The sequence below is a fragment of the Gigantopelta aegis genome, chromosome 10 (genome assembly GCF_016097555.1).
Source record: "Gigantopelta aegis isolate Gae_Host chromosome 10, Gae_host_genome, whole genome shotgun sequence".
NCBI lineage: Eukaryota > Metazoa > Mollusca > Gastropoda > Neomphalida > Peltospiridae > Gigantopelta > Gigantopelta aegis.
In genome coordinates, this window is record NC_054708.1 from 29,016,333 (window position 1) to 29,088,421 (window position 72,089).

A 72,089-nucleotide genomic window follows, 5' to 3' on the forward strand; every position below is an offset into this window, starting at 1 on the left:
TTTTAATGTAAACAACAAACTTGTGACAAAATGCTTTGCTGTCCTTCCACAAAAAGATAACAACTTTATTCATACTGAGTTTAATTCCGAAAATTAGATAAGGTCAGTACTTGTCAAATTTTGTAAGGAATATCTCACAGATTTAGAAACGTACATTATACATCAAAATGCAATCGGATTCGGCACTTTTATATTATAAATAAAGAATGCATTTGGAGGTAATCGGTAATAGTTCACTACAAATGTACATTCAGATTTATCACATTTTGTTTTTTACTTTGTTATTAAAATGATTTTGACATTCTTGCTGGTCATAGAGTCTCTAACTTAATTTTTGTCTTTGTAATGTTTCAACTGTTTATTTCTGCATTCCTTTGCATGCTTGCCATACAACATCATAGGATTACCAGGGTTGAAATTAACAGTAGCATGCTTGCCTGTGGCGACCTTTATTGGCTAAAAGCGACTAAGAATTTTAGTCCGTTGGGTGATTATCGATTTTAGGGTCTTGCTAGTATGGTACCAGTTAAAAAAAGAAACACACTGAAGCTCAACTGAATGTGACGAAACACACCACATCTGTGCTGGTGCGAACTATTCTGGCAGCAGAAGGCATAGAATATGCTCTATATTTTGACAGTGCCACAATGCAGACTCAGTTTCTGTGACTTTGGGCTGGGTCTTGCTAAAAATAGAGCTCAAAACGAATTGAAGACATTGCATGTACTTCTAAAATCTGGAAGTCGTCAGCTTATTGGAATGGACTGGATATGCCATAATTATCTAGTAGAGCTACTATCTGATAATTATTGTTATTCAATGTTATGGCAAAAAGAAACATATGTAATTAGCTTATATATTATTCTGGGACAAAATCAAAATCTGTCTTGTATGTAGTTCCAACTGACACTAACGTTTTACTAAGGCAGAAAATATTAATTTTAGGCTATTGTCCATTTGCATTAAAAGGGAACCGATGACGTAAGTTCATAATGAGTAAAGATAAAATTCATAGAAAAACATATTAATTTATTAAATGTTAAACCCATGCCATCTCAAATAAACAAAAATTGAATTGGGGGGGGGGGGGGGGGGGGGGGGGGCGTAAATTAAAAAATATATATTTACAAATTGCCTTGGATGTTCCATCAATTGCTGTAAACCTATATCAGAAAAGATTTAACCTATGCAGTTTGATGGTAATCTAAACAACAAAACCGTAATACATGATCAGAGCCATATCTCGGCACAAAGCAGTCGAATGGGCATTTGGCAAAATAGTGGATGATTCCATGGATCTCTGTCTAGTATCTTGTCTATAGGAGGACAGCCACTCCTGAGGAAATCCTTTACTGGAGATTTTACCCCTCTTGCATCGCTACAAAGAGGACTGCCACTTCCAGACTAGTTTAATTACTGAAGCATGAACGGTTCTACATTTAGTCTCTTTGTACTGCTTTATTTTTTACTTGAGAGACAATGCAAGTCAAGCTGCGTACGTTGTCTGTTCTAGCATTTTGTCTTCACCCCTGTATTAAAAATTAGATTTAATCTGTATAATTTTATGGTAGTATATGTAAAAAAAAACCCACATTTTTATTTATACCGGATTTCTTTTTAAAAAAAATTGTATTTGAGTTGATATGGGTTTAAAACTTAACAACATATTTTTATATAAATTTTAACTTTAATCATTATGAAGTTACATACCAATTCATCAGTTTCCTTTTGAAGCAAACAGACTATTTACAGTGAGCACATGGTTATTATTAAAAAAAAGAACATTCTAGTTTTTATTTGAGCTGTGCAGTTAAATTTCAATGTGATAATTGGAGGGTTAGTTGAATTTGAGAAGGACCAGTAAGATTTTTCTTCAACTGGCCCTGCTGGCAGTCATGGTTTTCATGTTAATTTTCAACCCTGGTGACACCAGTAAATCTCATCAGAACACATTTTGCAGAAAATTATTAGCATTGGCTTATTTCAATAAATAAATAAATAAAGCAGGAATGTGCAAGTCTTATGGATGTTATTATGTAAAGAGACAATTATTGACCACATTTTGCGTAATACCAGGTTTTATGGACTGAAGAAATTTCTTCAGTCCATAAAACTTGATATACTGCCCTCAATGATGATCAATAATTGATAAGTATATTGGTATATCTAATTAATAACACAATAAAAATGTGACGGATATTATATATAACAGACACAGTCATTTTGCTCCATTCCACTGAATCCGCCCTCTTGTGAGCCGATAGTTTCATAGTACTTAATGTGTCACTTCAGGTCCGAGACATGTCGATTTTTGCGGAATGATGAAAGGCATGCATGCATCACAATGTTTTGCAATAATATCTATCCCAGTGAGCTAGAAATAAATATACATTATTTTCCAATACAAAATAAACCACCATTTTCAAACAGTATAAGAATTGAATTGTATACAACGTACCGTACACTGGTGACAATTTAATAGTATAACACTGACACACAGCATTTCCTTCCATTTTGTTAAATCTCATTTGATTAAAATAGACATGTAAACACAATTTTAATAATTTAATGCTCAAATTGTTCTTACCTGCCATTGTTTTTAAGGCTTCAGAAGAATGATTTGATGGTACATCATCATCTAATGCATCCTCTGTGTCATTAGGAAGAGGCACCAGACTTGCAGTCTGTAAAGTCTCTTCAGCATTAACCCCTAAAAATAATAAAACAGAATTTACAAAAGTCAAACCTTCATTATTGGTTAACAGGATAAATATTTGGTTTACAGGGATGATTATAGGCAAGGCTTTTGGACTGCTATGCATATTCAAGGAAGTAGCACTATAGTTCAGAAACCTACTCACTGAAATGATAAAATGACTGTTTACTTAGTTAATTGGTCTAGTCTTTCAGCTGCCTCCACCTGTGACTTCTGTTTGACAGGTGTGTATTTGGTAGATTACCAGACAATTCAATTGTTTGGCAGCAACGCGCCACCATCTGGGACACACACAAAATATGTATGGGCATTATAGGGTATTGTGATAAATTTTGTTTACCAATCTTATGTGTCATGACATGTCCTACTATTACTCTTCGTTTAATGGTATGAAGAATATGTAAGCACTTGTGTTCTTAGAAGGTGTCACAATATTGCTGAAGAAAATTAAAATGTTCTCCAACAAATAACATGTAACCCCTAAAATGTAAATGGACATTATCAACCGACAAGGTTTATTACTGTAAATAATTCTGTAATACTACTGATTAAGTAGACTGTCCCCATCTAAAATGACACTTACAATGAACATGCTTAGAACGAACTACTGCATATAGTGAACTGATTTTAAGGTCCCATTTTATCTCCCTATATATTATCAATAAATTCTAATGTATAGAATGAACTATGTATAACAAATTAACTTTTAAAATGAAACAAATATCTTGTCCGAAATTGTTAATTCAAGTATAAATTAGTATGTATACAACGAATCGAACATAATTGCATTGTTATACTTAAAGCCATAACTGCAATTAAGGGATTAAGCAGTTACCGGTAGTAAGCAATTCACAGCATGTTCTTTCTTCGCTGCTATTGTTTCGTTTGTGATAACCCCAATATACAACAAATAAAATCAGCTGGTTGATCAGGGGTGATCGGCACTGGTTTCGTATGTTATCATCCTGATCTGTCGGATAATGAAGGAATTATCATTGTTGAAGAGCTGACGATATTGTTGGAGAAATTATTGTAGAGATGACCATAACAAAACTATTCTCCATTCAGACCACAAAGTCGAAAAAACATTTTTAGTAGGTGCCTTTTTAACCAAGCACCACTGCATGACCATTGAAGCTGTGAGTGCACTGGATATTTTTTATTCAAAGCAAAAACATAATATATTATATGTCTATGTGTTTAATTCCAAAGCCAACATCATGACAGCTTTGCAAGTTATAAGGCTGCTGCTAAGAACGCATACAAAAGTAAGTTATTTAGCAAAAAATGTTTTGTAAAAGGGAAAAAATCCAATATGGCCAACACTTGAATTGAAAATGACCGATTTATGCAAATGTGTACAACAAATGACTGCTATAACAAACTAAATATCATGTTCTCTTCAAGTTCATTATAAGAGTATTTTACAACGAAATGTTCCAGACAAAAGAAAATTATCACTTGGTTATCATGAATGGTTGCATGTTTTAATTGTGCAAATGTATTAAGTGTACTATTATTTTGCTTCTGTTTTTTTCTTTGAAATTATATTGTCTAGACATTTATGTTGTTTTACATGTCAGGCTGATCAAAATGAAGCTCATTGCCTTAAATTACTGTGTTTGTTTTTTGCACATACAGGAGTAGTTCACAGGTGCTGACGCCACTTCCCTTCAATGTTGGTGTACTGGAGGTGAACAAAAAGAAAAACAAATGGCTTTTCCCAGTTAGCAGGAATAATCATGGGTTTTTTTTATTACTTCTAAAATTACGCGTTTTTCCATTTGTTAAACTGTCAGTATGTGTTGGTAGTCTGGGTGTGCACCATATGATGCAACTGTCTGGTAGGGATGCCACCCTCTGAACACAAAAATAATTTGTACTGACACTATTAACATCAAAGGGTATTGTGATACATTTTTTACCAATCCAATTATTATTAATTTATTTTTTTAATTATTATTATTTTTTCTATTTGTTTATTTTACGTTCTTCTTTTATTTCTTCTTTTCTTTTTGTGGTAACAATTTAATACTGTACGTCATAACATATTATATATATTATATTATTTGTATTCTTGTATAGTGTGTATCCTATAACATTAATGTAAGGTAGTGATATGAGGGCCCCCAACCCTACCATTACCGTACTTCTTTTCTGGGGATAATAAACTTTGAAAAAAAATATTGCTGAAAAAAGAAAATGGTAATGGATGTTATCAAGCAATGGTTCATTACCATAAATAATTCTGTAATACTATTGGTAAAGTAGCTAGACTGTCTCATCTAAAATCATGTAGTTCCAAAGAAAATAAAATTATCACATGCAGGGCATAAAACTTGGCACGGACGATTTTGACGTTCGTCTGTCGGTTATGCAAAACCAATATCAACATAAACGACAGATCGTTTGTGCAAAATCTTCTTTATTTTTTAAATAAGCCTATATTGCTGGTGTAAGAAAGATAGTGTATTCGTTTGAAATCAGCATCGCAGTCGACACAAAGTCGGCAGTTACATAGTTGCATGTTCCCTTTGATCATCACGTGTACAAAATCATATGCTGTTCGGAAATTACGAGTTCCATCCCACCACCCCCAAACAAAATAAACATATATCCTACTTTTTTTTAAATTTCTTAAATATGTTTTAAATGTAAAATACTACACACATTCAGGATTTCCCATGACTTAATTATTTCAAATTTCATTTGGCAGTCGGAAGAAAAAGAAACTGCAGTGCATAAAATTTTGCATGTACAATTTTGTCATTCGTCTGTAGGTTATGCAAAACCGATATGAACATAAATGACAGATTGTTCATGCAAAAGCCGAAATCATTCATCAAAAAATCCAAACGAACGTGTGTTGGCTAATATCATCAATGTTTTGGAAGACTGCGTGCAGTGGAAAATCCCTGACCTAGCACTATGTAGGAAGCTGTGGGGAGGGGGAGGGATGTGCTCCCCCCACTTTGTAGCAGCAGCGATGGTTTTTATATATGTATACATGCATTTATATATGTGTGTGTGTCCCCCTTTTTTGGCACCGTGATCTGCCTAGATGTACATCATATGTGCTTGATGGTAATGTTCTGACCATCTACTTTTGTTATAAAATGCTACCTGCATTGTAGGTTTTTAAAAAAATATTATATTATATACTGATGCAAACAAAATATGTTTTAAAAATCATAGACGGATGTCATGAAAATCCATCTCACAGCTATTCCAAGCCAATCGGAATAAGTCAGCCGACTGCGTATTCTCCACGGATTTCTACATTTGTGAGAAAGAAAAAAATCGGAGTAAATGGGTAACAAATCTGCAACGAATGCAGAAAAAGGCTAATTTTAAATCTTATTTTCATCAATACCATATGATTGGGATCATGTTGATATATTTTTTGAAAATACATTCAATACATTACCGTGCAAAACAAAAATGTATTGAATTTTTTAAACAGGATTTTGGCCTGATAAAACATGGGAAGATTCGTATATGCATTGTGGGGGAGACGATTTTTAAAAAATATAAATCAAATCAGTTTATTCATAAATACATGAACAGTATTTTGTCATATATTGCCAAATATTGATCATGTATATTTTTATAAAATATATTAAGCAGACATTGCACATTTTCACTTTGTAATTTTACGAGTGTTTAAAATCAACAAATTCAAATAAAATATTGTTTTGCATGGAAAGTGGGGAAAGTTAATTTGTTTTGTTTAACAACACCACTAGAGCACATTTAGTGTTTTCCCTAGCTTGTTTTAGCACGGTGTGGCACCATGACTCAATAGTCTAGCACCATCTTGCCTTAATCAGCACCATGCTGCCCTGAGATTAAACAAGCCTTTTTCAGTAATTAATTATAAAATTGCCATCATAAAACACCAAAAAAGGTATTATTAATTAATACCTCTGCGTGTGCTGTAACCTCACCGTGGTGCAGGGGTGTAACATTCTCTTTGAGAATGGCCAATACAGCACAAAATGGAAGTTTTGAGTAAAATTCAGTATCCGTAAAATTCTGTGATATTTGTGTTTTTGCACAGTTCTTTACACTGTTTTTGTTTAAGTCTTGAATTTTTATATTGATGTTGATCATCACTTTATTTATTTGCATTACCATAGTTTGACACCCAATGGCCGATGTATTTTTCGTGCTGGGGTGTCGTTAAACATTCATTCATTCATTCATTATTAATTAATAAAATATGCCTTTTATTAAAGCAAGCAGATAAATTACATTAATGTTTATTTTAATTAATTTTTGTGTATTTTTAATGAAAAACAAGTGCCCCGAAAATGGTGAAAATGCCCCAAAAGTGTTTGGTCTACCATGCCTTTCCTAATTTCTAGGGAAATCACTAACATTGATTTATTAATCATCACTATTGGATGCCAAACATTTGGTAATTTTGACATACAATCTTAGAGAGTAAATGGGCACATGTGCAGGGGGAGGTTATTGGAGGTCGAAACCCCTCCCTGTCCCAACAAATTTTAACCCCATTTCGTTCTGTTAATGCAAACTGAAATATATATTTAGTTAAATAGTTTTTTATATTATCAAGGCATTTATGTTGTTTTTCAAGTCCGGTTAATCAAAGGGAAGCACCTTGTCATAAATTACCACGTTTGTTTACACTGTGCATACAGGAGTTGGTAGCAGCCGATGTCACTTCATCCCAAGCTAGATTACTGAATGCGACAAAAACAAAACAAAATGGCTGCCCCCAGTTGGCAGGAATAATCACGTTTTTTTATTAACTCTAAAATTATGTTTTTCATTTCTTAAAATGTCAGTAAGTGTTGGTGGTCTGGGTAGGCATCTTTCCAAAACATAAGGCTCATGTCTGAGTTTACTTCCCCTTTAATACAATGTCAAAAGCTATTTGTTATATATATATATATATATATATATATATATATACACATACAGTCAAACTTCAATCACTCCAGCTTCGATCTCTCGAAAACTTCGATCTCTCGATCTGAAGCGACGGTCCCGGCCAAGTTGCTATACAAACTAGTAACAACGACCTTCGAAAACTCAAACTTTGAAAACCTAATTCTTTGGTCCCACCATAAAGATTTAATAGAGTATGCACCTCTAAAACTTAACGCGTGTGGATTGATCAAACTGTTGTTGCCGATAGTATTTTAAAGACGAATGTATTGTCAATCATGTCAAACAAGCGAAGCGCATCTGTCTCGGGTGGTCTTGGCTGTCGAGGATTAGGGTGATAATTACAGAATAACAGATCGCTGACTAAGCGGAATGAAATGATCCTATGTTTCGTAGTTGGTGTTCGTCCATGGTGGCGAGCCTCGCTATGTAATACTTAATTACAGACACAGTCTGGTTAACTTCAAAGAGCATTTGTAATATATCATGTTTCAGCCAATGGTTGATCACAGCTGTGGCTAAATAAAACTGATTTGATTTGATTTGATTTAAAAAAGCTTTTCTGTTTATATATCAGTTAATGTTTATCAATTACCAGTCATTTAGTTATGATCGAGCAAATATGGGGAAGGACCCAGTAATGTGGGGTTTGCCAAATCGGTTTTAAAAAGTTTTGCTTTCTTGTCATCCAAGCAATCTTGGAAGGTGGGTGGCCAGATTGGAGAAAGAAAGTTGAGGTGCGAAGCATAAATAATTTTGTGTAAAACAAATGTACTTATAGTGTTATTCGGCATTCAGTGTTTTATTTGTTAGTTATGTTCCGCCATGTTTTGACATCTGTAAAATACGTCAACGTTACTTTTTGTTATTTATATAGGTAAATGCCTTCTTTTTTCATTTTTTTTTTCTGTCAATAAATACATGTAGCCTATATGCCCAAGCATATATTTTAAATTCATCTGGGTAATCCTTTTTGTTTTATTTACTTACTTCTACAATATACACAAAATGAATGTACGACAGGCGTCGAAGATGCCAACAGCTGGGGTTGAGTGGGATGAGATGGGGTGGCATGGGGTGAGGTGACTGATATATTAATTCGCCTTTGAATTGGGGATGCATAGTTTTTAGAGTTCAGAGGTAGGCAGCGTAGTGCACGCTTCTTACAATATTAAGCGAAATAAACCAGCTGCAATGCTGCAACCAGCTGCAATGCAGTTTAAAATTTGAACTCTTATACAGTGGACTCTGTCTAAACCGGATTCTGTGTAATCCGGATCTCTGCGTAAACCGGTCCATTTCTACAGCCCCGTCCAGCTACCGTTTATCTCTTAGGTATAAATCTCATTCTAGTCCGTACTCTGTCTACTCCGGACTCCGGATCAAAAATCAAGAACGAAAGAACCGTTCATGCATTAATTACCTTTGTCTACACCGGATTGGGATTTGACTGAACGACGGGCTGCTTAATTAGTTGAACAATGATCGTCACTTGCCGAGTAATTAGGACGCCGTCGCAAGATCAAATACAAAATGTAATCGCACTCGTGTGAAGTTTACTCTTATTGCGGTAGGCCGTTAGATCTGGATTTTGTATTCAAATAATTTCGTCCGTACGAATAAATAATGTTTTAGGAAATAAAACGAAATTTAACCTAGTACAAATATTAGAACGACCAGAAACACGTTTAATGTGCAGCCACTAATATTTTATACAGACAAATATATTTGATATGTAATTACAATCGTTAAAAAGTCTCTGTTAGTGGATAACATTTTAGAAATTGCAGCAAACTCAGGAAAGTCCCTTTAGGTATATTTTTTATGTTTGTGAAATAATCGATTGCAAGTATGGCTTGTATGACTGTGTTTCCCAATCATCCATGGGTTCAAATGTCAAATGTCATTGTTGATCGCGAGTTGTCGATAATTCAAGAACCATAACTCTGGATTAACTCTTTCTAAACCGGTCCTCTATGACAATCGGACTATTTCGACGGTACGAAGTGAGTCCGGTTTAGACAGAGTCCACTGTATATTAATTTCGAAAACTATTTCCTCGTCCCCTTCAAGATCGAGTTATCAAAGTTTGACTGTACATATAGATACATACACATACAGTGAAACCTCTCTAAACCAGACCCTCTGTAAACCGGAATTCCCTCAAAACAGAACATTTTTCATGGTCCTTTTTTAAAAGTCAGTAAAGAACTGAACCTCTCTAAACCAGACACCTCTTAAAACCGATGGTGGTCACGATGGTGTCCAGTTTAGAGGGGTTTTACTGTATATACACACACACATATACATACACTGATATTGGTATATTTAAACTGTGATACAACTTTTGCTATTTTTTGGGGGGTGGTGGTGATGATGATGGGGAAGGGAAGTGATTTCTCATTACGCATATAAATTAAATATTATATACCAATTTATAAGTACTTAACAAAGCAGGCATTTGTTTAATGTTTAACTTTATTCATTTGTTTAATGTTTCATCCATTCATTACCTTCGTTTCATACACAATAGCCAAAAAATGTTTTATAGTTTAATACAGTTAAATATTGTACTAGATAACTTTATTTTAAACTCATGAATATTTTAGCAAATTTTTCTCAACAAATTAGCAAAAGTAATCAATACGACTAATCCACCCATCTATTGTGTAAAGTGACAAATGAACAGACACTATCTCAGCAGTGCTCATCTGTGACAACCAAATATTCAGTCGGGCTACTTAATTCTATGATACTAGCTGCCTATCGGACGACTGACTTTTTTTTACACTAAAAGGCGAGTTGTGTCGCATAATAATGTGCAGGTTCCTAAAAGAACAAAAACACTTATTATTAAATTCATATCATTATAATTGTACATGTTCTTCAAGCATACATGTACTTAATTTATTTATGTAAGCTACTTTAAATGTTGAAAAATCCAATTTAAAATTGGTGTCAAATATGTTTTATAATAGGGCCTACTGCGTGCGTGTATATGTGTGTGTGTGTGTATATGTATGTGTGTGTATGTGTGCGTGTGTGTATGTATGTGTGTGTATATGTGTGTGCATGTGTATGTGTGTGTGTGTGTGTGTATATATGTGTGTGTGTATGTGTGTGTGTGTGTACATGTGTGTGTATATGTGTGCGTGTGTATATGTGTGTGTGTATGTGTGTATAAAGGGAATACATGTGTTTTCTCGTTATTTAAACATCAAAGCTGTTAATTAATACCTTAATTGGTAGTTGTCAACTGCACAACAGTGACACTGGAGCATGCACACATGTAATTAGCTCTGTGTACGCAATCAAGTTATCGGCCGAGTGGATATTCAAAGTATATATATATACACACACACACATATACATGTATATATATATATATACACAGTATATATATATATATATATATATACACACACACACATACACAGTATACATATATACATACACATACAGTGGTCAGTCTTAGTCAAGAAAAAAAGTCATCACATTGGTTTTAAAAAAATCACCACTTTCAGAATTTTGTAGCCACTTTAAAAAACATTTGTCGAGTCAGAAAAAAGAAAATTTGCTTGAGCAGGGAGGGGTTTCAAACCCCAAAACCCTCCCAAAATGAGCAATGCAGCCAAGTCAGTTCTGATGTAAACAAGAAAGAAAAGAAAGACATGTTTTATTTAACGATGCACTCAACATATTTTATTTACAGTTATATGGCGTCAGACATATGGTTAAGGACCACACAGATATTGAGAGAGGAAACCTATTGTCGCCACTTCATGGACTACTCTTTTCGTTTAGCAGCAAGGGATCTTTGATATGCACCATCCCACAGACGGGGTAGTACATACCACAGCCTTTGAAATGCCAGTCGTGGTGCACTGGCTGGAATGAGAAATAGCCCCATGGGCCCACCGATGGGGTTCAGATTCAGGCATTTTCATTTAATTTGGTCAAAAGCCAGCCTGCCTGGCCCCCAACAAAAATGGGAGCCCACACGCCTATGCCAGGAGTTTAATGTTTGGTTCCGAGAAATCTAAGGAGTGAGAAAATTAGAAGCTTGGGTCCAGGGAGAAGTCCTTCTCTTGGGGTCCGTGGGGGGGGGGGGGGGGGGGTGGTGTTAAAAACTATTTGCTTGTTTAAGCCCAAAATGGAGATATATGGATGCTTTTTAACATGTTGTTAGAACAAGAAAGGAGAAGGGAAATTACTTAAATTGCTTTAATAGATAATCCTCTCACTAAATGAAGAGTAAAACTGGGAGTACAATTATTAAACTCAGATGATGAAATTACATTTATTTTCTATATAGCATACTGTAGTTCATGGTGGCAAATTTTGCTCTCTTTTTTTTTAACAGTTCCATAGTTGGCTCCCATTTGTAACAGGGTGTTTGAGATTCTGTATTGGCCATTTTAATCGTGATCATACTTAAAAGTGCCTGCTTAATCAGAATATAATTCCATTCAGCTCTAAAATACAAACCACGATTATAAAACATTTTTATTTTTAAAAAGCGTGAATTATAGTAGGTTGCATGACAGCGTGATCTTTGATACAAATGCGTGAGATTCACGACTAATGCGTGAGAGTTGACAGGTATGTAACTATCTCTACATGTGGTTCTTAACCACATTGTCCGGCGCAATTTAACCATAATTAAAATGTGCTAAGCGAGTCGTTAAAGAAAAAAAAAAAAAAATCTTTTTATACATTAATTACAGTATTCAGTACAGTACACAAGGGATGGATTTCCATCACCCCCAAATAACTATAATTTTAACTGCGGGGGTATTAGTAAAATTATCTATACCTGGGGCCGTATGCATGAGGAGCGGATAAAACTAAACACGGATAGCGGCTAAACGCGGATTGCTAATCGCGTTTAAATTTATTCGCTTTTTGGAATGCATAAACGTAAATGACGTCGCGAATAGCTATCCGGCGGCGTTATTTTTAGATTGAGGGAACTCCTCGCTGCGCATGGCATTCTGGAACCTAGCGTTGCGCTTACAATGTACTTTCGTAAACAAAAGGAACAGTGTATCGTTTAATATTTATAAATAAATAAAATATATAAATACATTTATTTATAAATACAATACAATAAAATTAAATTAAATACAATTTTTAATTAAAACAAATAATAATAATACAAAAATAATAATGAAAATAAATAAAATTAAATACATAGTTATAAGAAGAAGAAGAAGAAAAAAAAATATATAGCAATCCAGTTATTAACAGTCATTAAAAGTGAAGTATATATTTAGGAAGGGGTGCAAATTAAAAACAAATAATAATAAAATAGCGGCAAATAGTCTTGCCAAATAAATAAATAAAAAGGTGGGACCAAGATATAACACCCAGCATACTAATAAAATATAGAAATGCAGATATAGAGGAAGATAACTGGAAAACAGGTCAATAAATAAAATAGTTTGTTTTGTTTAATGACACCACTAGAGCACATTGATTTATTAATCATCGGCTATCGGATGTCAAACATACATGTATGGTCATGTTTGACAGTGATAGAGAAAACCCGCTACATTTTTCCATTAGTAGCAAGGGATCTTTTATATGCACCATCCCACAGACAGGATAGCACATACCACGGCCTTTGATATACCAGTCGTGGAAAAAAAAGAAGAAAAAAAAGGGTCAAACACCAACCATAAGCATCTGGGGGTGGAGGGAGGCAATCTTCGAATTCGGGTAAAAACGAATAAGACATTCGGGCAAAATGAGCTGGCCTTAAAACTTCTCTCTGTGTTTTTCATTAATTCTACTGACAGTATTATTTTTAACGTAACCCATGTAAAAAGGAAGGAAGGAACTGTTTTATTAACAACGCACTCAACACATTTTATTTACGGTTATATGGCTTTTAGATTAGTACCAAGGGATCTTTTATATGCACCATCCCATAGAGAGGATAGCACATATCACAACCTTTAATATACCAGTCCTGGTGCACTGGCTGGAGCGAGAAATATCCCAATGGGTCTACTGACAGGGATCGATCCCAAACCGACTGCGCGGTCACTTTACCACTGGGTTACGTCCTGCCCCACTCCCCCGTGTAACAATGCGTGGTGATTCTTATACAGGCGTGTGTGCAGAAAGAGAGAGAGAGAGATAGAGGGGGTGGAGAGAGGAGAGGAGGGGAGAGGTAGGGAGAGGTAGAGGGAGAGAGAAATAACAAAGAAATACGCGACAGGTAAATTCTTTACTCAACTTGATTACCTGCACTTGACGACGATAATATACTTTGTCCGAATTTATATAAATAAAGAATTGTTTTTTCATGTGGATTATGAGCCCCACACCTACCCACACCCCCAATCCTACCACCACTGCAACAGTTTTCTTTTGGTTCAGTAAACAAAATGGACTGAACATTTATGAAAATAAACACCCAGTGAAACACACTTGGGGTTTTCTTAAAATGAATTATGGCACGCACAGTCAGTCTAAAATATGTAGGCAGAACCCCCAAAAGAGAAACGGAAACTGCTTTTAATACAGGGGCAATTTTCCATTATCATTATTTAATAGCCATACAAAAGTAATATTAAAAAACTAAATAATATTTTTAAAATCCAAATGCAAATATACAATTTATAATCTGGAATAAAAGTTAGATTTTAAAATGTCATCAGTATTATTTAACACACATACCGGTAAACAACTTTTAGAGGCATATCCAAGACATAGAGGGGAATGGAGTGCTCAATTATGGACACCACAAGAATGGAACTTTTAATTTTAGTTTTTCATTAATTTGTCATTGCTTTCAGTCAGCTCTACAAAGATTTGATTTCCATTATTGTACCAAGTGTAATAACATTAGTCCGTCAAACCAACTGTATCTTAAATAACTAGTGATGTTAACTACTAGTATTTACACTTTTAATACATACGGACTTAATTCCATGTTACATGTATATATACTCTATTCCATGTTGAAACTTAAAATACCATAAACTTATATGACATTTTGTACATGATATACAGAATATACAGAGAAAGAAATAAGGGAACACTTAGTATTGAATACTATTATCGTCCTAATGTCTGTATAAAGTACGAAGATGTAATGTGGGAGTCACTGAATGACAGGAATGTAAGACTGGATGATAGTAACATGGTTAACTTCCTGACACAATAGAGGAGTGTTTTTGTTAGAGTCACTATCTCCTGTAAGTGTTGGTGTGATCCCTTATTTCTTTCAATCAGTACATATTGCTAAACAGGACATACACTGAAATACACAACAAACGACAATTCAAAGTAATATTTATAATTTATTTCACCTTACAAATTGTGAAGAGTGAAGCAAGTGTAGTGTAGAAGTAAATAAACAAAGTGTAGATAACTTAAGATAAACACATCTTAAATTGTTAATTAAAGTGGGTGACATGTCAGAGGGAACATGTAATTAAAGTTACTCAGTATTGTACATGAACAAAAATTATTACTTAAAATTATTTTTTATTCGTATTTTTCATAATTATTTTGTTAATTTGTCTTTATTTTATGAATTGTTTTGCATTGAAGTTCTCAATTATAATCATCTAACTGTAACATTATTTTCCTGTTGCATATTGATTTAAATTCAAAATGAAGATGTATGAAAAATGTAAAATATGAATATCATTTTGTGTTAACAGAGCATGTAAATTACTTTGTCATCTATAGCTGTCTTTAAGAGTAAATGTATTACTAGTAAATAACAGCTCTGCTATCAACATCATGAACCACTGGTTTGAAATCTCTTTCATATCAATGTTATCATCTTGTAACAAAACCAAACCTGGATCAGTCATTGAATTTCTCTGAATCAGATGGAGCTTTCTAGCACAGTTATGCAGCATTACACAAACCATAATAACTTTATGAATCTTAGAAGGTTCCAAAACGCACACATTCAACACCTTGCTTGAACTTTGTCCAGCTGTATATATCCTCACTTTAGATGCACCTGTGTTCACAACCAGAGTATACAACAACTTATGTGCCATGTACCTGGAACAAAATGTTACAAATATGACATTTATGATAATAAGGTGATCTGGGTAATAACAGGTGGGTTTTTTTGTGCGGTTTTTTTTTTTTTAAATTGGGGGGGGGGGGGGGTTAAAAGAACAAATCATCTGCTTCACCAAGGTAAAAAAAAGAAAGAAAAGAATTTTACAGCATGTCACAATATATGTTTATAGAGCACTGTTTTAAAAATTTTTAGTTTTTTTTACAAATGATAGATTTGTTATGTAACTAAATAGTTTTACTTTTATCAAATCTATGCTTCAATAATAGTGAAAAATTGTATCTTATGTTTAGTGGTTAAATTATCTTACCAACGCCATATTTTATGCATTAAAATAATTACTTCAGCTAGTTCTCTCTATCTCTGTCTCTTTCTGTACTGTCTGTCTGTCTATTTCGGTCTGTCTCTCTGTCTGTCTCTCTACACACACTCATGGTTTTACACACACACACACACACACACACACACACACACATATTACCTGCACATTGACAGAATGACACCATTTGCTACAGAATGTCACCATTTGCTACAGCCAAGTTCGTTTTTGTGGTTTGGCACCTGCTGAAGAGTGTTGTCAGTCCTCACCAAATTGTTGACTGATGTATGCCTATAACATAAAATGAACACATACATAAATAAGTGAAATCAATGAAAATAGCTTATATAATTATTATATATCTTGCACGTTTTTAATAAAAATTAAATTAAACTACTTGTTTCAGTTACGGAAAATATGTTCCTCTAAAATGGTAGCCTACACTACACAGTCTACAGTACTGTACATGGCCATTTCAATCATCCGGTGTGTTTAATATTATTTACGCTGACAATTTTGTGAAAATTTAAAACCTTTATTTGCTTACCTTAGGCTAGTTGTTTGACAAGCCGTTGTTTGTGTTCCCAGGTATACCCACCCCCAATAAAAACATACAGATTAATTTCTATATTTCCATTTTTGTATATTTTCCCCAAATAACCTTCCCATTTTTGGATAAGTTGTCGACGTGTTTTTGTGAACAACATACATGTATGACGTAATCACGTTGTTTAAAATTGAAAAGAAATACAGTAGCAAGTACAATGCCAATGGGAGGGCTTTTGATGGGTGACGGTTTTCGATAGGTTACATTAAAACACTGAAGACAATGCATGTCGATGTGGCAAATACGAATCCAGGTGAAAACCCCCTTCGGTCAAAACCCCCTTCGGTCAAAACCCCCTCGGTCAAAACCCCCTCCAGTCAAAACCCCCTGCAATAAATAGTCAGACGGTCAAAACCCCCTCTTATTATTATTGTTTAGTATTTATAGTGGTAAAGTTGGTATAATATTAACATAGATGAATAATTGTTTTAATCTCTTTTGAATAATTATCTGAAATATATTTATTTATGTTGTTATTTAGTGTATGTTACACTACATAGACTTTAGGCTTTCAGTGAAGCTACTCATAGACTTAGAATTGTAGTTTTTACAAAATGTTTGATCTTAGAGATAGATGTAATTGGGAAGCCTAGGAAAACTACTTATATAATATAATAGTATAATGAAAGAACTTGACAGTAATTTGCAATATAAGGAAAGAACATGATAGTAATTAGCAACAACAACAACAACAACAGCTTGATCTTGGCTAGCTGCTGCAGGGATTAATGTAATTGGGAAGCCTTGAGAAATCCTTTAAATAATATAATGAAAGAATTTGATAGTAATTAGCAATCTCTGTTACTTATGTGATCTTAGCTATTGAAGGGATCTTAGCTATTGATGGGATTAATGATTGAGCAGTTATTTTTGAACATGAAAGTAGAGTACATGCAGCAAATGTCACATGGGATGCTACAAGAAAATGGTTAGGGTCTGGTCTATTAATCATTCATTCTGTGAACAACCATGGAAGTGATACAAAATCACAAGGGTGGTCAAAAGCTTCTGCATGAAGGATATATGTATACCAAAAAGAACAAGTCTAAGTCTACAGTGCGATGGGAATGCTCCAACAGGGCTTTCTTTTCTTGCAAGGGAGCAGTGACCACAGATATTGAGATCCAGACAGTGATACACACTGTCCAACACACTCATGATCCCAATCCCGACTCTGTTGTAGCTAGTAGGCTGAAAAACACCATGAAGAACGTAAGTGGTACATCGCGGGGTACGCCAACCCAGATAGTCGTGGATACTACAGCAACTGCTACAACTGATATTCGTGCTGCTCTAGGCAACCCAGAAGTTGTGAAACGTACACTACGTCGGGAGCGTGCCAAGCATCTTCCTAAAAATCCACAATCACTTCAAGACTTAATCATTGAGGATCAGTGGATTACGACTGGAGGTGATGATCCACAAATGTTTTTGTTCTATGACAATGGTGTGGATTCGCCCAGCCGTATGTTAGTGTTTGCGACTGAAGAGGGACTAACGCATCTGGCTCGTTCGGATGTCTGGTACATGGATGGAACATTTAACTCTGCTCCGCTCCTGTTCCATCAACTGTTTGTCATTCGTGCGCCGCTCGGAGATTCATCGATCAGCTGTGTCTATGCATTTCTCTCAAACAAGAGCCAATCCACATATGAAGAACTGTTACAATCCATCGAGAATAAGTGTCAGGTGCTTGGTTTTCAATTAGATCCATCAACTGTGATCACCGACTACGAGTTAGCCATCATCAACGCTGTCAGTTCAACGTCCGGCCCACACACTAGAAGTCATGGCTGCTTTTATCACCTGACACAGAGCACGTGGAGGAAGATTCAGAGTCTGGGACTTGTACATTTGTATCGGGAGAACAGTGATGTAAAACTTTTCTGTGGCATGTTGGATGGTTTGGCATTTTTGCCAACAGGTGATGTTGTGTCCGGTATCCAATACTTGAGGGAAAACACACCAGAAGGACTTGAACCACTAATCGACTACTTCGATAACACATACGTCTCTGGTCAGTTTCGCCGTATCCAGCTACCAACACAACCAAACGGCATTGTTCCACCCATCAGGATGCGTCGATCGCCTCCAACATTTTCTCCAGAACTCTGGAATGTCCATGACATCACACTAACTAATGGATCTCGAACCAACAACGTGTGTGAAGGCTGGAATAATGCCTTTGCCAAGCTTATCAGACATGCTCACCCAACCATCTGGCGTGCCATAGACAGTCTGCGAAAAGACCAGGCAATGGCATCCACACTGTTACTGCGAGACAACAGGGGTGAGCCCCCAGCAAAACGTGTTCGCCGTAAAACAGTCAAATTGCAGTCTAAGCTCTTGAATTTGTGCACAGCCCGCCGAGATGGTGCTAAGTCAATGGAGGATACTCTCAAAGGCATCGGACACTGCATCAGATGGAAATAGATCTAAATGCGATCTAATGGATTATGACTTATACAAAAGTCTATGCAATCAAATGTTATAATATGCAAGTGTGAATAAATATTTTGGGTATTAATTATTTTGTCATTTCTTATAATTATTTCCTAAATAAGGGGGTTTTGACTGGAGGGGGTTTTGACTGGAGGGGGTTTTGACTGAGGGGGTTTTGACCGAGGGGGTTTTGACCAGAGGGGGTTTTGACCGGTCACCGGCAAATACAAACAGACTGAAACAAATATGTAATAATTGTTATATAAAAACAAGTTCCTCACCGATCAGTTACCGTAGACATATTGAAAAGTGTTGCAAACTTGTACTTTTGTAGATTTTTTACAGCGACGTTAACACGCCCAACCGACTGGACACTTCGATGTTTCCCGCTATTTCATCTGTGATCTTCAGAATATCTTGTTGTTCAAATTTAAATTCTTCATGTTTTTCCACATTATAAAAAGTGTCAAATTGCTTTGTTCGATCAAGAAATAACCAGTTTTGTCGACATATTTGCCTGTTTCTGAATCGCAACACACCAGCACGGCCATTTTCATTTCAGACTTATCCGTCGGATAGGCCTTTATACGCAGAAAATGTAGCGAATAGCGTTATTCGCGTTTAGGCTATTCGGGAAGCTCTATCCTGCCGACATGCATACCAAATTTCCCCACTTAACCGGCGGATAGGCACTATTCCAGGATAGTGGACTTATCCGCCCCTCGTGCATATGGCCCCTGGTGAATAAAAGCACCAATATTTGTTAGATGTTCCCTTTCGCTACTATTAATTTTAGCCTAAGGAGCCCTCTCGAGAATTTTTGATATTCATATAAAACACTCAAATCCAAGATGGCCAAAAATAATAGGAGTCATAATAAGGCCAGGTTTGTTGCAGAATATATTCTTTGGGGTCTGTGAGTTAACTGTTGGACATGTAATAGTGCCTGCAATCAGTACTTAATTATCATTAATACCATTTTCGTTCTAATAAATTCTACTTCCCATGAGATATCAAACTGTTTTTATACATGATTAAACAAAGCAAACTAACTTTTTTATGCATGAATAAAATCATTTGCATCCAATATTAAAGTCACACTAAATAATTATTCCACTATCCATCCCAAGTTTGTCCGTGTGTTAGACTGAAGTGCTCAGGTACTTCTCTGTGTGTGACAGCTTGTCCTTGTGTGAGACTGAAGTGACAAGGTGCTTCTCTGTGTGTGACAGCTTGTCCATGTGTGAGACTGAAGTGACAAGGCACTTCTCTGTGTGTGACAGCTTGTCCATGTGTGAAACTGAAGTGATCAGGCGCTTCTCTGTGTGTGACAGCTTGTCCATGTGTGAAACTGAAGTGATCAGGCGCTTCTCTGTGGGTGGCAGTTTGTGTGTGAGACTGAAGTGACAAGGCACTTCTCTGTGTGTGACAGCTTGTCCATGTGTGAGACTGAAGTGACAAGGCACTTCTCTGTGTGTGACAGCTTGTCCATGTGTGAAACTGAAGTGATCAGGCGCTTCTCTGTGGGTGGCAGTTTGTGTGTGAGACTGAAGTGACAAGGCACTTCTCTGTGTGTGACAGCTTGTCCATGTGTGAGACTGAAGTGACAAGGTGCTTCTCTGTGTGTGGCAGTTTGTCCGTGTGTGAAACTGAAGTGCTCAGATGCTTCTCTGTGGGTGGCAGTTTGTCTGTGTGTGAAACTGAAGTGACAAGGCGCTTCTCTGTGTGTGACAGCTTGTCCATGTGTGAGACTGAAGTGACAAGGCGCTTCTCTATGTGTGGCAGTTTGTCCGTGTGTGAAACTGAAGTGCTCAGATGCTTCTCTGTGTGTGGCAGTTTGTCCGTGTGTGAAACTGAAGTGCTCAGATGCTTCTCTGTGGGTGGCAGTTTGTCCGTGTGTGAAACTGAAGTGCTCAGATGCTTCTCTGTGGGTGGCAGTTTGTCTGTGTGTGAAATTGAAGTGCTCATGCACTTCTCTGTGTGTGACAGTTTGTCCATGTGTGAGACTGAAGTGCTCAGGCACTTCTCTGTGTTTGACACCCAATATTAAAGTCACACTGAATAATGTATTCCAATATCCATCCATAGTTTGTCTGTGTGTTAGATTGAAATGTTCAGGCGCTTCTCTGTGTGAGACTGAAGTGATCAGGCGTTTCTCTGTGTATGACAGTTTGTCAGTGTGTGAGACTGAAGTGATTAGGCACTTGTCTGTGGGTGACAGTTTGTCCGTGTGTGAGACTGAAGTGCTCAGGTGCTTCTCTGTGGGTGACAGTTTATCTGTGTGTAATATTTCAGGTTCACTGACACCTGGAACTCAGGGGACTTCTTTGGTCATACAAAATTTATAATTAAATTCTTTGTCTTCTTAGCTTCTGAAATAGGTCAGAATTGACATACACCAAATGCACGTGGGAGACGAGACAAAAAATGTCCAGGCTAATTTTAATTTTGCACCCTTTTCATTGAAGGCAAAAGTGGTGTCGCAGCCTGAAAATTAATGTATAGGACACCAGTAGTTTTGTGGTCTCCGAAGAGAGCACTGATGATATAAAACCTATAATTCTTCTTCATGCAGGTAAAGGGTCACCATCAGTCTTTCTGCCAGATAGACATTTTTGGGTATTCGTCTATGGAGTTGAATGCAACCACAGTCAACAGAGATATGGAGGGTCCTTCCTCAGAAAGAAAATGGGTCAAGTTTAGGGTTAGGATTAAGAAAATCATACAGTAATGATAAGAGTAATTAATTTTGTCAAAAAGTTAACTTAAAAAAGAAATTCTGCAAAAATATTTGGGTATGGTAGCATACCCATTTTACCCTTTGACAGAAACCCTGACCATCTAGGTTCTCGCTGAATATAATAAAACCCACACAGTGCATATTGACAGGATCCAAATGCAATTCACACATCATTTGACAGTTCGTAATGTTGATATGTGACCAATCGGGACATCAACCTCCATGGGACAAATGAAGCATACCTCGCTGTTGTCACTCTTGCTCCAGGCCTTTCCCCAAGATTTTTTATGGCGCTTACATTTTCAGAATTCAGCCATGTGGAGTTTAATCAATGAGATATATATATACCAGGGTTGAAAATTAACATGAAAACCATGGTCGCCAGCATGCAGGGCCAGTTGAAAAAAAATCGTACTGGCCCTTCTCAAATTCAACTAGCCCTCCAATTATCACATTGGAATTTAACTGCACAGCCAAACACAAAACTAGAGTGGGTTTTTTTATTGAATAATAACCATGTGCTCACCGTACATAGTCCGTTTGGGTTATAGAAAACTGATGAACTGGCATTTAACGTCATAATAAATATAGTTAAAATTCATATAAAAACATGTTATCGAGTTTTAAATCCATACCAACTCAAATAAAAACAAAATGAAAAAAAGAAATCCAGTATAAATAAACATGTTTCTTTACAAAGTACCATTAAATTAAACATATTAAATTTCATTTTTAATACAGGGTAAAAGATAATGCAGTACAAAGAGACTAAAGGTAGAATGGCATGTACTCTAGTAAATGTCTGGGAATGGCAGTCCTCTTTGTGGCAATGCAAGAGGGATGGAATAAACTTTGTGGCAATGCAAGAGGGTTGAAATCCCGAGCAAATGATTTCCTCAGAAGTGGCTGTTCTATAGACTAGGCACTAGGTATACATCCATGAAATCATCCACTATTTTACCAAATGCCCTTTCAACATTGTTTTGTGCAGAGATACTGCCCTGTTATGTATTAATTACGGTTGTGTCATTCCGATTACCTTGGGTGTTACATCAATTGCCTTAAAACATGTATCAGAAAGAAGAAAAAAAGTTAACCTATGCAGTTTGATGGTAATTTGTAAAGAATTTTTGTTGAATTTAAATGTTTTTATATGAATTTTATCTGTATTCATTATGTTGGTGCTGTCATAATATAGAACATGTTCTATGTCTTCTGCTGCCAGATCTGTAGTGTGTTTTGTCATACTCGATTCAGTATTGTTGTATTTCTTTTTTAACTAGTACGGTACCATACTCGTCAGACCCTAAAATCGATGGTCGCCCAATGGACTACCTTTGTAAAATTCTTAGTCGCCCTTACCCAATAAAGGTCGCCACAGACGACCGGGCGACTGCTAATTTTCAACCTTGATACATATATATATATATATATATATATATATATATATATATATATATATATATATATATAATTTGTATGATATAAAATCAAGCAAAGAGAACAAAAAGAAAGTTAAATCAATACATTTATATCTTTAGTTTTATATTAATAAAACTACCTCAGACTCTTTCCTTTCATTCCACCCCCACCCCCCACCCCCGTCACTCTCCCTTAGCTCCCCTTAGCATGTAAATTTATATGGTATCATCAATATATTATCTCAATGACCCTCCTCTATTCTGAAACTTACAAATGAGTCTCCATTCTGGATCTGCTCTTGATGAATGTGGTCAGTGTACCTCCCACATCCCTTACATGTCAGCATAGAAAACAACACTACACCTTGACCTCTTGATAATTAACAGCTGTAGTTGATATGAAGACAACAATTAGATATACACAGACTTTAAACCACACAGGAAGACAAGTTAAAGGACAGGAGCATTTGCAGCACTAGGACACTGTGACATAGCCATGTTTTTAGTGTTCTTTCTGTTTAATGTTCTGACAATATTGACCGAAAAAACTGTACTGTCGGAAATAGAATAAAAATTATTTTTGTCGATTATTTCTTACATATTAAACTGACAAGTAAATATTTTGTAAATATCTATTTAATGATAGTCTACCTAATTTAGCATTTACTTGTTTGGGCGCTCATTGATGTTCAATGTGGTGTTTACTCTTGAAATTAAAAGAAAAATGTCAGTAAACAAGTGATTTGTGCACTTTATTGGAACAGACTATAACAAATTTTGGTCAACATGTGTACATTTTATTGCATTTACAATATATGATGATGATGATGGTTTACCCCTATCCCTCCCAAAACAAAATATTTGTAGTCATTTATAAGTAACGTTTTAGCAAAACTGTCAAGAACCATTATGAGTGATCCATTATACCGGTATTAAAGGTGCTATCTCAATGTTGCACAATGACAGCTATTGCAAATCTTTCTCTCTTTTTTTTAAAAATAAAATTTTGATTTAACATTTAAAGAAGACACCTTTAACAATATGCCCATAAATGATTATAGGAAATAATTTTATCTACTGGTAGAAAATAAATTTTTATTGGAGATCTTTATCACAGCTCGCATATAACTATGATATAGCACCTTTAAACTGTTGCAAGATTGTGTAAGTTTCTAATGTACTTATATTGAATTTATATTCAATAAATATGCTTGTCATAATTAATCATTTATGCTGCAATTCAAAATAATCAGTTAACCTGCAGCTTTAAATTACAAGTTTGTTTAAGGGTAAATGAAATTGACACATATGGATCAAAATGTGTTATAGTCTGTTCCAATAAAGGTCACAAATCACCTGTTTACGGACATCTTTAGTTTAATTTCAAGAGTAAACACTACCTTGTACATCAATGAGAGCCCAAACAAGTAAATGCTAAATTAGGTAGAGTATTTACATATTTACTTATGAAAGAAATAATCGATGAAAATCATTTTTATTCTATTTCCGACGGTATTTACAAAATGTTTATTTACTTGTCAGTTTAATATGGGAAAGAAAAATAATCGATGAAAAATATTATTTTTATTCTATTTCTAGACCGATGGTAAAGCTTTAGTATCTTTGAAATTGTTTAAATGTTTGTCCACTGAGAACACCCCATGCAAGCCGAATCTGCACGATAGGACACAAATATAAAATAAACAAGCCATCCCACAACGCCATCTTCATAAAATCAAGGAACTAATATTCAAGTTCCATGCGAATACGAGGAATGATATAAATTAGCCTTGATTTATGAAGATGCCCACACGCAATATAAAATAAACCCTCTCCTCTAGAACATGCGATGATATTTCTGTCTCTGTAAAGCTTTATTTAATGTTTGCGGTATATATTATAAAAAAACAAGCCACTTGTTTAAATGATTTGTCCATTTTATAAATTTATAAGCCATTGAACATATGTTCAATGGCGGTTTATACAAGCCATTAAACATATGATATAAATATAAAATAAACAAGCCATTGAATGCTTATGATATAAATGTAAAATAAACAAGCCACTGAACATATGATATAAATGTAAAATAAACAAGCCACTGAACATTTGATATAAATGTAAAATAAACAAGCCACTGAACATATGATATAAATATAAAATAAACAAGCCAGTGAACTTATGATATAAATATAAAATAAACAAGCCAGTGAACTTATGATATAAATAAAAATATAAAATAAACAAGCCATTAAACATGTGAACTTATGATATAAATATAAAATAAACAAGCCATTGAACATATGATATAAATATAAAATAGATTATTCATTAATTTCTTTTTATATAAAACATGAAATAAAGCTTTACAGAGACAGAAATATTTGATCTACCTCTCTGCCGCCCCGATGTCAAATTCCTTCTGACGCCCCTGCAAGTCTTGAATCTCCACCGGAATCTGTTACTGGTTCCTACATGTATACTGATGGAAAGAAATTAGAGAACACATACAGTACATGTGACCAAATATAATTCATTAATAGAGTAGTTATGACAATAAAATACAAAGATGTAATGTGTGATTCGAACTCGAAACTCTTATTTACGTGCCCCTATAGCCTACACTGAGTTTTCAGGCACACTGTCCCAGGTCCGATCTCTGGCATAGCCAGTGACCTCTGACCTGGGACAGACCTGAGGACTGAATGTCAGTACAGCAGGAATAACTGCCAGTAACACGCATAACTTACTAATAAGGATGAGGTAAGGAAGGAAATGTTTTATTTAATGACGCACTCAACACATTTTATTTACGGTTATATGGCGTCGGACCACACAGATATTGAGAGAGGAAACCAGCTGTTGCCACTTCATGGACTGCTCTGTCGATTATCAGCAAGGGATTTTTTTATATGCACTATCCCACAGACAGGATAGCACATACCACAGCCTTTGATATACCAGTCGTGGTGCACTGGCCAGAATGAGAAACAGCCCAATGGGTCCACTGACGGGGATTGCCTACTATATATAATATATTTGATGTCGATGAGGGTTGCATCCATAGATATTAATTTCATTGTATATAAAACAAAAATCTAAGTAAAAAACCACAAAAAACTATTATTATAAATATTGGGGTTTTTTTCACAGGCATTGTGATGAACATACTTAGACCTGTGCAACTGTAAACCATGTTTCATTGGTCTAGGACTTGCAGTTTCTGAGAGATGGAGCTAAATGCAAATCTTTAATGTCAAGAGTAAACACCACCATTGGAAGAGCAATAGCTGCATCTTGTTTTTGTTTTATGTGTGGCAGATATAAGCAAACTTAGTTTAAGCTCAGCCAAATTAAAGTTAGTTGACAAGACTTGAGTACCCGTGCAAGGAATAGCATTCTAAAACAAAATTAAATAATAATTTATTTATTTTACATCATTTTGCCATATGCTAGCTGCCAATTACATTATAGGGCTAAGACATGGATGGAAGACAAAAATTTATTGTGTGGAATGCAATACAATGCCATGATTTGGCATTTATGTTCAGCGCTAAAATTAAGATGCATAAAGCTATTTTACTTTATTCCTTAGTCTTATCATCATATAATATAAGTGTCGGGTACTCAGGTCCGGGTCGAGTTTGACCCTCGAGTACTAGAGTCCAATATATTGGACTCGTGGAGGCCCTACTGTCAAACCAATATCCAATATATATATATAACATCATAACATGCAATACAAGTTAATAGCATGTAGATATTGTCATTTGGGAGTCGAAATTGTGTATACAAAGTTAAAGGTTCCGACTCCCGAATGATGATAAGTGCATGTGCGTGTGTGTGTGTGTGTAAATGTATGTATATGTTGAACATTTCATACTATGGCCATTCAGTTTGTTACATGCTATTTCAACACTTATGTCCTTGACACACCAAATTTGGTTTTCTGAATGCACATCAATAAACTTTCAACTGTAAGTGGAATCTATGACATTACCCATTGACACACTGGCCATGAAAGCAGTCAAAAAGAACTGAAGACTTTGGTATGAATACACCAAATACGGTAACCCATTACGATGTATCAGAAGGGTCCAATTGCTTTAATGTCATTTCTGGGACAGTACCGACACTTTCATGCAACATAAGACAAAACCAAACTGAACTGCGTTAAATTCTTTGACACACCAACACAATTCCAACTTCTACATAACAGAGGGAAGGAAATGTTTTATTTAATGACGTACTCCACACATTTTATTTACAGTTATATGGCGTCAAACATATGGTTAAGGACCACACATATATTGAGAGAGGAAACCCGCTGTCGCCCCTTCATGGGCTACTCTTTTCGATTTTATATGCACCATCCTACAGACAGGATAGCACATACCACAGCCTTTGATATACCAGTCGTGGTGCACTGGCTTGAATGAGAAATAGCCCAATGGGGATCGAACCCAGACCGTCCGTGCATCAAGCCAGCGCTTTACCAATGTGCTATGTCCCGCCCTCTCTACATAATAGATACAGAATTGGTTCAAAATTAATTAAAACTAACGAAACTTGGTGTAGCAACAAACTGGAAGTAAACGATACTGAATGAACATCGATTCACATCGGGTGTCGGTGAACAGTGGTGTACCTAGGGTATGGCAGGTATGGCACGTTCCCTGGGCACCACTGGGCAGTTTCTATTAAGTCGGACATTATCTAAAAGATTGGTGTCAAGATGTTTGGACGGGTGCAATTTCAGTGCTTTTCAGTAGATACGCCACTGCAGTGATATGACACTAAAGAATGAGAGTATAGCCTGTATTAGAAACATACTTATCTGCCCTTGATTTGCATAGCGCTAAGCTGCCCCAATTGGCCACTAAATTATTTCTGGCACGTTCACGCTCCAGTCGGTTGCAACAAAGGCCCTTTGTTACTACTGAATTGTGGAGTAGTTGTTGACTTGTTCTTTTATTTTTTGACATTAATAAAGTTTTCTATTACTATTATTGTTTGTCGGATTGTGTGCAATCTCCTTCTTTTACAGAAAACAAAATGTACAATATGTTTTGTGCTCAACAGAAATACTTACGAACACATCTTGTGGGGCGGGGGGGAGGGGGGAGGGGACCAAGAAAAATGGCTCATTGATGATTGACTCGTTAAAACGGCACCTTAATAAAGTTTTGATATTTGCAAGTAATATGCATGTGTTTGCACACACATCAATTTGGTTGCGTGAATATTTACCGCCGAGAGTGCCACACAAGATGAAGAAGTATTCTCTCTTTTTTTATATAACAAATTATTACTTTATATCAAAGACATTCATAAAGAAATTTTAAAAAAACCCAGAGGCACATTTATACCAGTCAAACTAAAGTGTTTTGATTACTAACCTCTTTCGCACAATTTTAATGAGGAAGCCATCTCAGGATTTGTCACAGCTAATCCTTAGGTATGTTTGAAGTAATTAACAAGCCTTCTCCCACAAGATGAAGAAGTATTCTCTCTTGGGTTTTTTTTAACAAATTGCTACTTTACATCAAATACTGCTCTTTGATATTACTATTGGTTTACTCTTCATAGTCCAAGAGAAAGAAAGAAATGTTTTATTTAATGACGCACTCAACACCTTTTATTTACGGTTATATGGCGTCAGACATATATGGTTACGGACCACACAGATTTTGAGAGGAAACCCGCTGTCGCAACTTCATGGACTACTCTTTCCGATTAGCAGCAAGGGATCTTTTATTTGCACTTCCCACAGGCAGGATAGCACAAACCATGGCCTTTTTGAACCAGTTATGGATCACTGGTCGGTGCAAGTGGTTTACACCTACCCATTGAGCCGTGCAGAGCACTCACTCAGGGTTTGGAGTCGGTATCTGGATTAAAAATCCCATGCCTCGACTGGGATCCGAACCCAGTACCTACCAGCCTGTTGACCGATGGCCTAACCACGATGCCATCGAGGCCAGTGGCCCAAGAGAATGCTTTCAGAAAATATGTATAATTTTCACCAGATTTCAGGAAATATGTATAATTCCTGGAATTTTCAGGAATTACACATATTTCCTGAGTGAATCAGTCATTATACATATTTTCTGAAATACAGATATCATTCCTACGGGCCTGAGTAAACGAATTTTTATGCACACATTCTCACAGGCAGGAAAGATGAGAAAACGTAAACTGCCTTCCTCCCAAAATGCTGGAGCAAATATACTCATTCTGACGACATTAGGGAAACATGAGTTCACCATGTATTTCCTTCATTCTGTCGTGGTGAATTTTATTTGTAGAATGCAATAAATTGCATTTCTAGTTTTAACCATTTTCTGGGAAAGGATTCCCCAAATCTTTCTAGAGCTGACATAAACTCGCTACCAAAAGAGTCATTGAACCATTTCAGCTTCTTTTTTTTTTTACAATGGATCTATAAAGTCCTACATAGTAAATAAGATTTTGTGGATTCGCCGATTTCCTAAGATTTTTCACGATTTGAAAAGACAGGAATTTAGTCTGCTTACACGGTATAAGCATATTACAATTTCAATATTCTTGAGTTATATATGCAAAGATTGTGTATGGGATCGATTCGCTTCCAGTTAAATCTAAAACTAACAAAATATGTTATTTGTAACTGAGATATAGAACCTTTAATATCTAGGAATATAAATTAATCATATTGCACTGGTTATTTTGTTATATTATTCTGATATTAGAGTCAGTTGTTTACATTTTTTATTTCGTTCATATTTAAAATTTTTGGCAATATATGTACTATAAATCGTATGGAACATAATCAGGGCTAGAAATGAAAAACAAAATCTACATGCACCAGGTGCATGTTGAAAAAAAAGTTACATGCACCATTAAAATTCTGCATGCACCAAAAATAAGGCAATTTCGTTTGTTTTTTTATACGAAGCTATTCGGAATTATTCGGCAATACCTATATTTATTTATTAACAGTACCGGAACGTTATACAACTGCGTTTATTACCGATTCTTGATCAAATTTGAAAATTTCACCCAACGTAAACACCTTACAGAAATCTATAATAGGCCTATTACAAACATGTACGAATATTTGTGTTTTGTATTAAGCAAGTTATCAACTTTTTTACGCAATACACAGTACTTGAAAAATATTAGCATGCACCGCGTGCACCCAGTTTTAAAAGTTACATGCACATGCACATGCAAAAATCAGCATGCACCGGTCCATGTACTAACACTGCATTTCGAGCCCTGATAATGCCAAACATATTGACATGTGAAATACGAACTATTACCTAAAATCCATAGTTTCAGCTCTCTATAATCAATATTTGTCATCGATGTCAAACCGTGTTTACATACGGAGAATGATCGAAGTGTGATCAAACATTTTGGGCCATTGTGGAATCGTAACAGTGATATAAGGTTGCAAACGAATCGCTACGCATTTTTTTCATGAATTACAACTAATGTTGAGGGTAGAATTGTGGACGTGCGCAATAAAACGGTCTCAGGTTATCATATTTTGCTCGAGTATAAGTATAATTTGAGGTTTTGTTCCTGTGCCCTCTGTCTCGTAATGACCTCAAAAGTATGTTCTCTCACATATACGCATAATTTTGGATTGGGGAAACTCAAACTAACCTGTTAATCTTGATCATACAGTCAAATAATGCACACGTCTACATGCCTATTAAAAACATTTAACAAAGATTCATTTGCTTAAAAAGTATAACAGTAATATCATTTTTAAATTCCTTTAGTAATAACCAATATCACACCATCTTCGAAAATATGAAGGAAATAGAAACCGAAAGTGAAAAAAAGTTATAGTCTAAATTTGGTGACGTGCGTCACGTAGAACATATATTCAGCCAATCATTTTCACATTACATTATTTGTTTACTTAGTTACGGATTTCAGTGGCTATTATACTGAACATAATCAAAATGCCAGACTATTAACACTAATTTAATTTCAATAAAAAATAAAATGTCCTTCTTACAATTACACAGAAAAAGTCGCAAAATAAGAAGGTAAACAACTCTAAATAGATACGGTTTTAGGAATGAAAGAATTATCTCCCATTATTATACATTAAAGTTAGAGGGTAAACGACAATAATTTTTTTTATACAAACTGGTTTTGGTAACACACTCGACACCTAACATTGTTGTCACGTTTATTGATAAATCAATGTGATATAGTTCTATATGAATACTTAGCGAATGAGGAACGGACAAGGGCGACACCCCTTCCTTAAGTTAGTTTAGGCTATAGTTTCGGTCCTGTATAAGCTAGGTATGGTAATTGTGCCCCTTTCTTTCGTTAGTTTAGGTTATAGTGTCGGTCCTGTAAATAAGCTTGGTATGGTAGCAGTGCAATAAAATGCATGTATTATTCAGCCCCGTAGGAACAGCATCTCAAGTGTGTGGGGAGCACAATCTCTAATGGAGGGGGCTAGTCTCTAGTGGAAGGGGGGCGGGGAGGGAACAGATTTGTATCTTTATTTTTGGAATATGGGGGGGGGGGGGGATTATTACAAAAGTAAATTTAGTGGCTTGGAATCAACTTTTGTTTTTGTATTATTGTTTTTTTCGTGTAAAACAGTTACTGTATCTCTCTTTTGTGACTGTCCATGTGTGTGTGTGTGTGTGTGTGTGTGTGTGTGCGCGCGCGCGCGCCTGTGTGTACATGCATAGCAAAAGGCACCAAAACAAACATTTACAAACATCCTCACAAACAATAAAGGACAAGGAAACATTACTTGTATACTATGTAAATAGAGACTTACAAATGTGATCAAATGTCGATGTTGTCAAGTTTAGACTGTTTGTTCAGCGACGTTTTCACATAGCCTAAGTAAAGACATAAGTGGACTGATAACCATAAGGGGTATCTCGTGACTCAATACCAGATAGCCAGTCGTTGTTAGCCAACCAGGAAATATTTTTTAGGAAGCCAGATCGTTCTTATATTGTACATGTCATTTACGGAGAAATCATTACTCAAAGGTTACTATGGTAAATAGTTGATTAAAAAACCCATTTATGTTCAGTTCATTATCCATCTTGAAATGGAGACGTCTGAATAGGGTGGGTGGGTATATATTTTGCAACCCCCTCGGGGAGAGGGGAAAAACGACCGGGGGGGAATAAATATACACATCACCGTGGGGCCCCCTGAAGCGCGGGACCATAACACGTGCTACATGTGCTACTAGGAGAGAGAGAGAGAGAGAGAGAGAGAGAGAGAGAGAGAGAGAGAGAGAGAGAGAGAGAGAGAGAGAGAGAGAGAGAGAGAGAGAGAGAGAGAGAGAGAGAGAGAGAGAGAGAGAGAGAGAGAGAGAGAGAGAGAGAGGGGGGGGGGCAGAGATCCATCAAAATGTTTTAAGAGTCACCTTCTTAAAGGGACAGACCCAGGTTTATAAACACCAAGTCATATTTTTCACTATTAGAGCCGTTTTGATACGCCCATCTATGGGTCGTATTATGGTATGGCGTTATCCGTCCGTCTGTTAACTTTTTCTTGTCCGGACCATATATCTTGTATACAGATGCATACAGGACCATCAAAACTCACATGTAGGAACAACTTGGAATAGCTGTATGTCGCGTACTATTACTAGGTAACCATGACCTACTTTTCACAGTCTGCTGCACATAACAGTAAATCCTTGTCCGGACCATAATCTTGAATACAGATGCATACAGTTCATCCATCCCATTGCAAAAAAGTCACATAATTAGAATTGAATCATACCCGTAACATATTCATTAATATAGATATGGTTTTCCATTAAACTCCTGATGGGCGTATCACGTACCTCACTGGTACTCTTGAAATCATACGTTACTTACATTTTATTGTTTAGATTATCCATTCCCGTACATCCGAAGTGTTTCTGGTAATCCTGGTGTTTTTAATACCAGAAAATGCATTTTCATATTTTTTAAAACGCACATGCGCCTGATAAGTAATGGTTATAGAGTCAAGTTTTAGTCTATTTTAAAGAGTATTTCACCATTTTAATGTCACAGACTCTTGTTTCACTCTGTTGTAACGTTATCCAAATGTGTTACAGGATTGTAAATTAATCAAACTTAATCAAACTTAGCGTCCATTTTTACGGGTTGAAACTAGGGTCTGCGACTTTAAAACAGAAGAAGACATTTTAGTATTTATTTTTTAAAATATAAATTGTTTCACATGTAATGTGTAAACTTTGTTTATTCTGTTGGTGGAAGCCCAACACGGGACTATAATAGCGCATGCCTACTCATAACTTAACTTCTCTCCTGCCATTGTATTATTATTATTTGTGCTGTATTTTTGTTACTAATTTGTAGATTAAGTTATATTGTAATTTGCAGATTAAGCCATATTGGGATTACAAAGGTCATTATCTGTAAAAAATAAGGATAGGATATTATATTAACATGCCTATATCCAATTAAAGTTCAGGTATGTAGACTCTCCCACAAGCTCTGACTTCGCCAGTAACTAGGTTCGGGTCAGAAGGGAGAGGGGAGGGAGAAGGGTAGGGGGAGTTGAAAATGGGCAGAATTTGGAATAGCAATTAGTGAAAAATTAATATAACTTTAAAAAACCTAGAAAAAAGTACAGGTCGACCTTGCTTCTTTTTTTCTTTTTAGAGTGGGCAGTCAGTCCTCCACTGCTGCTAGTATAGGTTGGGACAGGTAGAGACTAAATGCGAACAACTGTGGCACTCTGCAGAATGGCCGGAAAAGTTAGGTAGAAGCAAATTAGGTGGACGCAAGGAATCTTGCTAAAAAATAATCCACCCTGGTGGTGCAGGCTGTCGAAATGAGAAGCGTCATGGTGTTCAATCAGCTGCAATGGCTGCATACACCTTAGTTGAAAATTCCATTTCGTTGACAAAAACAACAAAAATGGAGGATTCCCAAGTCGAGCATACGAAAGTATGTGCAGTGTGCATAGCGAAACAAAGACATCTTACCACGGTGAGCTCCAGACTTGAAATGGTTTTTTTTTTGGTAAAGTGGAACAAGTGCCTTTAACTGTTGCCCATGGCTGTCAGTGGAGTGGTGTGATCAAGTGGAATTTGACACTAAAGCAAGTAATGAAGTCTTATCCAGGCCCCACTCCCCCAACCATTAAAGTTACAATTTCCTCCACTTCACAATCCTCCCTTCATCATTAATTATAATTTAAAAAACTCTGTTGACACTCTACTCTTCCTCTAATATTAATAAATCACGTAAAGTCTCAGTTCTACTGGCGTCCCGCTAAATGAAGAAAAACAAAGCTGACCATTGCGTTTGTAGTTGACCTAGATAATGTAGATAAGCGAGCATTGCCAAACTATAACGACGTGGTGGACCTTAAATGTACCAAACAGAACTTGATCATCTATTCTAAATGCTTAAATAATAAAAAATATTCCAGAGACTGCAGCTTTAATAAATAAATTAGATGGCTAGATGTTTGACGCAGATCAATCACTGTTGCTAGTATTCGGTCCGAAACTTCGCTCGCTATGTTTTTTATTCGAAATATTCGAATACTATTTTTAGACATTCGAATACTGGAGTTTTGTGTACGTCGTATTCAACAACTATTAAACGCATACAAGGACTATTGCAAAACATAGAAACTTGAAATCAACATAACAAAAACTAAAGTGGTGATATTCGGTGGCAACAAAAAGGACTATAGAAGTAAATGGTTTATAGACGATGTTCAGCTTGAAAATGTTGACGAATATAAATATCTTGGCATTTGGCTTCATAAAACAAATAAATTTAACTTATGTCAGAAAACCTTATTTGATCAGGCTCAGAAAACTATATTTTATATATTAAGAAAATGTAATGAATATTGTTTGTCTATAGAATACCGAATCCAATTGTTCGACTCAGTTGTTGTACCTATTTTGTTGTATGGGTGCGAGATATGGGGTTTTGCCAATCTCGATAATATAGAAAAACGTCATATTCAATTTTTTTAAATATCTAGCTCCAGTTCGAAAGAATACTCCTATAAATATGTTATATGGTGAATTTGGAAGAAAACCCCTTTACCTGACTGTATTTTGCAGAATGGTTTGTTTTTGGGCTATACTTTTAACAGGTATAAGTACAAAATTATCCTTGTGTGTTTACAAACTAATGTTTTATGACTTTATTTAATATGGCACAGAATATAAATGGATTGTACATATGCAAGATATATTTTACAGACTCTGTTATAATAATGTATGGGACGCACACAATTTTATATCTGTTCCATGTCTAAAACGAACCATTAAGCTACGACTAGAAGACCAATATACTCAGAACTGGCACAACAGTATTACTGAATCAGGGAAATGTTCTACATACCTGCTTTTTAAAAATAAAATTAAATTTGAAAGTTACTTTAATATGCTTAACAGGAAAAATTATACCACTTTTCTCCGATCTAATCATGTCTTACCAATTGAAAAGGGCAGGTGGTCCAATGTTCCAAAAGAAGATAGAACATGTACATTATGTAATATAGGTGATATCGGAGACGAGTTTCATTATATTTTTATTTGTGATAAATTTAACAAGGAACGAAAAAGATTACTAAAGCCATACTATGTTATTAGACCAAATGTAATTAAATTTAGAGAACTGTTTAACTGTAAACGTGTCAGCATCCTTAAAAAGCTTTGTGAACTTGTTAATATTATAAATAACCACTTTACCTCCTGAAAACCCATTTTATATAGTTTAATCTTACTTATTTGTTTGTTATAAACACTTGTCACTTAACGTATGCATGTATATGTATATATAAAGTATATATTGTACTCCTCTGATGCCACCGGATGGTGGCTTTGAGTGAAATAAAGTTCTGTTCTGTTCTGTTCTGTATGGGGAAAAACACTGTAAATGCGATGGATAATGCGGTTTCGTTGAATTCTAAGATCGGCCGTGCATGCTGCTGGGCATATGAAGCATATCTCGAGTTTCAGAACAGAGTATTAGTAGTGGCAGAAATTCATAAAAAGTGTTTTCATTAAAATGGGCATGGGGCTCATCTACACTAATCAAAATATCAATTTCAAATCCTATAAACAATTAAGAATAAAACAAAAACTCTGCAATGAATTCATACAACAGTGGTTTTTCGGACATTACAATCTCTTCTATATAAAATTTTACTTCGAAACCCATTTGAAGAGATTATCGTACCAAACTATATATACTGGATAACTAAGTTGCATACATTTGTCAACTTTATTAAGATCGCTCGAAACTGGTAGATAGATAGTTTAACATTACCTAAAGAAAACATGCTAAACGTTGTAATACATACTGATATTGGAGCTAACAACATTATTTATTCAATTGTAAATATCAAAATATTGAAAACATTAGAAGAAAAAATATATTCAGATTTAATCAATTCCCATTTGCTAATAAATTTCACTATCAAGAAGACAAATTTGTAAAAGTAAATAATTGATATTGTTCGGAAGATATTTATGACAATAATAGCTTCACCCTCCCTCCACCCCTTAGCAGTTACTGTGATATAGGTATTGGCGGTTGATTTTACCACACCTTCACACTCCAAATATTAAATATTCATAAATGTATTCAATTCATATTATCATGGGTTTTTTTGGTGGGGTTTTGTTTTTTACATTTTCAATATAACAATTTAAAAAAAAAATAAACAGGCAACCTTTCATCAAAAGGTGAGCCATTTCCGCCATGACCGTTGTTTACATGTTTATTTTTTAGTGAAATGAGCTTGACTGCATGTTATATATTCTGTTTACTACTAAAGTGTAACCAAGGTATTGCAGGGCAAACAAATATGTTAAAATATTATTGAACTAATTCTAGTGTTTTTGAAATGAAAGGTAAGCTGTACATCTTTGTGTAATGCACTATTGTTGAAAAACTTTGCATATTTATTTTTAAAATACATGCATTTAGTCTTGGGAATAGACGCATTTGCAGGGGAAGGGTTTTGAACTATTGAGTATTCATACCAGGGCAGCAAAACTCGACACCCCCCATAGGCTGCCCGCCTCCTGCATAAATTATTTCACATGCGTGTATCTGATCACTCGGCTATCTGTTTTGCTGCATTGTTTAAAGTCTATGTACATCTGATAGGCAGACATTGTTACCTCTGTATCATCAAAACTGTTATCAAGAGGTCAAAGTTGTGTTTCTGTTATCTGATACATAAGAGATGGAAGGAAACACCCCAAACATAACCATCGAGGGCAGATCCAGTTTTTAAGTATCGGGATGAAAATGCATTGTTTAATTAGTTATAAAATTATATTCAAAAGCACCATTTAAGTAGAGTGAGCTCTACCCAAAATCTGCACCTTGTCACTGAACTACCATGAAAAGTTTCAACATACCTGGACAATTATATAGCTGTATATAAAACTGAAACAGTATGTTACAACTAGCACACACTAATATGCAAACCAGTCATAAGCACACCGACTCACAGAAATACTAACACCTGGTGGGCATTCACCACTCGAGGTTCACTAAACCTACAAATGCTTTACTCACTTAGTTTTATTATATACCTATACAAATTACTTTGAACAAACATTTCTGGAAAACTCATGGTCTTGAATTTCAATGAAATTGTAAGTTTTTCATTAATGAACAAGGGCAGGGAAAAAATCTAGTCTTTCGCCCAGTTTGACCTTTTTTTATATGATTTTCTGAATTATCCATTTAATTTTTATCTACCCGCCTTTGATGGGTCATGGGGCGGGACGTAGCCCAGTGGTAAAACGCTCGCCTTATGCCGTCTGGGATCGATCCCCGTCAGTGGGCCCATTAGGCTATTCCTCTCTAAGACTATATGTATAAGTCAAATAACCAAATGTTTGACATCCAATAGCCAATGGTTAATAAATCAATGTGCTCTAGTGGTGTCGTTAAACAAAACAAACTTTGATAGGTCGTATTATGGTATGGCATTGTCCGTCTATCTGTTAGCTTTTCGTTTCTGTGGTATATAATATATATATATATATATACATGTATATACTGAAACACAATGAAAACGCAAAAACAACTTTTCATTGCAAATAACGACAAACTATTAATGAATTGATGGATAATGTAATATGACATTAATGAGTGGTATTCATGAGATACATTCACATGGAAACATGGCCAGTTATCATCAGTAATCGAGTTGCATTCGTAATCGAAAAGTTCAAAGCCCCCATATCAAGGTCAGTATATGATGTGTTCACCATTGGCCCGTGAGCATGCGTGAAGACGACAGGGAAAGGATTGGCACACACATCTTAATTAAGCCACATGACTGTTCCTCCACTCGTCCTACAACGCCTGTGCAAGCTCAGCGACGTTACGCGGTGGTGGCTGGAGGTGACGTACACGATGACCTAACTCATCTCACATGTGTTCAGTTGGGTTCAAATCCGATGAAACGGTGGGCTAGTTCATAACGGTGATACCGGCTTGTTGCAGGAATGCCTGGGTAATTCTTGCAGTATGTGGACGGGCATTGTCTTGTTGAAACAGAAGGGGACCTCCTGGTCTTCGGTGACGGCGCAAAAGTGGCTGGAGAACTGGTCTTAGAATAACGTCAACATAACGCTGGGCTGTAAGGGCATCGTGGACAATGATGAGATCACTCCTGAAATCACAGTTGATTGCCCCCCCCCCCATACCATCAGACAACCGCCGCCAAACCGATCATGTTCCCTCACACATCCGTCAGCGTACCGTTCATGGAGTCTCCTGTACACACGTGCTCTTCCATCGGCAAAGGAGACAGAGAAACGGGACTCATCTGAGAAAACAATGCTCCGGTAAAAAGCTGGTGGATGATTACTATTCTGGAGAGCAAACTGTAGTCTCGCAGCACGATGTCGCGGTGTCATGATGTTACCGTTGTACGGGCGTCTGCATCCGAGTCCAGCCGTTCTGAGTTGACGGATGACCGTCATCGGATGGATAGGCCTTACATGACGTCCTATCGTGTTGCTTGCTGTCATCGTCGCAGTTCTGAACCGGTCACGTAGGTGGTGTCGTCGAATCTGCCGATCTTGGCGTGGGGTCGTAACGGGACGTTGACCATGTTGAGGTCGATCACGGACACTCCCGGTCTGTTGATGACGTTCAACAAGTCGTCCAATAGTTGATGGATGGACTCTGAAGGTCCTAGCAACTTGGCTTTGCGAAGTCCCCCCTTGAACCATGCCCAACGCTCGCTCCCTTTGTTCTTCTCCGAGTTGTGGCATTCTTAATGTGACGAGGAATACGACACCGTTAAGTGACTTTTATGTGTCCACATACTGGCATTTCACGTGCATTGCATGCAGCATTATTGAGCATGTAGTGAACGTATTTCACACCATTTTGTGTGTTTCGACTATTGTATGTGTTACAGAACAAAACCAGGATTAAAACCCAGACAAAAGTACCAATCAATGGCTTGCTCTCATAAATTCTTATTTTAAGTCCAATAAATATATTTTTCATTAAAGGGACATTCCTGAGTTTGCTGCACTTTTTAAGATATTATCAATTAACAAAGACTTTTTTACGATTGTAATTACATATCAAATATATTTTTCTGCATAAAATATTAGTGGCTGTATATTAAACGTGTTTTTGATCGTTCTAATATTTGTACTAGGTTAAATTTCGTTTTATTTCCAAAAATATAATTTTTTCGTACGTACGAAATTATTTGACGACAAAATCCAGTTTGGGCTTCTTACACATATTAAGACGACCAGAAACACATTGAATATACAGATACTGATATTCTAAACCAGAAAATATATTTAATGTGTAAGTTTAATCGTTAAAATATTTTATTTAGACTGAAACATCTTACAATGCAGCAAACTCAGGAATGTCCCTTTAATCACAACAAAATATTGAAAAAGATCTGTTTTGCGTTTTCATTGAGTGTCATATATATATATATATATATATATATATATATATATATATATATATATATATATATATATATATATATATATATATATATATATATTGTTATTGGATGACATAGGATCGTCAAACCTTGCATCCTAGTATAACTTGGGATGGTGGTGTGTTGCGTACCATATATTCTAGCTCACTGCGACTTACTGGCCTGGTGCTTATAAAACTTTTAGAGGCTAGACTCGAGACTCTAATAGAGTCTGAGACAGTAATGCCATGACAACGCCATCCAAATTGTATGCGTGTGATGTCATTAAAGTTTGAGTCTGGACTCTATAAGTTTTATAAGCACGGACCCTGTTTACACATTACTGCAAATTAAATGTAATCCTTGTCCAGTCCCTATCTTCCTTTTCAATCTATATAGGATCATCATACACAAGTACAACGTGGGATGGCTGTGCGTTGTGAATCATAACTATTAACTAGGCCATCACGACCTTCTTTTTATGCATTACTGCACATTAAAGGAAATTCTTGTCCAGGCCTTATATTCCTTATCAATCCATATAGGATCATCATACATTGCATACAAGTAAAACTTGGGATGGATGTGTGTCGTGTACCATAACTTGGTCACCATGACCTACTTTTCATGCATTACTGCATATTAAAGTCTGCCCAGGCCGTATAAATCTTCCTTATCAATTATAACACATTCAGTAACTTGTGGTGCTTCTCCATAAAACTCCTGACAGGCGTATCATGTACCTCGGCAGTACCTTGTTTACGGACATGAACAAACAACAGATCAATGAAAACCATTTAACCAGAGTATGTTCCTCCTTATATACTATGTCAAAAAAGAAAATATCGGGGTGGGTTTTTTTGTACAATGTTGCTGAATGACCATGTTTGTTAATGTTCCTGGAATGGGACAGCATGCCCAAATGCACCCTAAAACAAATTTAATGCACGTTGTGGCACGTTGTGCGACAATTGCAGGAAATCGGCGTGAAATGGTGAGATTTTGACGAATGCACGTGAAAGTTAAAACTGCAACGCTCGCAATTATGCCTCATTTCCATTTCGACGTAAACCTGACTAAACCTGCCGAATCAAAACATTGCAATAGGCCGCCTCCAGTTAGGTTAATCGCAGTCAGCAGTCGCACGCCACATGAACGTCCATCAGAGCACTATTTCACGTCTCTGGGACAGGTACCAGCAGTTTCAATCAGCTGAAGACCGGCCCAGAAGTGGAAGACCTCGCATAACAACTGCAGCACAAGATCGCTACATCCGGGTTCTGCACTTGCGTCACCGAACTGCCACAGCAACGAACACTGCTGGACGCATACCTGGTTTGAGAAGGGTGTCTGCACAAACCATTCAGAACTGACTTCGAGAAGCTGGTTTACGGGCTAGGAGACCGTATGTTGGTCCCGTCCTGCGACGTCAACATCGACATTTACGTGTTCGCTGGTTCACGAATGTATAGGGATGGAACTTGGGAAACTGGCGGCGAGTATGGTTCAGCGACGAGTCACGTTTCCTTCTACAGCGACATGGTGGACGACAACGTGTTTACAGATGCCGCAATGAACGTTTTGCCAACCACTGCGTCGCCCAAGTTGACAGATTCGGTGGAGGGAGTATCATGATGTGGGGAGCCATCTCATACACCGGCATAAGTGAACTTGTGTTCGTACAAGGCAACCTGACAGCTGTACGCTACCGGGATGAAATTCTTCGCCGTCACATGCTTCCCATTTTGGATCGACCGAGAGAACTATTTCAGCAGGACAATGCCAGGCCGCATACGACATGACAATGTGTAACAATGAATTTCCTGCAGAATGAGAACATTAATGTGCTGCCATGGCCATCAAGATCGCAAGATTTCAACCCCATTAACATCTATGGGACGAACTGGACAGACGTGTGCGCTAGCGTGACCCGGAGCCTCAGACGCTTCCGCAACTGTCACATGCACTGCAGAAAGAATGGGCTAGGATTCCACGTGCCCGGATTCAGAGACTCATTCAGTCTATGCCAAGGATACGTTGCGCAATGATTGCTGCTGCTGGTGGCCACACAAGGTACTGATTTCAGCGTCCTCGTGCGACGCTGTTTGGTGACGAAAACGCCTCCACTGCCGTGTTAAATTTGACTATAATATGATCATAAATAACAAAATTATGCCACTTTGTATTAAAGAGATATTTCCATAAATATTTCGCCTGTGCGTTTCTTTTTAGACAATGTATTATTGGATTATAATTACGTGAAAAGTGTGAAATGGGAAAGATTAAGTGTTTGTTTTGGACCAACTACTGATGATACTGTACCCAATGAAGGTGATATGTGAATAATATGGTTATCATTTTTTATTAGAAAAGGAACAGTTTTGTAGCATGGATATCATGGGGACACATTTGTATGGATAGAAAAACAGTTTATGTAGGTAATGTTAATTTCAGGGAATGTAAACCACCTTGGCTTCTTCAAAGGCTGAACAAGACTTTCCTATGATTTTCAGAACCTAGACTAAAACCTAGATTTATTTGTGATAGGTCAGTTATGTAGACAACCATGAAAACTAGATCATGGTAACCTAGTAGCCTAATGGTAAGTGACACACTGCCATCCAAAGTTATACTTGCATGCAAGGTTTGAATATCCTGATATGGTCCAGATAAGTATTTCCTTTAACTGCTGTAATTCCCAATAGTAGGTCATGGCGACTCATACCAAACTATGAAAGGTATCTATTAAAAGATTAAACAGCTATCTTCAGCCATAATAGAAACTTTAACAAAATGTTAAACAAGTCCTAAATAAATTCACCTGAAGCTTGCCCCGAGGTTATATTGCACGATCATGCTGCCGAACACCCATATGAAATATTAAAGTCGGCAATTAAAGGATATAAGTGTTAAAGACAAACGGAGAAACTTTAACCACAAGTTCTATACATTAACTGTTTTAAATTGCCGTGACCTTCCCATGAGGTCACATTCATGGAGCTAGGAGTGAGTACTATTACTTATAGTCTGTCCCATCCTACAATTTAAAAAAAACACCAAAAAATCAGTTTGGTTTAACGTGAGAAAAAAGTAAACATGTTTTGGTGTGCAATTAAACAAAAATAATTGGCTTAGAAATAAATAGCTTGTAGTAAATTCCATAGTATGAAAAAGGCATTCCCTTTGGGAAAGACTGTAGTAAACATCCATACCAAATATGAAAACCATCCGTAACATAATTCAGAGTTAAATGCAACCAGACAAACTTTAATCCATTTCTTAATGACCTCAACCATGCCTCTTTGGCGGGTTTTTTCTCGTTTCAACCAGTGCACTGCAACTGGTCAAAGGCTGTGGTATGTGCTTTTCTGTCTGGGGGAAAGTGCATATAAAAGATCCCTTGCTGCATTAGGAAAAATGTAGTGCGTTTCCTCTGATGACTACGTGTCAGAATTACCAAATGTTTGACATCCAATAGCCAATGATTAATTAATCAATGTGCTCCAGTGGTGTCATTAAACAAAATAAACGTTTTTTATATTTTAACCTCAGGGTCCCTTTCATGGTGCTGGGGGAGGGGGGTATTTGAAAGACAAACATGCCAAATATGTTAAGTCATCCATTAAACAATTCAAGATTGTAAGGCAATTAGTGAAACTTTATAACCCCTCTTAATGAAACATATCATCCCAGCTTAACTATGCTTTAGTTAAAGTTCTGCAAATGATTACAATACAATCCCAAAGTACTAGAGTGATGTTTGTATAAGCACGGGCCAAAGCAGAAATGAAAATGTAGTCATATATGAATTTTAACCTAAATTTAACCAAATGTTGATGATCAAATTTATGGCTGGTGGAAATTGTTATTTCATTAACTCCTGTGTATGCTACCCTGACATCATGCTTTTGGGGATAATAATAATAATAATATTACAAAAATAATTAAAAATAAAAACCCACTCAGTTTGATTCAATATTGTATGTTGTCGATATGTGTTATGATGTATTTCATACACAGCTGTTTACACTGTGTTTTAATAATTCCTTAAGTGATGGTCATCGTAATAATGTACCTTCGACACTCAGTGTTGAATGTGTTTTTCATTCTAGTGTATCTTTAAAGCACATCATGCACCAAATGCATTCTGTAAATTCAAAAGTTTTTGGATGAAGAGGCATGCAGCCTTGTCTCTCATTGTTTGCACATCACTTTTACACCAGCTATGCCTCTGAATAACCAAATTTTAAAAGTCTTTTCTCCATATGCCAAAGAAAGCTTACCACAAAATTTGCTTAGAACTGGTCAAGTAGTTTTGGAGAAGTCAAAGAAATAACAGTTTAAACACATTTCACTATATAACTATACTAAAAGGCAAAAGTTATTGTGACACACAAAAGACAAAGATAATTTTTACTGCCGTGTATGAAACGTTATAATATTAAAAAAGAAATGTCCAAAGGTATGGAAACGAGCAATAGTCAATGAAAAGGGCGCACCTGCCATATGCAAATGACCCACGTAACTAGAGGGGGTCCAGAGTGAAGTTCACACAGTCAGTAGCGAGTGTGTCCACCTTGAGCATTGATACAGGACTGGCACCGTCGTCTGATTTAAGGATGGTATGGGGTGTGAGGGTTGATGTCTGGAACCTCTTTCGCAGATGCGTGGTTCGGATCCATGTGTCTTGGCGAGGGCTTGTTACGGGTGGTCGGCCGCTATGGGGACGGTCCTTGACCTCGTTTTGTTTTGTTGATATGGTGTTTCTGTGGACGTTGAATTGGCGTGTGACGTCACGCTGCGAGGTCCCAGATTCAAGCATCCCTATGACTCATCATTTATCATATTCGTTGAGGCATAGCATGACGAAATTGCATCAAACAGTTCACTAGTGGTGTTTTTCTGACTTCTGAAGGCTGCACAGAGTGGCAATGATTTGCGACTGAATATCTGGCCTTTTATGGTGAACACTGGACAGGATTTCTCCCGAATATTCCATGTTTCTTGCAAAAAATATGCAATCGCTGCAACAACTGCTTGGTTGCATTTCTTCGAGCTGTTTCATGCACATTTTCTCTGGTTTACATCCATAAATCCATTCACAAATTTATTAGTCCAAACAATCCATGCCACAATAACTTTTGCCTTTTAGTATATATAGTAAACTTCACTCCCTTCCATAGAAACAAATTAAACCATTTATTGACCTTTACATATATATGAAGACTATTCGGTTATAGCATTCCTGAAAGTAAAGAAGAAGATTTTAAAAATTAGCTTAATTTTTCCCCTATTGGCCCATGAGGGGGTCAGAATGACCACAAACACAAGTTTCTTTCTTCGTGTGCCAAGGTGGTGTCCCCGAAAATTTGGTTGAAATGGATAAAGTAGTTGTGGAGAAGACTGAAAATGTAAACAGGTACTGATGAGGTACACATGCCTGTCAAAAGTAGGTCACAGTGACCTAGTTATGGTATGCAACACACTGCCAACACAAGTTGTTCTTGTATGCAATGTTTGATGATCCTATATGAATTGATAAGGAAGATATATGGCCCAGGTAAGGATGGCATGTGACACATTGCCATCCCAAGTTGACTTGCATGCAAGTTTTGATGATAAAGATATGCTTCAGAAACAAAAAGTTTACAGAACAACGTATGGACGGATAGATGGACTATGTAATACAATAATACGACTTGTTAAAGACGGGCTTATAAACATGGATCGCAATAGGTCACTTAAGCCTTTTGCTTAGATGACCTAAAAAACTACCAACTAAATACTTACTAGAATATACATGTATACACAAATCCAAACAAAATATTTTCACTTTTTTATTTGCAAATTTAAAACAAATCGGTGAATAAATATTATAATAAATGCATGTATTTGTTCTTTTCAAATACCAAGCAAATTATAAATAATCATGTAATAACCGTTATCAAAGTTTGACTAAGAGACATATTTTACTACATGTATATTGATAAATAACGTGCATAAAATTGACATGGATAATTGCAAATACAAACATATACAATGACGATGTATACTGTGAAACCTGCTAAAACAGCTTCTTGAATAAACCATATTCCTGTTGAAACGAACCAAATTACTTGGTGACCAACTTTTTCCTGTTAATCATTCCATATATTTAAAAAATCTTAATGAACATATCTGGAAATGCAACATTAATAACCTCAAAACCTTTAATAATAAACAACTGAGGGAAACAGTAACCGTGAAACCCCTCAAGACCATTAAATGTTAAAATATCTAAGTCAAAGGTTCTTTATTGGATTATTATCTGTTGGATACATCTTCAGTACATACATGTATACATGTATACATGTATACATGTAAAGCTGAATATAAATAGGATACCAGCAGAAACAAACGACAGAGTACAACAAAAGCTTTTGTATCAATGCAAACCCCTGAAAACAGGACACCTCTGATAATTGGACAAAATACTTGGTCCTCTGGATGTCCAGTTTAGAGGGGTTTCACTGTATATTGTATATTTTAGAATTAATATATATAGTTGTGTTAAAAAACATATCGCAAGCAAAATTTGACATTGAAAAATATTTTCTTTTAAAAATATATCCAGTAATACATTACACATCAACGATATTAATTGTAGGCATCTACTTAAAATTTTGTGGTTTCAGCTGAGGCCCATGTAATATAATCTGAACATAATTAAACATAAATATTGAAACAGAACATAGGTGATTTCAAAATGACATCACATTCATGTATTGTTTTATAAAATAGGGGCGGGATCTAAGAAGGAAGAAGGAAATGTTTTGTTTAACGACGCACTCAACACATTTTATTTACCTGTGTCAGACATATGGTTAAGGACCACACAGATATTGAGAAAGGAAACCTGCTGTTGCCACTTCATGGGCTACTCTTTTCGATTAGCAGCAAGGGATCTTTTATATGCACCATCCCACAGACAGGGTAGTACATACATGTACCACAACCTTTTATATACCAGTTGTGGTGCACTGGCTGGAACGGGAAATAGCCCAATGGGCCCACCGATGGGGATCGATCCCACACCGACCGCACATCTATCGAAGGGCAGGATCTAGGTCAGTCGGTAGAGAACTTGCATCAGGTGCCTTGGTCGTAGGATCAAACCTCCACAGTGAACCCATTCTCCAATTGTTTTTTCCTGTCCCAACCAGTGCCCCCCAACTGGTACATCAAAATCACAAAATGTTTGACATTGAATAGCCGTTGGTTAATAAATCAATGTGCTCTAGTGATGTCGATAAAACAAACTTTATAATTTTTTGTAGCATGGATGCAATTTTTTGTATTGTTCTGTGTCGGTATCTAGCGATATTGTTGAAGGGGTGGTAACCTTGATACTCATTGTATCTCACAGTAATCTGGGTGGTATCAAATGGAATGGATGCAAAGTCATGCAAACAAAATCTGTACAATATTGTCTATACTCACCTCATACTTTGTAAACAAAAACCCCCACCTTCTTTAGTGATTAGTTATAGTTTTGCTGAAAAGTGTTGGGTCAAGAAAAAAATTAAACTAAAACAACCCTACCACTATATAACACCAGATAAGAGAGAGTTTATGAAATATCCCATTTTTTTGTAGTCAGAAATGAAGAGGTGCATTACACATTAAATTGTTTTTAAATGTTGAAAGAAAGAAATGTTTTTTTTATTTAACGACGCACTCAACACATTTTATTTACGGTTATATGGCGTCAGACATATGGTTAAGGACCACACAGATTTTGAGAGGAAATCCGCTGTCGCCACTATATGGGCTACTCTTCCGATTAGCAGCAAGGGATCTTTTATTTGCACTTCCCACAGGCAGGATAGCACAAACCATGGCCTTTGTTGAACCAGTTATGGATCACTGGTCGGTGCAAGTGGTTTACACCTACCCATTGAGCCTTGCGGAGCACTCACTCAGGGTTTTGAGTCGGTATCTGGATTAAAAATCCCATGCCTCGACTGGGATCCGAACCCAGTACCTACCAGCCTGTAGACCGATGGCCTACCACGACCCGACCGATGGCCTACCACGACCCGACCGATGGCCTACCACGACCCCACCGAGGCCGGTTTTTAAAATGTTGAAGTTGTTGAACATTGCAGATGTGATTGTTCCTTTATTGGACCGGGATTTAGCTCAGTCAGTTGAGAGCTCGCCTAAGGTTCTTGCGTCACAGGATCGAACCACCTTGGTGGATCCATTCAGCTGACTGGGTTTTTTCTCGTTCCAACTAGTGCACCACAACTGGTAAAAGGCTGTGGTATGTACTTTCCTATCTATGGGAAAGTGCATATAAGCAGATCCCTTGCTGGTTATGGAAAAATGTAGGTTTCCTCTAATGACTAGTACGAGTCGGAATTAATTAATTAATCATTGTGCTCTAGTGGTGTCGTTAAACAAAACTTATCTTTTTTTGGTTCCTTTATGTGTTCCTTTATCTGATCATGGCACCGTACACAGAAAATCCATATTAACAGAACAAGTACTACCTACATGTAACAGTAAAAACAACATGTAACACATGTATAGTATGCATATAAATTTAATTATAACATTTGACCGCAATTATTTTTTGGTTCATGCAAGTATGAACCAAAAAACGATGTGTACACTTTTGTATGACCAACTACGCGGGATCATACAGTGTGCACATCGTTTTTTCGATTCATGCTTGCATGAAAAAAAAAAAAATTGTGGTCAATTCTTAAAACAACTCACTGAAATAAAAACTACATGTACATGTATATTTCAGAATTAATTAATTTTGTTACTTGTAGATAATTCATTAATTTTATAAAAACCACCTTAGAATATCCATGTGTCAAATTTAAGAAGCTTTCATATTCCAGCCTCCTCTCATGTCTTATGTTTCTTATTTTAATATTCTTTTTTAAATGTGTATAACTTTGTTGCAGGCATGGCAGAAGCAAGTAGAGATGGGGGTGGGGTGACTGAGATCGAGGGTGCAAAGCAAAGTTTCTAGTGGGTTTGGGGTATACTCCCCAATAAAACTTTGAACAGAAATACAATTTCCTGCATTCTACAAGTAAAATTCATCTCTGCCTTAAGATTTACTACTGCCATGCATATGTTGAATATAGGAAGTTATCCTGGTTCTGCATATTTCAAGAACAATATTATATTATCTTGTACACTGATATACTACCATAGTGTAAATGAAATTTTATTAACTGGTCAAAGATAAACAACACTTTATCACCAATCGATCTGTCACATACATGTATACTTCTCACCAATAGCAGTGTTAAAGACTCAGTTTGACACAGGGAGATGTTACTTGGTAACATGTAGAGTCGTAGACTGTGCAAGTCAAAATGATTATTTCATTCTCAACTTTCTCACTTCTTCATTTGAAGTTATACATAAATTCTTACTAGCTGACACTATGTATAATGTCTGATTCAGTCTGGTGGGGGTTTTCCCAGCAGTTATTAACTAATTGTGTTACGGTATTCTTACATTGAATCACACAAAATTATTGCTTATCAATATCAGTGAAAGATACAGCTGATGTAACAAAAAGTGATTCCATTGATATTTCTATTATGAACAGGACAGTAATGACATTACCAAGTTCATATTTCTAATATCCAGCAAAAGGGCGACCACTCTAGACATATATATTTTGATGCCTGCCAAATCGTGTCTCCACGAGAACTTGGGCATGGGCCGAGTATAGCAAGACTCGAGTCTGTTCACAGGACTCGAGTACCCGTGCAAGGAAGAGCACTCTAAAACAAAATTAAATAATAATTTATTTATTTTACATCATTTTGCCATATGCTAGCTGCTGGTTACATTATAGGGCTAAGACATATGGATTGAAAACAATAGTTGATTGTGTGGAATGCAGTACAATGCCATGATTTGGCATTATGTTCAGCGCCGGAATTAAGATGCATAGTGCTATTTTACTTTATTCCTTAGTCTCATCATCATATAATATAAGTGTCAGGTACTCAGGTCTAGGTCGAGTTTGACCATCGAGTACTCGAGTCCCAATATATTGGACTCGTGGAGGCCCTACTGTCAAAGCAATATCCAATATATATATAACATCATAACATGCAATACAAGTTAATAGCATGTAGATATTGTCAATATAATATATTGGACTCATGGAGGCCCTACTGTCAAACCAATATCCAATATATATATAACATCATAACATGCAATACAAGTTAATAGCATGTAGATATTGTCAATATAATATATTGGACTCGTGGAGGCCCTACTGTCAAACCAATATCCAATATATATATATAACATCATAACATGCAATACAAGTTAATAGCATGTAGATATTGTCATTTGGGAGTCAAAATCGTGTATACAAAGTTAAAGGTTCCGACTCCCAAATGATGATAGGTGCATGTGTGTGTGTGTGGACACTGATTGTGACAAAACCGTAACAATCTGAGTTGACGAATGGCGATGAATCCTACAACCAATCGCACCACAGGCGAGTGCTCTACCACTGAGCTACATCCTGCCCCAGAGATTAAAATAATTCTCCTTGAGCAAATACACATCCAAGTAAAAAATCATCATGAAACGAATAAAAACATTTTATAAGTGAACAGTATATAGACCAAAAAAAAAAAAAAAAAAAAAATGTGAACGAAACCCAATCACAAAACCCCTATGAAACAATAACACAACATACCATAATGCAATTCCAGTGGGCGGATGCAGACTTTTCCTAGGGAAGAGGTGCACATTTTAAAAAGGCATGTACAGTATCGAGGGAGGTGTTGCAACATTTAAAAAGGGCACCTACAATACGGAAAGTACACCAACATGCATTACATACATGTATAAGGAATCTTCCCCCAACACACCAAGCTCATGAAAAGATTACATGTTCCCCACTAAAAACAAATACATTCATTGCATTCATCTACTGAACATGGGATTTTTAGGAATTTTCTAAACTCGGGGAAGGTGTACGGACCCTTCCCAGGACCTGCGCCCGAGATAGCATGTGTTCCAATTATGATTAACAAATTTCTATGTACATAGTTATAAAATCTACACAAATATAACACAAACAAATATCTAATCTAATGATAACATTCTGTAGTGCTACTAGTTTCGAAAAAGCAAACATTTCATATTTATGTTAAATTGCAAAAAAAATTCATAATCACTTCATTTAGTACATGAAAGTAAGCAAAGTGTCTCACAACCAATGTACAAGTTGCCACAAAACGCACATCTAGTAATGTAATACAGACTGAAACACATTTATCAAGTTCACAATTCTCATTCAAGGAACATTTATTAGTTCAATATCACGTTATGATTTGCCACGCAAGTCTCTGGGATCACTACACAATTCTAGAACCTTGTAGTGATTATCAACTGCAGCTAATCAAAATTTGTTATTATTAAATTAAATTAAGTTGGCCCTTAATTCACAGACACGGTCACACCTACACTTTGTTTTCATTTATATAGCACATATTTATATGTTCTTGAAGCATGATAAAACAACATTCATATTGGAATACACTGAACAACTGTTCTTGACCCATGATGAACAACGTTCATATTGGAATACAATGAACTGTTCTCGACGCATGATAAACATCGTTCATATTGGAATACACTGAACTGTTCTTGACGCATGATAAACATCGTTCATATTGGAATACACTGAACAACTGTTCTCGGCGCATGATAAAACAATGTTCATATTGGAATACACTGAACAACTGTTCTCGATGCATGATAAACATCGTTCATATTGGAATACACTGAACAACTGTTCTCGACGCATGATAAACATCGTTCATATTGGAATACACTGAAGAACTGTTCTCGATGCATGATAAACAACGTTCATATTGGAATACACTGAAGAACTGTTCTCGACGCATGATAAACATCGTTCATATTGGAATACACTAAACAACTGTTCTCGACGCATGATAAACATCGTTCATATTGGAATACACTGAACAACTGTTCTCGACGCATGATAAAACAACGTTCATACTGGAATACACTGAAGAACTGTTCTTGATGCATGATAAACAACGTTCATATTGGAATACACTGATAATGTTTTAATTGGTTATGGTTCATATACATGTACGTACCAAATCATAATACATTCTTGTCAGACTATTATATATTTACGGACCTTTCACACAAAAAAGTATACATAAAATTCAATAGAGAGATATAAAAAGTTCAAAAACAAGTTAGTAATAATTAAACACCTTGATTAAGGAATACTTGCATTCAACACAGGTATGTATCATGTACACATCAAACAAACTTTGAATTCTATTTCTATTCTGATTGGTGCATTTTCCAAAGCTACAGGTACATTGTAGATTTTAACGCTTCTTTTTTTATGAAGCTGCTTTCCACTGCTCTCATTTAGTCCATAATCTGTTAAGACGTTTCAAACATCAGTTTCTCTCGAGGATACCTTCTTCAACCAATTGTTCTTGAACCTCTTTAAGGAATGTTGGATCTGGATGACCATTCCTGAAATAGATATTAAAAACGGTTTTCTACTTATGTCAGTACATGACTTTTTGCCTTTTGATAGCTTTGTTTTAGTATTACCAAAGTCAATTTAACCTGATCTCATGCTGTGTTAATTTCCCCCAAAACTTATAATAAAGGTTGTTACATACATGTATGTTCCAGGAATGAATGAATGAATGAATGAATGAATGTTTAACAACACCCCAGCACATAAGTTTGTTAAAGTTGAGGCCTCCCAGCCACTATAGGAATTTGCATAACAAAATATCGGAGTTTTATAGGAATTTTGAGGTAAAATATAAGAGTTTTATAGGAAAATTTGGACTGATTATCATGATTATAGGCATTTTACATGGATTTTTAAAGACATTTACATTACTAATGGTATGTTCTTACCTTGTGTATGTACACAAGATACCATCTACTACCTCAACAAATATATACCAAGGCTTGCCAGCAGTCCATGCCCATATCCAGGATACTTTGAAAGTTGGTGCATCTTGTATCAGTAATACATCCTCCTCACCTCATCAGGTGAGCAGGATCTTGATTGGCACTTGACACAGATCCCCCACATTCAAAGCATCTTCTGAATTTCTGACAGGCTGGCTACCTTTCACTGCGAATATAACTCAGTAATATATTTTATTCATCGGCATTTTGGCAAAGCAATTAAGTCAAATATAGGAAATATAGGAAATGAATCTCAATATAGGATTTTTATAGGATTCTTAGGAAATATAGGAGGTCTAGGAGGTCTGGGAGGCCTAAAAGTTTGTTTTGTTTAATGACACCACTAAAACACATTGAAAACACAGTTAGTTAAACGGATCCACCGATGTGGTTCGATCCTGAGACATAAGCACCTCAGGTGATCGCTCAACCGACTGAGCTAAATCCCCCATCCTCCCAGCACAAAAAGTACATGGGCTATTGGGTGTCAAACTGTGGTAAAGTATGTTCCAGGAAATCATGAACATCGATAGAACTGAATGTCAGGTATTAGTGTGGCTCTATAATGAGAATACTATTAGATACCATTTTTCCTACAGTTTGATTCAGAACATACGGAGGGATGGAATAAACTCAGTTGGTTGAGTGCTCACCTGAGGTGCTTGTGTCACAGGATCGAACCACCTCGGTGGATCCATTCAACTGACTGTGTTTTTCTCATTCCAACCAGTACACCACAACTGGTCAAAGGCTGTGGTATGTGTTTTCCTGTCTGTGTGATATAAAAGATCCCTTGCTGCTAATAAAAAATGTAGCAGGTTTCCTCTGATGAATACAAAATTACCAAATGTTTGACATCCAATGTGCTCTAGTGGTGTCATTAAACAAAACAAATTACTTCAGAACATACTGAATGAGCGAAAGCGAAATGTGTGTGTTTTCAATAGTGTGTGATATCACTGTGGTACAAAATATTTAGGCATGCTTTCCATGAATGTTATTTCATAGGGTTTATTGACACAGTGCATACACACACAGAACCTTTTTCATATACGTGATTCCGATTCCATGTGCAGGCATTCAGCAAGCTAGAAAAAAGTCAGTTAATGACAGTGTTCTCGCTGGGTGAAAATTAAAGGAGGGCGGCTGAGTGACACCACACCCTACAAAAAAAAAAAAAAAAAAAAAAAAACACACACACAAAAATAACAACAGAAAAGGAAAAAAAAGGGAAAGCTTGGTTACCATACACTTAAAAAAAAAACGAAAAAAACCCCATAAAAAAAAACCCAACAAAAAAACAAACCCAAACATACACACACAAAAAAGAAAAGCAAAAAAAAAAAAAGGGAAAAGCTTGGTTACCATATATGTGTGTTGGTCGACTTTGTGGAAAGACATACTCCTTATTTTGCCTCTCAGTATTTGGTATCAAAATGTTGATATGAAATACAATCACTCATAATTTAATTGAACCGGCCACCCTCCTTTAATTTTCACCCAGCGAGAACACTGTATCATGAGCAATTTTTCCGCACCTGAGTTTTGTTTAGCACAGTAATTTTTGGCTTAAAAGTACCTGTTGACAAAAACACAGATATGGAAAAGAACATATGGACAAATAGCACGCTGAGTTGCAGTAATGGAACGTGGGCCTCACAGACACTGTTCTCTCCTATGGGTATGTAAGAAGACAGCGTGAAGCAAGGGTGATCAGTCTCATGGGCCCACTGCCTCTCAGGTGAGCTATAGCAATCTACCACTGACATACATCTTGCCCCGAGTCAAATTAATACAAATAAGCTAAATATTAGCAAGTGACCTCATTTCTCTGGACCTCCAAACCCCCAAGTCTACAGTTGTGGTATCTTTTTTTTTGTCCTAAGCATCTAAATTAGGAATGTCTGATGCATGCAGTTTTGATACGATATGGGTGTCTGCTATTTTTAAACACTTGGAACACTTGGCATTAGGCACAAGTCTCTGCATGCCATCTTTTGGATGTTGCATAATTAAAGGTTAACATTACAATAAAATTATGAACTAAATCTCGGTTGTTTTTCTTTTGAGCCTAAAAGCTATTTTAAGACAGGATTTTCAATGTTTTTAAAAATTTAAATATCCTTTACTGGAAATGAAAATATATGCATTGTCACATCCTGATACTTGATTACAACTTGACAAAACATTTTTTTGTGGTTTTAACTTCACTTTATCATAAAGCTAATTCTTTAACTAAGATGATGAGTATGAACTAACCTTTATTAATTCATCAACATTACACTGCATCATCTGCACACGACCCTCATCTTGGTCAACTATCTGAAAGTGTTTTACAGATGAGGAGTATAAACTAACCTTTATTAATTCATCAATATTACACTGCATCATCTCCACACGACCCTCATCTTGGTCAACTATCTGAAAGTGTTTTACAGATGAGGAGTATAAACTAACCTTTATTAATTCATCAATATTACACTGCATCATCTACACACGACCCTCATCTTGGTCAACTATCTGAAAGTGTTTTACAGATGATGATGGCTTTTCAGCTGCAAATGCCAAGATGTCTTTGCTGAAATGTTTTAAACCAGCATCTGTAAAATAACAGAAACTATTATAAATCTCAAAAACGATTAAGAAAATCCCAAATTAGGAAATGTTAAACATTTCGTTAATTTGGTAAGAATTTCATTCCAATGGGAACATGATCGTCATCGCAGCTAGTCTATGTAATGACCATCGCGATCTTCACTTAAGAATAGCATATGAACTGTTACAGTAATTACAAATCACATCTGTTTACAGTCAAATGTTAGCAATTCTTTTTATGGTTGGTTATCTGCTCACAATACTGGTAAGGCATTGATTATAGGTTGCACAAACCTTTTAAAATATTTTAATTATTTTATCACATAATATTATTATCAACATATTTGAATCATAATATTTTTATATGAATGCAGAACAGTAAACATCATAAACATGGGAAAAAAATCAAAGGGTGTAAGGGGTCATTCACAATTGTGAACATTGACACAAGCTTACAAACTGTACGCTGGAGGGGGGGGGGGAGGGAGGAGTTAACGGCCGCTTTTAGAACTACAAATAAATATCAATTTATGACTTTCTGTGAGATCTGAATTTTTTTGTTTTCCTAATCACTGTTATTGCAAACAGTGCCCATTCAGCACCCATTTACCCATCTAATATAACTGCCACTAATAGATGTTAACAGATCAACACTTTATTTTGTACACTTGGGGGGGGGGGGGGGTCATGAAAAAGTGTACTCTTTGTACACTTTTGATAATGTTGATAATTGTGAATGGCCCCTAAGACATATAAAAGATAAAATAAAAAAGGAATAAACATAACTGGTTTTTCACTCCCATATTATACGTATACGACATAAGAATATTCAGTACGGTCATGAAATAATTGTTGATAATTTAACAATTGTTACATGAGCTCAACTATTTGGAGCACTTAATCATACTAAATAATTAACAGATTGGATGAAGTTGACCTCCATCTGATAACTGTACTTGCTGTAGCCATTCTGTTCACAATAACAAAAAATGAGAGAAACCGTTTTTAATCTTCAAGAGAGCAATTTACCTTTATAATTGATGGATAAAACTACATTGAACAATCAACAAGAAATGCATAAAATTTTATGGATGTTTCAGTACCTCTTTGTGTCATTTTACAGCAGTATTTCATCTTTCACATTTACTTCACAAATTTAAGACGTCTTGCCAAAAGTGTTGGACACTAGCCATTATGTCAGGACAACGATTGTAACCAGTTTCAAATTCTAGGTCTTTTATTTTAATTAGTGTGAAATACCTTAGTAGCTTTCTTAACAAGAATGGTTTTATTGTTAATGACAGTTTTATGTACAGTGGACTTGGGACCGATAAAATATGCCGGTTTAGACAGAGTTCCAGTGTAGGCAGATTTCGTCCAGAATGACTGTTCTTGCGATATATTAATAAGAAAAATACTAACGTAAATAAAACGTCATATTAACCAAATGTTTGGACTATGTATAAGACATCTGTGGAAGCAAGGCTTAGCAATGCTTGTTTTAGCGATTGGTATGAATCTGAAAGATATCTGCGTTTCTAAGAAACCAATCAAACTCACAATTAAAATATGTGTTCAAACCAGAATGCATATAAAACAACAAGCAGAATAAATAACATTATTTTATTGATTAAAATAATATGAAACAGGGATCTGAATTTATAGTTTTATTATTTTAAACAGATCGGTATGATGCAATGCAGGTATGAACACATACACATAATAATGCGATTTATCTTGCTACCTACACCCGTTACAATATATGTAGTTCTTGTTTATTAAACCTTCAAAAAGATGTGATTATTTCATAACACCTTCTCTGGTGTCCTAATTACTGGGAACTAATGTCATTGTTTAACCCCACTCCAATACAGTAGTATGATGAAGCAGGACCTATGTTCGTGCTCTCTTCAGTTGCCCCCCCCCCTGGGGGCACTGATTACTAGTTATGGTGTGCTTCTAGAGTACCGCGTCGCGTACACCGGGTCACGGGCAACCGTGACTTTGGTGTACGGCGACGCGCAAACACAGAAGAAGAGAAGAACGAGACGGAGGAAGAGGAGAAACACGCAGGGAGCGGTTCAGGGGGGGCCAAACCCGGTAGCTCAACTACTGGCAGCGGCTCCTTCTGCGTTGCCGCGCCCTGCGGTTTCGCCCGTGAAGAGGAAGGAAGAGACCGTGGTCCCGACCAGCCCTACTTCACAGACGGCCCCAGTGGAGGAGACCTGTACCGACATATGCACAACTCCAACCCGGCGGCCCCCTTCATCTTGGGCCTCTCTTGCGTCCAGTCGCACGTCGCCAACTTTACCGGCGACAGCGTCTGTGATGCAGGGCCGTCAAGCCGCCGTTGGAAAACGGAAAGCGGAAGCGCCGATTGCGGTCAATACCACCAGGACACCGCCGAAACAACCACAGCCACCACCCGAAGGTACAGAGTCCGGAGACACCATGGACCCCTGGACTTTGCACGGGAAGCTGAATCGGCGCTACCTTAACTGCTTTACCGGGAACATCACAGACACCAGAAAGCTTCCCACGGTCCCGCGTTGCAGGAACTTTGAGGACATGCCCGACGGACGGGGGGAATACGAGCTACACCCAGTGACGTTCAAGGACGGGAAAAAAGCTGTGTGTGCAACATACCGTCTGGACAACCGCTACAGCCAGGCTCTACTGTTCGCAGAAATGGACAACATTTCGATCCATCGACTGATGAAGAAGGTGTTCAGCGAGCAGTATCCTCTTATCACCAGGCTGCTAGCGAAGCCAGACATCCACCAGCTGATCCCCAACTTGGATACGAGGGTGTGGCTCTCCTCCCCCTAGTCAACCTTATCTAGGACAGGTAACCTCCTTTTTGGGCTTAGTTGGACTTTAAAAATTTGCGATCGTGGTTCTAAATTCTTATGTTTATTTTTTTATAAGTAGTCCAACGCACTTTACTTTGGCGCCCGTTCAATTGCTCAAATCACCTTAAAAACTCTCAGGCCGAGCAGTCAAAATTACTTTTGGGTGTAATTTTCAAGTCCGGACATGGCTGGATTAGGTATTCTCTTTTTTACTTAGGCAGAAAACAGGTCTCACCAAGGAATCGAAATTCAGCCAATCACAGCACGGCCTCACTTGGTGTCTGCTATTTGGTCCGCGCTCTCGCTGGACGCTACTAACTGGCTATTTTCCAAATTCTGCACATTCAAACTCAATCCCCCCCCCCCCCCTGCCCCGGAGTTAGTCACTGGCGATGTCAGAGATTAAATCCGAGGTGGGCGTGCCTGAACCTCTGTGGATATAGGCACGTTAATACTAGTGTCACGGTCACGGTCATTGTTTAAAAGGTGACCACTGGCAAACAGTAAAGGTAAAATCACATGCCAGTGTAGACAGAACTAATTACTACATAAAGCTTTCTTTTGTTCTTGAATTTGCATCCAAAGTCTGGAATAGACAGCATCTGGTGTAGACAGAGTTTTATTCCTAATAAATTAACTGTATAGCTGGACGGGACTTTAAAACTGCCGGTTTACACAGAATGTCGGTTTAGACAGATGCCGGTTGGGACAGAGTCCACTGTACTTTATACATTTTAAGACATGGCAAATATGATAAGATATAATAAATAATTAATAGTTTCACACATACCTGTACGTGTCCTCAACACAGGAAAACCCACAGATGACAATTCTAAAAGATCAGCCACAATCAGAATCTTGCTGACAATGTTTTTAATATCAACAATGCCTTCTGAGAATGGTGCTTCTGATACAACAGCATGGATCACATACTTGTTGAGATTTCCTCCAGTAGTGTAGAAAACATTTCCACAGACAATTTTATTTACTGTGTTTATTCTTAATGCTCTGTTATACTCTTGTCCAGCAGCCTCAGCAATAGTTTTAGCTACTTCAGATGTCCCTGAAACCGTTACATCTTGCCAGCAAACTATGGCATCAGTTTTTGCGTGTGTGATGTGGCCACTAGATATCAAGATGTTGGGTAGCTTAGTGCTGCTTGCTGAACGTTCAGATCCTCTATTGGTCTTCTGGGTAGATTCATGGAGTTTATCACCACTGTTGTGTTTAGTGCTAGATACAGACAGTTCAGATCCTCTGCTTCCCTTTGAAGCGGATTCAGAGACTTCATTGCTGTTCTGAGCATCAAAAAAGGATCCCAGCATCTCATTAATGATCATTTGATCATGCTTGGTATTTTCATCAACCGACTTATTCCATTCTTTCTTAAATGTTTTCTGTATCAAATCCACCATTTCTGTATTCACGTCCACAAAATGGACTTCCTTCAAAGAGCCTCCTTGTACACACTGGTCAAAACTTTTGACAGCTCTTACATACATCTCTGCACAATATTCCATCCGTACTGCATGCATTGCTGAAATAAAAATATACAACGGTAATAAGGAGTGACTATACAGCCATTCAATCCCACACTTCTGATATTTAATTCCTCTTTCGAATAATTATTTTATTTAATTAGCATGACCTCTTGACTTAAAAAAGCTGTATTCTCAGCTAATATTTCACCTAGACGTTTTGGTGTTAATTTATAAGTGTTGATATAAATATTTAAAATATTTTCAAAACATTATAACTAAATATTTGACTTTACACAGTGATAATTCATAACGCATGTATAATAATTTGTTTTAATTAAGAGCCTATTTTTGGCATTTTTCTTTAAATATGACGAAAACCCCCAGCTTCTACCATTGTAAGGTGACAATGTTGCATCATATTATTGAATTTGATGATTTAAAAAAACTATTTAGTGCAAACAAAATGACAAATATCTTTGTGAACCATCGTGTAATAAAAAAAAGAGTTGTTTTGTTTAACAACACCACTAGATCACATTGATTTATTAATCATTGGCTATTGGATGTGAAACATTTGATATTTTGACATTTAGTCTTAGAAAGGAAACCCACTACATTTTTCCATTAGTAGCAAGGGATCTTTTATATGCACCATCCCACAGACAGGATAGCACATACCACAGCCTTTGATAAACCAGTTGTGATGCACTGGCTGGAATGAGAAATAGCCCAATGGGCTGACAGACAGGGATCGATCCCAACTGGCCCAATAATGTGTAATAAATCCTAGCTGAATGCACATTTCAATAATTTTACGAAATGCACTAAAACACCAGCGTCTGCAAGATTCTTGTGTGTATAATGGGTTACATTTTACATTTTATGTTTAGAAGTGATCTCATCAAAACTTGTTAAAATACTCATAATATGACACAAGCAAATAATTAACAAAATGCCTGTTGGTTCTTAATTACTTTTGTTAAGTATATAAGCAACAATTACATTAAGTTTAATGATGGGCGTGCTTACATTCACATATCAAGAAAAATAGATTAGGACAATTATTTAAGTTTGGGCCAATTAAGAGCATTTGAAGTTTGAAACTGTGACATTAGTAACCATGGAAAAAAGTGTTTTATTTACAGTCAAAACAGGAGGTCTTCCACTACAATTGGAAATTTTCACTTACATTTGTGAAGTATACTAAAACTTTCTGCACCACTCAAGCAAACATATTTTTAGCACCCCTAGCTACATCCACTACACGACGGTGTTTCACAAACATACTATAAGCTCAAGAAACATGTATTATGTATAGTTTAAACAATGTATCTAGAGTGCCATATATTCTAAAATGCATATAGTGAACTGTGGAAAAAGGTTTACTGGTGATCTATTCTTAACCACATACCTGAACTGATGGATGGTATGGCAATGGATGTCATATTTAGATTTCTGGCAGCACACAGACATCTCAAGATAGTTTTCAGCAGATCCTCCAAGCATACTTTCTTTTCACTTTCTCTGTAATCACGCCAGTTTGGTCCTACAGCATGGAACACTTTCTTACAGGACATTCTACCTGCGCTGGTTACTGCAAGTTCAGTTACAGGTATGTCACCATATTTCTTGATGTAATCTCGACTTTCTCTTACAAAGTCATCACCGGCAGCTTTCGCAATGTGGTATGCAACACCACCACTATGATCCAGTTGTCCATTAGCAGCATTAACAACAACATCAACTTTCAGCTTAGTGATATCTGTGTTGTAAACTTTAACAGTCTGAAGATTTCCTTGGAAATCTAAGCTGCCAGCGATATGTTCATAGGTGGACAATACATCATCAGTTAAAGAATGTGAACTCTCACTCACATCTTTCTTTCTTGTAAACTGCCTTTTTGATCGGCTAGAAGGTTTTACTTTTCCAAGATAAACATTTGCTTTATTTTTTGCTTGATCTGTTGTATCTCTACTGTCACCAATGATCACCAGTTTATCAAGATGACATTTGCAAAAAACATCTGGAAATTCGTTTGAAATTTTCTCTGCAGCATTTCCTGCTTTTTCAAAATGTGAAGGTGAAAGATCAATGTCATATCTTATTAAACCTATTACCTTTCTGTATAAACCTTCAAATTCATTGTTGGGATCAGGTAACCAAGGCATAAAACATATTTTCACTTTATCAGCCATTTTCTCTGAATTACAAAATCTTTGTAAGAGATTACTTTCAACCAAGTTCTTAATAGCCTGATACTGAATCAGATCAATAGTGATGTCAGGAAATTCTTCAGTTTTAGGTTTGTGAGCAGATGATTGCTTCAGCTGTTTGGGTCTTGCACCACCACCACAAACTGTTGCAGAAACTGCTGAAGATGAACTAGGTGCTAAGTTCACAAAATCACCAGGTCCATTTACAAAATCACCAAACATTTGGTCAACAGAGATCTGTGAAAAGCTCTTAGCTTTTAAAGTAACATTTGATGCTATTTGGTGTTCAACTGGTATGCCATCCATCTCCTTTATCTTGAGCATTTGAGGATCTAACTTAGCAGAGTTGTTAAAGAATACCTGAAATTTGAAAATAATTAAGTTTAACAAGACCACATAACATAAAGAGCAAACAAAATTCCCATTACCAGGTAAAACCTTATAACATTTATTACCATATCTCACCTATCATAAACCTTTTTCGGTGCTCTAATGTAATGAATATCCAAATGAAAGGTTCAAGGGAAAAACCTATGATGTCTACATTTGACATATGTTTCGATTATCTGCTCTAACCCATATTTACTTTTTAACTGCAAACTACTCCAGTAATATAACATGCTCATTCATATGGTATGAGGCTATTTAAATGCATTTAATAAGGAACTGTCTATATGTACATTTCAATGTCCTTACATTAAAATAGGTCACTTAATTGGATGAACTTTCAACAATGAATAGTTACACAAATCACTTTCAGTCGAGCTAATTATTATACCACTTGTATTATAGCAAATTTGGTCAATAAATAGAAAGTAGTATATAATGAAATGGAAATATTGTGGAGTCATCAAAAACCAGATGTCATATATTATCCACCAATGGGGATTGATCTTAAACTGACCACGCATCAAGCACTTTACCACAGAGCTACGTCCTGCCCCCACTAAAGCAATACATGTCTCCTACTAAGTTTTAGAACAGGGTCGGAATTCTCCTCGGATCCGCGGTTTTCCTCTCATGGAACATTGCGTTTCCTCTCTCATGGAACATTGCGTTTCCTCTCTCATGGAACATTGCGTTTCCTCACATTTTAAGGGTAGGGTCAACTCAAACAAGAGCCGTATGTGTTGAAAAGATGCATAGCCAGACCACCAACACATACTGACACTTTAACAAATGAAAAATGCGTAATTTTAGAGTTAATAAAAAAACCATGATTATACTTGCAAAACAACATAAATGACTTGATAGTATAATAAACTATTTAACTAAATATATTTCAATTTGCATCAATAAAACGAAATGGAGTTATAGTATTTATCTTTTTTTTTAAATCCAAAGAAAAAATGCATATTATTAGGCCTATTGATGTAGGGTACGTTCGAGCAAAATTACCACTCACGATACCCAAGTGATACTTTTCTTTTCTTTGGGACGACGTAATTGGTCAATTTTGTGATTTTAGATGGGAAAGTCTACTTAATCAAGGGTTTTACAGAATTACTTACAGTATTAAAGCAGAACGGCTGATAATGCCCATTACGATTTGAGGGGTATCCATGTGCGGTTATCACACAATACCCTGAGATCTTAATAAATGAGGCACGACTTTTTAGTGTGTCTAGACACAGTGTCTGGGGACCATCTAAATATACACCTGCCAATCAGGAACCACAGGTACAGGCCACGGAAAGAAAAGAAAACACTCCGATTATTATTTCAGTACATGGATTAATTTATGTACAAAACATAATACAGTTATTTCAACACTTTGATAATGGTGGTTTATTTTGTATTGAAAAATAATATATAATTGTTGCTGGCTTACTGGGATGGTTATTATTACAGAAAATTGCGATTCATCCACACAAATCAGGTATGTTTTGTTTCTTCAGTTCGAGGACTAATTCCTGATGTGACACGTTAGGTATTATGTAACCACCAGCACGCCAGAGGGCGTATTCACTGGGATGGTACAAAATGACTGCACCCATTATATATAATAGCCGTCACATTTAACCGTTTTATTAATTAACTATACGATTATACTTGTTGATATTAAGCAATAATGTGCAGTATATATCATTGAATATGCATACCAGGTAAAATTCCTGAATTGTCCCCTCCTTTAATCGTCCTTTCTTCCAAAATGTGTCAGACGGCACAGATTTTAACCTAGGATTTCAAGAATGTCCAGGACCCCTCTAGATTTCCTCTTTTTTACAGTTCACCACTTACACATTTTGGAGGCAAAAATAATTAAAATGTGAGAAAACGCATTGTTCCATGAGAGGAAAACCGCAGATCTGAAGAGAATTCCCACCCCTGAACAATCCAATGAAAACTGAAGGAGAAGACAGACTTCCAAGGAAAGGTTAATGGATGGACACAGGACAAATTGGTATTAAAAAAACTCTGCTGACAAAACGGAAAGTCACAGCAGAGCCAACAACGTATTTTGGTTAAAACCATGTCAATTTTCTTATCACTTCATGGACATGCATTCCAAATTATCTCTCTTTAATTTTGTAAACATACAAATTGAAATTAATACAAACAAAAACCTAACATGCTGAATAAATATAAAAAGTCATTATAAATATTTTTTCGTTACCTCCTCAATTCGAGAAATGAGGCTTTTCCTTGCTTTTTTAATGTTATCAACAGACTCTGAAGTGATCTTGAACATGCCTGCACTTTTCTCAGCAGTATCGTTTCCTAATTCTGAACCAAAGCCTAAGAAGTATAATAATAATAATAAAAATACAATGTCATTTATTTCAGATCAATGAGCCATAGAATACATTCACAAAGAAAACGGATTACATAGTATACAGTAGCTTGTTGAAACGATTTATGTATACAGTAGCTTTGCAAATGATTTATGCATACAGATTTGATGTACACACTTGTACACCATAGGTGAGCAAGAAGTTTATTTGTGCTAAATGTAGCTTCGATTCAGCTCTTCAGGTAGTAGTACACCAAATGGGCCTTGGTGGCGTCGTGGTAGGCCATCAGTCTACAGGCTGGTAGGTACTGGGTTCGGATCCAGTCGAGGCATGGGATTTTTAATCCAAATACCGACTCCAAACCCCGAGTGCTCCACAAGGCTCAATGGGTAGGTGTAAACCACTTGCACCGACCAGTGATCCATAACTGGTTCAACAAAGGCCATGGTTTGTGCTATCCTGCCTGTGGGAAGCGCAAATAAAATATCCCTTGCTGCTAATCATAAGAGTAGCCCATGTAGTGGCGACAGCGGGTTTCCTCTCAAAATCTGTGTGGTCCTTAACCATATGTCTGATGCCATATAACCGTAAATAAAATGTGTTGAGTGCATCGTTAAATAAAACATTTCTATCTTTCTTTCTTTAGTACACCAAATAACTTTTGATAGAGATGTCAACACCACAAGTCCTGTGATTGGTGATAAATATGAGTGTGTTGGTTGTAAAACAAAAATGGCTTCATCTGGACCAAAAAATGTATACAAATTTTATTTCATCTTTTAACACTGGACCAAATAGCATTGTGCTTGAAACATGTATGGGGTACCGGTAATAAAAAGTACTCAAATTTGGTGCACCCTTCAGCTTATATGCTGCTGAGTGAAGTATAAAGCACCATTTTTTGGACTAATTAATAACAAACTTGTTACTGGCTCTGTATGCTTGTTGATTGATCATGAACCATGAGCAAAATCAAGAGTTGAAAATCACCCTTCTGACTATCAATCATGTAAAGTTTCAGTTAAATGTATTTAAACATTTATTTTCCACTCTCATAAAACTTTCCAGGTGAGTGAGGAGAGGAGTGACAATGGTTACTCATCTTTCCTGGCAAAGCCTGACTATTGTGCTGTTCATTTTGTCTAAAAATCAGTCTACAGCAAAATAAAATACATGCAGTTTTAGAATATTTGAATAAAGTTCTTGTCATTAAGTTTGCAAATTTTTAATTTTAGAAAGTAATGATTCACCAGGTAACCAATTGGCGGTTCCTGTCAATTTGAAGTTGCATAACTGTGAATAGAACGTCAGTCCCTGTCAAATATTGTGTCAATAGAGTAACATGTTCTGATCACTACAATGTTTTGTTTGGGTTTTTTTGTGGTCATTTCTCACAGTAAGAGTAGAAATATTACCACAAGCTGTTTTAACAAGTCATGAGAGAACTTCACTTTAGAAATAAGATATTAGCCTAAAATGACTTTTAATGCACACATTGCCCTATATTTAAAATTGTAGCTATACAGGTTTAATTTTTAAGAAATTGTCCATTGAATCATCAAAATATGAAACAAAAAATTAAGTTCAATTATATACCAAAACCAATGTCTATTTTTACCACCACACTGGGTCCGCAGTTAATGCTAATTATGCAAATACCTTATTCTGATTGGCTAAGAACAATGACCTAGATTGACAATTCTTTGTAGTGTAAGCTGGCTGCCTGTGTCAGAAACGTGTGTGTATATGCTATTGAGTTTGTTAATTGCTGTTTTAAGTCTTCTCAGCATTAAATTTTGGATGTAAATGAACAGAACTAGTAAGTAATTGTAACATAGAAGGTGTGTTTCTGATAATTAGATACTAGTAAAAAACCCAATTTAATTAATAAACAATTATTATTTATTAATAACAAATGGAACACTAATTAATAGGTGCTACTGAACGATTTTTGTTTTCTTCCTAGTTCATTTGATTTTTTTTTTTTTTTTTTTTAATTTTTTTCTCAACAAAACTGGCTCCTTGTTTGGGAATAAGCCCACCCTATGCTAAGCTCACAATGAGTTGTCTTGGCCCCCTGGGCTTATTTCCGGTCAAATACGGTACCCAACAACAAAAGTTTAGCAAATATCTTTTATGACGTCTACATTTGCCATGGTAGAATAAAGTTAAAAGAAAACCAGGTCCTCCTGTTGTGTTAAAGCAAAGGTTGATGAGTTGATGTTGTTTATAAATGGTAAATATTTCAGATGTGAATACTATTTAATAAAAATAGGTTAATTTATAAATATTATGCCATTTCTTTTAACATTAGCTAAACTTTCGTTGTTGAATATACAAATACACTGATGATCAAAAGAATCTGTAAATGTCAAATTATTATTATTATTGTTGTCACCGTAGCAGTATTTGAAACATTTTGTATTTGTAAACATTTAGGGAGAGGCCTCAACATAGGCATACGGCTGTTGCCTAATCCCAAAATTGCAAATGTGGCAGCAATAAATATTGTTTAAACCAAAAGAAAGTATACTGAAATATTTTGAAGTGAAATTGTTCATTTTACCCTATTGTGCATGCTGTTTGTAAACTGTGATGTTATCATTTGATGGTAATCATTGTGTAGAGTTCATATCTCAACCAATGATTATATTTTTGAAATATAACACTTGCATCAACATGTGTTTTGTGTTGTTTTTACTTTTTCTAAAAACTGACAGATCATCCGACAGATATTTTGTACATTTGCCAAAAAATATAATTTAAGACCCACATATTTAGATAGCTTTAATTTACCTATTTTTGGTTTTGCTTAAACAAATTTTAAAAGTATAATTATTTTCAAATAAAACAGTCAAATTGCAAACAATATTTTGTATCCAGCCTAAACCTGTCCTAATAGGCAATACTTTTTTCTCACATGTGAGAAATGGTTGATTTAATTAGGCCAAAAAGAATTTATAGTCAGTCTCTGGTCAAGCCAAAGTTCCAAAATTAATCTAGCGATGCAACTTTTTTTATTTCTCCTTTTTTCTGTTTTTGGATTGGACAGAAAAAAGGTGGGTTTATTTCTTTTTTGTCCTCCTCATCTGCCTTGGTCCCTCGTCAGTGTCATGTTGTCACCTCATCTGCCTTGGTCCCTCCTCAATGACCTTGTTGTCACCTCATCTGCCTTGGTCCCTCCTCAGTGTCATGTTGTCACCTCATCTGCCTTGGTCCCTCGTCAGTGTCATGTTGTCACCTCATCTGCCTTGGTCCCTCCTCAGTGACCATGTTGTCACCTCATCTGCCTTGGTCTCTCCTCAATGACCTTGTTGTCACCTCATCTGCCTTGGTCCCTCGTCAGTGTCATGTTGTCACCTCATCTGCCTTGGTCCCTCGTCAGTGTCATGTTGTCACCTCATCTGCCTTGGTCCCTCGTCAGTGTCATGTTGTCACCTCATCTGCCTTGGTCTCTCCTCAATGACCTTGTTGTCACCTCATCTGCCTTGGTCTCTCCTCAATGACCTTGTTGTCACCTCATCTGCCTTGGTCCCTCCTCAGTGTCATGTTGTCACCTCATCTGCCTTGGTCCCTCGTCAGTGTCATGTTGTCACCTCATCTGCCTTGGTCCCTCGTCAGTGTCATGTTGTCACCTCATCTGCCTTGGTCCCTCGTCAGTGTCATGTTGTCACCTCATCTGCCTTGGTCTCTCCTCAATGACCTTGTTGTCACCTCATCTGCCTTGGTCCCTCCTCAGTGATCATGTTGTCACCTCATCAGCCTTGGTCCCTCGTCAGTGTCATGTTGTCACCTCATCTGCCTTGGTCCCTCGTCAGTGTCATGTTGTCACCTCATCTGCCTTGGTCCCTCGTCAGTGTCATGTTGTCACCTCATCTGCCTTGGTCCCTCCTCAATGACCTTGTTGTCACCTCATCTGCCTTGGTCCCTCCTCAGTGACCATGTTGTCACCTCATCTGCCTTGGTCCCTCCTCGATGGTCATGTTGTCACCTCATCTGCCTTGGTCCCTCCTCGATGGCCATGTTGTCACCTCATCTGCCTTGGTCCCTCGTCAGTGTCATGTTGTCACCTCATCTGCCTTGGTCCCTCCTCAGTGTCATGTTGTCACCTCATCTGCCTTGGTCCCTCCTCAATGACCTTGTTGTCACCTCATCTGCCTTGGTCCCTCCTCAGTGTCATGTTGTCACCTCATCTGCCTTGGTCCCTCGTCAGTGTCATGTTGTCACCTCATCTGCCTTGGTCTCTCCTCAATGACCTTGTTGTCACCTCATCTGCCTTGGTCCCTCCTCAGTGTCATGTTGTCACCTCATCTGCCTTGGTCCCTCGTCAGTGTCATGTTGTCACCTCATCTGCCTTGGTCCCTCGTCAGTGTCATGTTGTCACCTCATCTGCCTTGGTCCCTCTCAGTGTCATGTTGTCACCTCATCTGCCTTGGTCTCTCCTCAATGACCTTGTTGTCACCTCATCTGCCTTGGTCCCTCCTCAGTGATCATGTTGTCACCTCATCAGCCTTGGTCCCTCGTCAGTGTCATGTTGTCACCTCATCTGCCTTGGTCCCTCGTCAGTGTCATGTTGTCACCTCATCTGCCTTGGTCCCTCGTCAGTGTCATGTTGTCACCTCATCTGCCTTGGTCTCTCCTCAATGACCTTGTTGTCACCTCATCTGCCTTGGTCCCTCCTCAGTGACCATGTTGTCACCTCATCTGCCTTGGTCCCTCCTCAATGGTCATGTTGTCACCTCATCTGCCTTGGTCCCTCCTCGATGGCCATGTTGTCACCTCATCTGCCTTGGTACCCTAAATGCTTTCCTTCACATTTTTCATATAACCAATGCAACAGTAATTAGTTCGACTTTGTCCACAAATGACCTCATTTGAACACAAAATATCATGGTGCATCACCATATTATTAGTTGGGCAGCACAACATTATTTCTGGTATAGATAGTGCCATTGAAAAAACAAAGTTGATGCACAGGATCAAAATCAAAACATGTTGACCAGAAAGCAGTAATATATTTTGTTTGGCCTTACATAGCAACTTTAGTCACAATATCTTTGTTAACAACTAACAAAAGTCTGTTTGTAGTGAAGTATGCAAGCAAATAAACAATAAGAAAAATGAACTAAGAATGGGCATCTAGATATAATTTCTTAATAAGTTAGAAAACATGTGGCTATGCAATTTGCATTGATTTTTTAAAGGCAACAAATTATTTCAATCAATATTTTCCTGGGATTTTCTATTTGTAGAGGAAGAGGCCTGGCCAGTGTCAGAGTATGAATTACATACTTTTTAAAGAGAAAAAGGTTCTTACCCATTTGTTTTGACTTGTCTTTTTTCAAGAATGTTTTCTTGGGAAAGAATCGGAATCCAGTGCTAGATTTCCCCAAAACGTCATGCATAATAGCTGCCAGTCTTTCAGCATCCTTTTTCTGCGGTGTAACCAAAGTGAGTTCCTCAATGAAAATACCTTTAGAGTGACGCGAGAAGAATTCATTGAAACCATCCACGATCTGTTTTGCAATTGTGGTGTCTATGATGCTGTCATATGACATGTCCAATAACACACAAGTGATCTGGCGATCATTCAAACTGTTCAACAGTTCTTTAATGTTTTCTTTGTTTTTTTGTTTATATTTGCTTAATGGAGTCAGTTCAAAATATGCAACTTGAATGCCAGCAACTGGCTTCATTTCAATCAATAACTTTTTTTTCTCTTTTTCCATATAGTTAGCACATTTGATAAAATTATCTTCCAATTCACCTGGGAAAATATAATGTTCAACACATAATATGTGAAATAAATTATCCAATATTATTTAGCAATGAAAGTAATATACTGTAAATACAGATGCAACAAGACCAAAATAAATCAGAACTTGATACCTATTAATTAATAGTTATGTAACAGTATGTTTTATTTTCAATATATAAATATATATACCTAAAAATTAACTAAGCACCATCTTGTTTTGACCATGTGACTTATCCTTTGCATGTAATTGTGAATTTGCATGGACACAATACAATGAGAAAAAAACCCTTATTACATACATGTTTTATTGTAAGGAGCAATTTGATGTAGTTGTGCTCGAACATGTGCTAATGTTAATATTTATTGTTTAACTGACAGTGTATTATTTGATAAAATTACTGGTAATCTATTAACATATTAATTTGACTGAGCATATAAGAAGAGGTCAGGTGCCAAAAAAAAAGATAAATGCCATTTTATCCAAAAAACTTACTTATTTCAACTTAAGATCACCCATAGCGGACTTGATATGTGTTAACATAGAAATCATAACAACAAAAAAACTCTTTTGCAGAAAATGACTAAACTGGATGTATTGTTTTTATGCACCTGAACTCTTCATATATCATTTATATGTTAGGACATGTGGTGATTAGTTTATAATGTGTTAATGTTAGTTATGTATTACTAATAATAGTGTTAACATTGCGAATACCCATGCATATTTATTTACAATGTTATAATACATATCTTATTAAGTTTACATATTTTATTTAAGGAGTTTGTGAGTTGATAGGAGTCAAGTTATTTCACTGTGCGTCATTTGTGTTTGATGAAGTGTAGATGGTTTTATTATTGTCCATGTGAAATGTTCAAATGGAAATGATATTAATGTATTACATGTAGTACTGTACTTTATAGTATAACAATTAATATAAGATATAAACTTTTATGTAATGTTGAATGATGTTAACATGGTTGTATTTAATTTTCTTTCAGGGTGTTTATGTTTCTGTGATTTGATTGTTGTGAACAAGAATAAAAAAATTCTCCAGTGAGTCCGACCATTATTGGGATCATCGGTGATAAACAATGTAGCTAATAGCTACCTTCTTTATATATCTGAATTTAGGAAAATCTGTGCTGTTACACTTTTCATATATTGAGATAACTGAATGTTAAAGTATGCAACTCTGTAAAAGCAGTAACAATGGCTGTGGAAGGTCTTTTTTTGCAGCAGCAAGCA

At 36.5% G+C, this 72,089-nt stretch overlaps 1 long non-coding RNA gene across 2 annotated transcripts; it reads right to left on the reverse strand.

The window, feature by feature from the left end:
• Positions 1-14,926: 14,926 nt before the first annotated feature.
• On the reverse strand, positions 14,927-31,148 carry LOC121384791. 2 transcript variants are annotated; one of them, XR_005959438.1, is made up of 4 exons: positions 30,872-31,148; positions 25,612-25,700; positions 16,171-16,299; positions 14,927-15,667 (listed from the first exon to the last, which is right to left on the reverse strand). It is a non-coding gene; the product is annotated as an uncharacterized LOC121384791 (long non-coding RNA). The 2 variants fall into 2 exon arrangements; XR_005959439.1 differs by lacking the exon at positions 25,612-25,700 and having other exon boundaries at positions 30,872-31,137.
• Positions 31,149-72,089: the final 40,941 nt, after the last annotated feature.